The following is a 62,493-nucleotide window of genomic DNA, read 5'->3' on the forward strand; positions in this document are numbered from 1 at the left end:
CTTTTATTATAGACTTCTCTCTCTGATTGGGGTCAGGTGAGTGTCCATTCCATGCAGGTTTTTGGTTTAGCCCAGCACTACAACACCTGATTCAACTAATTAACTCATCATGGTCTTCAATCAAGACCTTGATGAGTAGAATCAGGTGTCTTTACGCCTGGGCAAGAACAAAAAACCTGCAACCACTCCGGCCCTCTGTTCAACCTGCTAACAGCCGCAACCAGAGTGTCTCACTGGATAGACCAGAGCTTCTCACTGGATAATAAACTAGAGTGTCTCACTGGATAAACCAGAGCGTCTCACTGGATAATAAACTAGAGCGTATCACTGGATAGACCAGAGCGTCTCACTGGATAATAAACTAGAGTGTCTCACTGGATAGACCAGAGCGTCTCACTGGATAATAAACTAGAGTGTCTCACTGGATAGACCAGAGCTTCTCACTGGATAATAAACTAGAGCGTATCACTGGATAGACCAGAGTGTCTCACTGGATAATAAACTAGAGCGTATCACTGGATTGACCAGAGTGTCTCACTGGTTAGTAGACCAGAGCGTCTCACTGGATAGACCAGAGTGTCTCATTGGGGAGAGCTGAGATTGTCGTGCTATGATTTATGTTGGAAACAAAAACACAGAGTAGTTAGATTCTAACCGTAGTAGATGTGTTACATTTACATCAGCGTGTACAATATTAGTTTCCCCCAGTGGCCCAAGGGGGTAGCCCCTCCCCCCCTCTAAGGAGCGGCCTAAACACCGCCGGCCAAAAAATCCCGAATAAGCCCCAGGGTTTCCAAAAAAGTCCCAAAAGGGGACCCCAAAAGCGCTTTCCCCGGTTGGGCCCTAGCCCTCCAGTCAATTGAGAAACTGAACCCCCCTGCCCACTCGTCTCTCAGCCAAATGGGGACGCCCTGCAAAACACCCGGTCCCCTCAATGACCAGGGGGGGGCGGGCGGGTGGCCGCCCGGGGCCAAAAGCGCTCACGAGAAACCCGGGTTCAGACGGGGGGACATGAAAACGGGGGCGGGGGTCCTTCCCCCCCCCCCCCCCCCTTTAGCGAGGAAGTGCAGGCACCATGAACAGGGTCTAACCCTTTCGGATGGGGTCTCAAAGGGGCCCCAAAAACAGCGAGGGCGAGCTCACGAGACTTTTACCCGGGAGGGGGGGATCCCAAAATGGAGCCACGCCCGTTGGGCAAAAAACCCGATTTGGGAAAGGGACGGGGCCCGGGGGCGCCCGTTTGCCCAAATTTTTTTTCTGCTAGCAAGGACGAAAGGGCGACCGGGGACTTTTTTTTTTCCAAATCGCCCCCACACCGCCGACAAGGGAAACCCGGGGGCCCGGGAACCCCGATGTCCCTCCCCGTTCCGGGAACAGAGGGGGGCTGATAACCCCCAAACTGAGGACCCGTGGATGTGTTTTCCCCGCCTCCGCCCCGCATGCTTGGGTAACTCCCGCCCCCGCTCCAGCTCAGGGTAAGGGGGGTTAAAAGATAGGGAAAGGATTGATGGATGTTTGTAAAGGCAAAGCCCTCGATCTTTGCACAACTTTGTGTTTGTAACCGGAATCATTTTTGTAAACTGGTAGTTTTTTGTTTATTTTTTAAAACGTAAAAATGCAAAAAAAAAACATAATTTTGACATTTGAATTTCAATAAAACAAGGGGGGGGCCAAAAAAAATGAGGGAAATTCCCCCGTTTTTTTGAAAAGGGACTATGGGTCCAGTCCAGGCCCCCAAAAAGGGAGGCCCCTGTATATTTTTTTCAAAGCTTGTATCCGATTAAATCCCAAAAAGTGGGATACCCTTTAGGAAAAGGGGGCAGATCTGCCCTTCTACTTTTTTTATTTAATGGAAGATTTCATTAGCGAAAATATTCCGGGAACCCCCCCCTGTCTGAAAGGCTTTTTTAAAACTAATGGTCCATTAGCAAAGCCCCGAGGCCCGATCCCTAATCTCTCCCCTTTAAGTTATTTTAAAATTTTCATTCAGTCAAAACTACGTTACCAATATTTTGTGGGGCAAAAAAGAAATTTAAATGGGATAAAAAAAAATAAAATGCATTTTCCGACTAATTAAAAAGATTTTCTGCGGCCTTTTCCCTACTTCATTTTCAAGTAAAAGGGCTGTTTGGTCTCTGGGGTTTCCCGGAAACTTTGGAGCCTCTTTATAAACCCCAAAGAACCCCCTTTTGGGGGGGGGGCATGCACACTAACTCACCCGTGTTGGGGCTTTGTATAATTGTTTTTTTTCTGGTATTTTTTGCAAATAAAAAAAAAAGAAACTCTGACAGGGTTTTTTCTACTGGTTTAAAATTTTTACAATTTTAAATAATAATCAAAACCCCGTATTTGTTTTTTTGGATAAAAGGGGTTTCCAATCCCGAAAGCAGGCCCCTGCTCTCAAAACCTTGTTTGGGAATCCCTCCTCCCCTGTGCGGTAAAAATTTGGTTTTTTTTGGTTTTTTTTTTACCAAAATGTAGTTCTGATGTTTTCCCGTCGTCATATACAGCATTTACAGCATGGGTTTTTCCCATTTATTAAATCCCCCTTTATTTAAATCAACAAAGAAAAAAAGGAATACATTGAAATTGCATTAAGAATGTAATAATTCATATAACAAAAAATGTTTACAAATACCCCCATTTAAAAGTTTGTGGGAAAGTTTCTCACGAAAAGGGGAAAAAAACCCAAACCTTTTTTAAAATGAAAGTTTTTCTTACACCCCAAACTTTAAAACTGGGGACAGAGGCATGATATAAAATCTTGGCTTTTTCTAAAAAACAGAGCTGGTTTATTTTTATGTTGCATTCTTAGAATGACACAGGACCTTTTCTCTTTAAATTGCTTTTTTTGCTACGGGTTCCCAGCCCAAAAAGGTAGTACAAGCAAAACTTCCTGTCCTTCGAATCTCACTTGGGTTGGCGGGTTAAAGGCCCCTCCTTTCTTTAATCAGTTTTGTATTTAAAAAAAATTCAAATTTAAAATTTAGTTCCATAGGTTTTTTGGGGAAATTAGGGACTTTTTTTAAAGTTTTTTTAATTGTATCCCTAGCGCAAAATTTTCCAACACATCTTGTTTTTAAAAAGGGCTTTTTTGGGGCAGGGTTTTTGGTATGTGCCGTGTTTTTTGGGGCATGTGGGTGTGTTGTGGGTTTTTTATGTATATTTTTATAAATTTTTTGTTGGGTGGTAGGGGTTTTCGCATGGGGTTTGTGGGGCCCGTTCGTGCGTGTTGGTGTATTGCGTGTTTTGTTGGGGGCCCGCATGTGTGTGTGTGTGTGTGTGGGGTTGGGGGTTTTTCAGGGGGTTTAGCCAGTGGGGGTGGGGATTTGGCTTACCCCACGGGGAAAAACCCGTGGGCCCTTAAAAAGGGTTTTTTCATAGCTGACGGGAAATTACCATATCCCCCCCTCTCACACCGTTTCAGAGAAAAATTTTTTGACTGTGTAAAACCCCCCTAAAGGGCAGTTAACATAAAGGGAAATTTTTTTCGGGTTAAAGCTAGGTTCGTTTGGGAAACGTTATTAATGATGAGATTTTACACAATTAACAACCGGAGCCAGAAAGTAAATGCCCCCAAAAGGGGTTTAAAATTTTAAAAAAAGTGTAAAGGCCCCCAAAGTAAAGCCAGCATTTTCTTTTCACCCTTCAACCAAAATTTTATTTGCTTTTTAAACAATGGGCCTGAGGGTTTTAACTGCATTCACTTTCCCTTAATTTTAAATGTCTTCTTTTCAGGGGGTTTTTTTAAATTCCCAAAAATTTGGGGGTTTTAAAATCCCGTTTTGTTTTGGGGTTTGGGGGCAACCCCTTTTTTAAAAAAAAAATATCAAAAAAAAATGTAATTTCCCCAAACACAATTTCCCACCCAAAACCGGAGTGGAGTTTTTGGGGGAAAAAAAGGGGGTAATCAAAGGGGGGTTTTTCCTCAATGGGTGAAAATGAAACAATTTGGTCAAGTTGGTCGGCTCGCCATCTCCCTCGTCAGGGAGAGAATCCTAGGTTCACAGGTTTCTTCTAGGGTATCCAAAAATCCAGCCTGTATGATAACAGGCTATTATAACAACTGCATACTTTTCTCAATCTTAGTTCTTTTCTTTAAGGCATCATTGTAACCTCAAAAGTGTAAAAGTGTTACCAGTAAACCAAATAGTACTCTTTATAAATGCTCAACTGTACAGTTTCCTTTTATCAAATATTCTATCACTCTTTAACCATTTATCATGAATTATGATCAAGGTATTTTCCCATGTAACTATAGCAAATCATGTTTAAACCATGAACTCAATATAAATACATGGCAATAAACCTTTAACAATCAAGTAAATCATTAGTTGATTGTAAAATCATTTAAATGCATGTGAACTAACCCTATTGCATTGTCATGCACAATGGAAGATATGGCTACATCATATACACCACTGTAGTGCACTTGCTAAGTGCTAGTGCATGGTTTCTAACAGTACTGCATTAGCTAACTCCAACAAGATTACATGGCACATTCATACACGTATGATAGAACTACTATAACAGTGCCATTCACGCTTTCAAATAGCAACATTCAACTTTATGTGAGAGAAACTCAATAGCTATACATACCACGTGTGGCTAATGCTATTTTCAAGGAAACGCGGAGTTAATAACACACGTGTGGCTGCTACAATGGCGATACTTTAGATAAATTTAAAATATAAACTCACCGAGATCCCAAAGGAAGAAACTGAAGTGTGCAAACTGAAAAATGCCCAGTGTGGCTAACGCTATTTTCAAGGAACACGGAGTTAATAGCACACGTGTTGCTGCTACAGTTAAGATACTTTAGCAAAACTTTAACATGTAAACGCAAGGAAAAAGATCCCAAGGAAAGAAATTGAAGTGTGCGATCTGGAAAATATTTGGTCCCTGGGTCATTTAAGGAGCTGCTCTTTAGGTTTACCGCTTAAATTAATAATTATGATTTTCTACTTCTGATCGTCTTTTTCTCTCTCCCGTTCTCCCCTCTTGCTGTGCACTCTCTCCTGTGCGACAAACAGTCTCAACCAAGTCCCTGGGAGTGGGCGGGGCTAACTATTTTCCAGAATAATCTTAAGACATTACTACCTGTTACAGCCAATAAAACTAATGAGGGATGCAGAACAAGTCCTCCTAACCCGTTAGGTAGGGAGCCTCTCTTCCTTAAAGCTACAGGACCCTTTTAAAGCGTTGCTATTTTTTCTAACGGGTTACAACTGGAACAGTAAACAGGAGGGTGAAGACCTGTCCAAGGACCCAGAGTACTCTGACCGTGTGGAGTACCTGGGGAATAAGAACAGTGACTGCACTTTTAGAATAAACCAGCTGAGAGAAAGTGATTCAGCAATATATCGCTTCAAGTTCCTGCCCGACCGTTATGGTGGAAAATATACTGGTCATTCTGGAGTCTCGTTGACAGTTACAGGTAATTCTAAACTTGCTTTTTATACTATTAACTGGCAATACTCCTAATTATTTTCTAATAGAAAACAGAATGGTCTTTTTATCATGTTGATTCTTGTGTGCAGGTCTTCGGGTGAAAGTGACAGAGAATGAGGCACAGAGTGTAACACTGACCTGTAGCAGCACCTGCACTTTGAGTGGCAGCCCAACCTTTACCTGGTACAAGAATGGAAAAGTTGTGCCCTATGAGTATAAATACTCTCTCAATTTAGCCAGCACTGATGATACAGATCTCTACTCCTGTGCTACAGGAGGAGTGACTTCCCCTGCAGTCAATGTGAAATGTGAGTGTCTGCCCACATTCTGTTTTATTGGGAAATAATGCATGCAGGGCCGGCCCGAGGCATAAGCGAACTAAGCGGCTGCTTAGGGCCCCCGTGGCCACCAGGGGGCCCCCATGCGGTATTCATCCCCTATCGCAAAACCAGCATTAGTAATTTAAAATGGAATGACAACCGAATATTTCATAACAACGTAACTCATTTTGAAAAAGCGATGATGCAGCTGAACATTAATGTAGCTTTAAAAGACATGAGAACAGGGCAGAAGAGCAACCTGCAGATAGTGATTAGGAAATTGAAATTATTGTGTTTACAAACAATGTCGGATCAAGGTAATCCTAAAATGCCCTCATTGGAAAGATTGCATTTGAATAATAGCTGTCAAACAAAATGTCATTATAATACACATTTGTAATTGTCCATTCTATCCTTACAGATATATGATAATGTTTAATGTGTGAATTTTTATTCAAATATTATTTATTTTATTTAATTCACAATGAACTTGCATTTACTTTGAACTGCCACAGTAAAACTGCCAGGACCTTTTCTCTTTCAGATGCTCCTAAAAACACCTCAGTATCAGTGATCCCCTCTGGTGAAATAGTGGAGGGCAGTTCAGTGACTCTGACCTGCAGCAGTAATGCCAACCCACCAGTGCAGCGATACACCTGGTATAAGAATAATAGAACTGTATCCTCAGTGACAGGTGTTCCAGAGCACAGTTACCACCATTAAAACCATCACACTTTAGGATATAAATCTCAAAGTGCTGTGTGAGTAATTCTGTACTGTCATTTAGAATGGCTTGGATGGGCAGCATCTTCAGTGAAAATAGCCAATGCATATAATTCTAAATGTTGCAGCCTGTCTGTAAAAACTGAAAAGGGGAAGAACATGCAGTCAGATTATAATGCCTTATCCAAAAACCTCTGATATCTGTTTGGCTAGGCTCTATACCTACATTTCCATTGTAGTAATAGAGTGTAGCATTCGGCCCGCCCAAGAAGCGGATTGGCCTGTCCAACCATGCTGTCCAAGCACGACATCGTACATCTCTGTATAGTGCAAAGGCGTAAGGTGCTACATTGCCAGATGATAAAAGACGCAGGCATGTCTGAATTTTCTTGTGCCTTCTTTAAGAAAACATTGCGCAGCATTGCTTTGGAATACCGCTTCTTTAATTTCAGTGAGGCAAGATATCCTATATAGTTTGTAGTACAGTAACTTGGCATCATTTTGATATCAATACTTTTAATGGCAGGCCTAGATTTAGCCAGTTTGAATTAATGACTTATAGACAGTGCTTTGTATGTGTGAGTAACTTGGCATTTTTGTACACTGAAAATGTGTTTTTTATGAGATAATACAATGCCCTGTAGTTGGCGGTATCACCCATTATCAGCCACCAAATAATTTTTAAAAGAGTGGGGAATGACTGCATGTTTTCACCACGTTATGCCAGCCAATCCAGAGAACAAGCATTCCATTATCAGACAGATTGAGATTTTGGGGTCTCAGTTGACTTCAATCTTTAATTGAAATGAAATGCTGGACCATTTACAGTAATATGCATTCATACATTTATTGTGGGTGCTGTACAATGTGGAATTTTGTTGAATAACTCAGTATATTGTGTTATTGTATTTCTTCTTCTCACTCAGGTGTAAAGGTTGAAATGAAGTCTGACATAAGGAGAGAGGGAGAGTGGGTGACACAAACTTGTAAAATCACCTGCACTGGCCTGACTGGCAGCCAAACATTCATCTGGTACAAGAATGGACAATCTCCGTTTTACACCGCCCAGAAATATGAAAATCATAACTACCTTCAGTTCAAAGCCAGCAGTGGAGATGCAGGCAGCTACTCCTGTGCAGTAAGAGAATCTCCCATCCCCAGCAGTGACTCTTTGTGAGTATTTGAGGACAAACTCATGCATTTAACTTTACTGAGTGTCCTTTGTTACTAATTTTGAAAAGCGGTGATGCAGATTGATTTTCTGAGTGTTGCATTGACCTTCCTACCTTTATGCATGCACTTATTTTACACAACTCTGGATTAAAGTCTCTGCTATATGTTGCACACTCATTAAGATGACTCTTAAAGCACGCATGTTGTTGAGGGTTCTTTATCAAAACTCTGCAATATCCAATACAATGCACAAAAGAATGATCACTTCGTAGTAGCATGTTTCACTTTCACTGCTTTGGCAAACACTCAACTCTGTGCACCAAAATAATAACACAGTTATTATATTATCATCACATTAACATTACTAACTTATTTACACCTCTTGTTCCACCCTCCAGTCCAGTTGGTGGCGGTAATGCACCTATACGCTGGAATACCACCGCCAATAAACACCAAAGAAGAAGAACTTCAATAAACCATCTGCAAGCTGTTTATGTTCTACAGCACCAGTTAACTTCACAAGCAACTGTTAGCTAGCTTGCTTGCAGGAGTAATGAAAAGCTGACAGTTTGGTCATTTTGAATACACGATGGTCATGCAGAAAGTTGGTTAACTGGCTGTTAGAAACCAGTGATAATAGCACTAATGTGATTTAAACTTGACCAACTAGTTATAACGTAACTACTTGGATACCTCGCTTGATAATTTGCCCCCTTCATCGCAAACAGAAGAAACAATTAAAACGTTGGCAGCTGCTATTGTCGTAGCCCTGCAACACATAACCTACTAGCTAACGTTAGTACCATTTACTGTATACGTTATAAGGACGAGTACTCGGTCGGGAGCTAACGCCACGGATTGTCTGCGATTCAGGTTAACGTTTGTGGTCGGAGTTTTGACGCTTCCTGTTAACTAAAATAATAATAATTATCTCAATAACCCATTTACACTGGTCATATCCCATACATCCATCACTGACATCAGGTAGGCGAACGATATTCCCGCGAAGTAGCTAGCTACATCTCTGCTATGGCTAATCATATTGCTAGGCCCCACTCCACATGCGCCACGTTAGCTAACTTAGTCAAAACACTCTAGTTCCTCAAAACACATTATACACATTTCCCTCCTAATACAGTGGCGCTGCATCACTTATAAACCATTATCTCACCTGCAATATCCAATACAATGCACAAAAGAATGATCACTTCGTAGTAACATGTTTCACTTTCACTGCTTTGGCAAACACTGAACTGTGCACGGAGACATCCCATTTCCTTCCCAAGCAGCTCCGCTACTGCCCTCTGCTGTGCATTGTGAGTACTGCATACTCAGATAGCCATAGATACCTGACCCAGATGACCAATATACAGGAATACTAACAGTAAAATAAAAGAATACATCCCACAGCCGCTATACCTAAATCTAAACAATGTAAACTAAAACAAGAAAATAGGGAATTCAATGTAAATTGAAATGCTATATCTGTTTATTTATAGCAGGAGATAAGACAGTGCTCGTATGGACAGTTGTTGGAATCTCTGTGGCTTTTGCACTCTTTACTGTCATGGTGTGCACAAGGTAAATGTTTGCAATGCAAACGCATCTGGGTACCAATCATCACTGAGAAGACATTATTATAGATATTCACCATTAGATGTCAGAGAGATATGCAGTATTTTTACTAATTTGCCGTTGAATTCAGAGGAGCAGGTGGGAATGTTATGACAGAATGTCGTCTGGGGTGGCTGATCCACAGCTCCTGAAGGTCTGTTACTCACCCCCCCCCCACCTCCCCCTTTTCAGCAGGAAGAAGAGCACCAACAGAGAGAGAGGGAGGAGCAGACGCTCTCGTACTGTAAGTAACAAGTTCCCACCTGGATATTCTCACCATTATAACCGTACCAGCCGTTCAGAAAAGCAAAGGACAGTTCTGTGTACATGCTGTATTTTTATGAAACTACAAAGTCAGTGGGTCTGTGCTGGGCAGAAGACACAAAGCACAGATACACACCAGGAAAGTTACAGTTCATCCAGTTCATCACTGTGTGATGCAGTCATTTTCAGTCTTCCTCCTTATTTTTATTGGTTTAACCTATTGAGGAATATTCCCCACTTAACTCTCAATATGTTGAACATGTATCTGTGGAAATTATTTAGTGTGATTTTTTGAAATGTGAAAAATATACTTCTGTAGTGTAAATGCTTCAAGTGATTCTGAGATATATAATCCACTAAGTCAACAGAGGAATCCGTTCTCGGGACTAACAGAGTGGATAGGGAATGCAAGGGACTGTGTGGCCACTCTGGTTCCCTTTTAACAGTGCAACTGGAGGCGCACTTATGTGTGACTGAGTCTCTTCCTGTGTCTCACCTCAGAGCAGAGCCTTCAGAGAGTGACAAACGCAGCCAGCGACACAAACTCTGCGCTTCAGAGAGCTGACGAGGCCTCAGTGTGGGATTAAAACACACAGAGGAGAGAATCTGCAGAGAATGAGAAATGGTGGAGATCAGGGTGAAAGAGTCGCTTTTTGTCTTTAACTTTACAGAACTGCTGTCTGTTTCTGCTAGAATCTCCATCTTATGAAGAGCTGTTGGTGGAGGATTTTTCCCAAGTACTGTAACCCTGCTGCAACATGCATGTTCATGTAATCCTGCTGCAACATGCATTGTCATGTAACCCTGCTGCAGACATGCTCCTGTGACACCGTTACACGTTTATATAACTCTGTTACACACATGCTTATAACTCATGTACATGCGCATATATTCTCTCACATTGAATGGGAAGATTATAATGCAGATTAATGTAGATTATATTCTCAAGTCACTTTTAAAGGCAAGTCACTTTAAAGGCAAAAAAAACAGTGTTTTTGTTTCACGTTTTACATTGCCTTGTTGTATTGAGCCCATATTTACTGTTTCTGTCTGTTTAGCTATTTGAAATAATGCATATTTTTAGTTGTTTTCTTTACATACATTGTTTTATTTTGTGTATTACTGTATTACGGTTTATTTGAGCATTTTAAAGCACTCAAACCTATGTTCTGAAAAATACTATCATTATTTTCTACATATGGCCATTATGTTTTGCCTGCATATCCCCCCCCCCAAAAAAAATAATTAATAAATAAATAAATAATAAATAATAATAAGTTCCATTTTTTTCACATGTGAGGATCTAGTTCATCTCTTTGAAATGGTGAAAGATACAATAACTAACACAATACCGTACAAGAGGTTGTATGTAGTAAAAGTCATCCTTATGAAATATCAGCATTGAAATTTCAACTAATTATGGACCGTATAACTGGCAAAGCAAAACCAAAGTTCTAAAAGGTCGCATGAACATCAACGACAGAAACAGTGCTGCACCAGCAGAACTGAACAGAGATGTGAAATAAAATAAAGAATAGTACAGGCTGTAGGAAGTGAGCAGCGCTTTAACTGTCTGTGGTCAGGGTGGCACTCGTCTGAAATTAGGCAGCTTCACCCACAGCCGTGCCCGCTACTCCTCTGCACAAAAGAGCCAAGCAGGGGCACCTCACAGTACCCGCTTTGAGGCCCCAGAGCAGTGCTCCAGGTGGAGATGGAAACTGCAACCTCAGAGCTCCCAGAGCCACACTCTGGACCCCCAAACCACCATACTGCACTGCTGCGATACACAAAGATACGAAAACTACGCCTGTCCACTCCTTTCATCTTCTGTGAAAGTACAGTGCGTGCAATCTTTATGTTAATAAGCGGGTTATAGGCTAAGCTACAGCAGTGTTTTGTTGATGTTTCGGCTTCATGTCAAAAATTTGATGCATGAAACATAAACACGACTGAGCTACATATGGTAGCAATGATAAATCATGCTGTTTGTGGCAGTAAAATTTACCTAGGAGGGATAGATGGATTCAATACATTCAATATATCTGTAGATGAGGCAATTATTAAAATAGATGAGTCCTGTATGTACATTTCAGATCAATTTCTTGTAAGATCTTTTACTAAATGGAATTAATCTGGTTTAGGTAATGGATTTTGTATAGGGCTCCTGGCTGTATGAATGTTTAATTGTGCCTGATGCCTATCACACCTTTTACAGTCACTTTTATATTATCCTCTACTGTACATGTATTGGAATAGGGGTGGCACGGTGGTGCAGTGGGTAGCACTGTCCCTCACAGCAAGAAGGCACTGGGTTCGAATCTCGCCTTGGGGCCTTTTGTCGGAGTTTGCATGTACCCCGGGTACTCCGGTTGCTCCCACGGTCCAAAAACATGCAAATTGGCCAATTGGAGACTCTAAATTACCCATAGGTTTGAATGTGTGAGTGAATGGTGTGTGTTCCCTGCGATTGATTGGCAGCCTGTCCAGAGTGTATTCCTGCCTCTCGCCCAGTGCATGCTTGGATAGGCTCCAGCACCAGCTCCAGCTCAGGATAAGCGGGTATAGATAATGGATGGATTGATGGATGTATTGGAATAGGCAAAGCCTCAGATCTTAGCAACAGTTTGTGTTTTGTAAACATAGTAGTTATGTTTATTGTATAAGAGTAATATGCAATAATGAACATAATTATTGACATCTGAATTTCAATAATACAGTGGGGGCAAAGAAATGAAAATTACCTAGTCTTTTTGACAAGGCACTACTGGTCCAGTCCAGACACAAAGCAAACGACTCTGTATATTTTATTCAAAAGTTTGTATCTGATACAATCTAAAACGAGTATCACCTTCAGGAAGTGAGTCAGATCTATAACACATTCTACTTTTATATTTAGTGTGAAGCATTGTATTTGCGATCACATTCAGCCACACAGCTCTGTCTGCATGGCTGTTTAATACTAATGGCTCATTAGCAAAGCACTGACGCCAGAACAGGACTCTCTCCTGGTAAGTGCATTATCATATTTCATTTAGTCAAAACTACGTCACACTATTTTGAGGTGCAAGAAGATTAAACTGGAATCAAATATAAAATAAAATGCATTTTCGGACTATAAATGATTGCTGCCCCTTCGATACAAATATCATTCATCAAGTAAAAGGCTGTTTGAGTCTCTGCTTTCTGGAATCTTTGTGAGATCTTCATAAAACACAAAGCATTTATGTCACGGTACGGGTAGGGGGGACCCAAACGCAGAGGAAAAAAAAAAAACACAAACTCAAAAGGGAAAATTAACAAAGACTTTACTAACACGACAGGCAAACAAGTAGGGAACAGACAAGGCCACAATGGGCAAAAACACAAACTCAAAAAATAATCTAATGAAACAGAAAACAACAGGAACTCAAAAACACAGGCAGGGCAGAACACGGGAAGGCAGAGCACAAGGGAAGGTCAAACAAAACACAAGTCAGGAACAAAATGCAGGCAGGTACATACGGTTTACAACAAACAGAATTCGGGAACAAACACAAGGAACCAGCACCCGAGTCAAGGGGACAAAGAACTTAAATAGACAAGGGGTAACAAGACACAGGTGAACTCAAAAAACAATCAAACCAGAAGGAGGGGATAACAAGACACAGGTGGGAACAATGATGGGATAACGAGACAATTGAAAACATCATACAATTAACAGGGGGGGAGCAGGACACAAAACAGAAGTGCCGCCATCTGGCGGCCCAACAAGGGAAACACAGACAGGAAAACAGGACCATGACAATTTATGGACATTAGCAGCACATTAACTCACTGTGTGTGCTTGTGTAGTAATTGTTTTTCTGGTATTTCTGCTAATTAATAGAATACTCTGACAGTTTGTTCTGCTGTCATTTCACAGCGTAATAATAATCAGACTGTATATGTGTATTGTATAAATTTTAAATCTGATGCAGCCATGCTCTTCAATACCTTGTTGGTAATCATCCTCTCTGTGTCAGGTAAATGATTTGTGTGTTTTTTTTCCAAATGTAGTTCAGATGTTTCAGTCTGCATATACAGCATTTATCAGCATGTGTTCCTGTTTATTAGTCTCCCTTCTCTAACTCAATCAGAAGCAACAAAAGTGAATACATTGAAATTGCATTAAGGAATGTATATAATTAATATAAAATAATGTTCTACAGTACATTAGTTTAGAGTAGTGCAACATCGCTCATCTGAAAAGAGAGGGGAAAAAGAGAGAACCTTTAAGATGAAGTTCCTCTTCACACTCAGCGATGAAACTGAGACAGAGGCATGATATAAATATCTGTGGCTGTTCTAATTGATTGTGCATGTTGCATTCTTAGAATGACACAGACACTTGCTCTTAACTTGCTTGGTTTGCTACTGCATTCTAGCAAAGTTAGCTACTAAGCAAGACTTCTTGTATTCCGGTGCGTGTGTGCGTGCGTGCATTTGTGTGTGTGTGTGTGTGTGTGTGTGTGTGTGTGTGTTTGCATTTGCATACGTGTGCGCATGTGTGTGTATGTATGTTTATGTATACATGTGTTTGTGTGTATGTGTGCTCGTGTGTGTGTGCGTGTGTGTGTGTGTGTGTGTGTGTGTGTGTGAATGTGCTTTTATGTGTGTTTGCATGTGTGTGTGTGTGTATTTTTCAGGTGTGCTGAGCCAGAGGGGATGGGGAGTGACTTACACCCCTGAGAGAATCTGTGCCTTAAAGGGGTCTTCAGTAGACATGAGCTGCACTTACTCATATCCCCCATCTCACACAGTGCAGAAAACATTCTGGTTTATTCACTGGAACAAGCCACAGGAGCCTGAGGGTAATTATTCTATGCTATAAACTCAGAGGATTTTCTTCCCACAAGTATGACTGGAAGCTTTTTTACAGGTTTAATTTGCTATTTGCAGATCTACAGGTGATGGTGAATTCTGGCACAGTGACAGACCTGACCTGTAGCACCACCTGCACTCTGACTGGCAGCCCAGCCTTCATCTGGTACAGGGACGGATCTCCTCTGTCCTTCACCAGTCAGGCACACCAGTTCACAGCCAGCAGGGAAGATGCAGGCAGATACTCCTGTGCTGTGAAAGGCTATGAGCTTCATTCCCCTGCAGTGGCTCTTAATGTGAGATGTGAGTACCAGAGGCCAAACTTCTTCAAATCTCACAGTTTTGAAAGTTTTCAACTCTAATTTTCAGCTAAATTGTATGCTGCATGTAAATGTTCTGACATTAAAGCATTGGATTAAACTTCAATACCTGAAAACATGCCATGATGCTTTGATTTGAAAATACAATGTATGCCTGAGTCTGGTTTAAATTTCACATGAAATTACAAATCATTGTTCCCTCTCTCAGATCGTCCTAAGAGCACCTCAGTATCAGTGAACCCCTCTGGTGAAATAGTGGAGGGCAGTTCAGTGACCTGACCTGCAGTGATGCCAACCCCCCAGTGCAGAGATACAGCTGGGTTCGGAAGAATAGAAGATATTATCTCTTATGGAATGAATATGAATCGAGTTACACCATTGAAAATATCAAATCCGGGGATGCTGGAGAATACTACTGTGAGGCAGAGAATGCGATTGGGACAGACAGATCTCCTCATATTAATCTCAAAGTGCTGTGTGAGTAATTCTGTACTGTAATTTAGAATGGCTTGGATGGGCAGCATCTTTAGTGAAAATAGCCAATGCATATATTTCTGAATGCTGCAGCCTGTCTGTTAAGCTAAAACGGAGTAGAACATACAGTTTGATTAACTGCTGGGTGATATCATTAAAAAACATAATGTTAAACAGTGTGATATATGTTATGTACAGTACATATGCATATATGATAGAGTAATGTACTCGTGTAGTCCATATCCTGTATGTAATTTATATATTGTATATGTATATCTAGTGAAGTTCCATATATGTGGCTCTTCATTTCTGTGCATTAAGCCTGAAACGCTGGAAGAACTGAGGGTGTGAACCCATACTCGGGTTCATTTAACTGAGCTGAGTAAGTGTGACATCTATATAAAACTGCAGGACGTGTTATTTTCTCTTTCAGATCCTCCTAAGAGCATCTCAGTATCAGTGAGTCAATCTGATGAAATAGTGGAGGGCAGTTCAGTGACTCTGACCTGCATGAATAATGCCAACCCACCAGTGCAGAGATACGCCTGGTTTAAGAAGACTGGATCTGCATTCTCATGGAGAGGATCAGAATGGAGTTACACCATTAAAAACATCACACTGCAGGATGCAGGAGAATACACCTGTCAGGCAGAGAATGTGATTGGGACAAACAGATCTCCTCCTAAATGCCTCGATGTGCAGTGTGCGTATTTCAGTGCATCTCAACTTCAGACACACAGAGCAGAGTCAGTATCTCCTGAGTGTCTTTGGGAACCTTTGCAATAGTAACACACTGAGTAAAGCAGTCACTGGCCAGTGAAGGGAAAATCTTATGAAGACATAATTAATTTAACATGATGAGTAAGGCAGGTGATACGGACATGTCATAAGTAAAACGCGTAGTAATTCTGAGTGTGCACAGGGTAAACAAACATATCTTGTGGACTTTAGATGTTTTATACCAAAATATAGTTACTCTTAATCAACCAAGATATTTGGTTTCTGTGTTTCTTTTTCTATTTTTAACCTTTCTGTTACACATGCTGATGACCATAGACACCTGAAAGATGATAAAAAATGGCCCTGTTACATTGTATGTCCCCATGCTAAATCAAGACCATTTACCAACCCCCATAAAACGATGCAGTTTTCTACTCATTTCCAAATAAAGAAAGAAAATCGCAGTGTGAGATTTCAGCTTCATTATAAACTTTCCTTTGAAACAAATGGTTCTGAATGTATATGAGACAAATCACAGTGATTGAGAAATTATATAGAATTTAACACATCTCACCCCTGGAGTCATAGTATCTGAGTCATAGTATCACTCACTACACTGTATGGCCTGGACCACAGGAGCCATCATCCAGATTAGAAAGCATGACTCACTTGCCCAGAACCTCCAAGCACAACTCTATGGTCCATCAAGCGTCTCAGAGAATAGGTCTGATCTAGGATCAGTTTTGCCTTTAGGTCATTATGGATAAAGCTTGGATATGAAGAGAGGAAACATGATCTGAGATCAGCTCTCTTACTCTGTGATACTCTAGGAATAGGGATGAAGTTCAGTTTTGGTTGGTGCCCAGTCCGAGGAAGGCTATAGTCACCTGCCTCACTTTGCACTCTTTGCTGTCATGGTGTGCACAAGGTAAATGTTTGCAATGCAAAAGCATCTGGAAATCAATCATCACTGAGAAAACATATACTTACAAATGCACCATTAAATATCAGAGAGATATGCAGTAATCTTACAGTTTTGCTGTTTAATTCAGAGGAGCGGTTAGGAATGTTATGACCAAATGTCATCTGGGATGGCTGATCCACAGCTCCTGAAGGTCTGTTACTCATCCCCCCCCCACTTTTCAGCAGGAAGAAGAGCACCCAAAGAGAGAGAGGGAGGAGCAGACGCTCTCTTACTCTGAGTAACAAGTTTCCACCTGAATATTCTCACTATTATAACCGTACCAGCCGTTCAGAAAAGCAAAGGACAGTTCTGTGTACATGTAGCTGAGTCAATATGTTTGTTTTATTTTTATTTTTTGGTGAACATTCTCAAAACCAGTGTGTTATATTTTCTTTCATTGGGTCAAAGTTTTGGTATATCGCCAATTTAATATTGAGGGAATGAATGTGAAAATAGCTCCAGTTTACCTATTGTTGCAGGGGCGGCTTTAATTATTGACGCACAATTAGCTGCAGAAGGGACGTAGTTGTAAAAAACGCGCCAGAACTTGGACAGCTTTTGTGCTGGTAAGATGTGTTGTGGTACTCTCTCTCCTTTGAATAATCTAGCGTGTTTAAAAGTAATATAACCTGGTTTAAAGTGCATGGAAATGTAAAGATGCATCATTGCTAATGTTTCCTTGAGTCTGTCATTGAGTTTCGTCAGAAAAACGGACATTATTGCTGTTAAATCTGTCGGAGATTTTCTCCTCAATTGCATATTTCCTAACTCGCTGCAGGTGAAGGAGAGAGAGTCGGTTAACACTGTGTGTACTGATCGTGCCCCGTGCTGCTCTTTATAGGTATGTTACCGTGTTAAAATAGTTATCTGTGATATATTTCGTGTACTTTTATGGAAGAACTGCACTGAATGAGTAGCTTGAATTTGGAGGAAAAGATCGGTTTTATTTATTGCGCACGTGTTATTTTGCAAAGATGTTTAATTCTATATGTAAAGTGAAGGATAAGACCTCTAGTAAAACAAGTTGCATTTTGTTTTAATGGGTATTAATGTTACTCACTGGATATTTGCAAGTTCTTTTGTTTTTAATTTAACTGTTCATTTCAAATATAGGCTATATGCAAAGGCATGCATTCACTGTGCACTTATCTTATTTGTATTATTTTGTGTATTGCAACAAAAAAAAGCAGAACTTGGACAGCTTTTGTGCAGGTGAAGGAGAGAGAGTCGGTTAACACTGTGTACTGATCGTGCCCCGTGCTGCTCTTTATAGACCATTAAAGTGCAGATCCTTCCTGAAGCCTGGTGTGACTGGTCTCCTTGAGCAACCATTCTGCAGCCGCTACATACAGGCATGGTAAATGGTAAATGGACTGCATTTATATAGCGCTTTTATCCAAAGCGCTTTACAATTGATGCCTCTCATTCCCCAGTTAGGGATTAGGTGTCTTGCTCAAGGACACTTCGACACGCCCAGGGCGGGGTTTGAACCGGCAACCCTCCGACTGCCAGACACTCGGTCTTACCTCCTGAGCTATGTCGCCCCTAAGCACAGGCTGTATTTTTATGAAACTACAAAGTCAGCAGGTCTGTGCTGAGAAGAAGACACAAAGCACAGATACACACCAGGCAAGGTACAGTTCATCCAGTTCATCACTGTGTGATGCAGTCAATTTCAGTCTTCCTCCTTATTTTTATTGGTTAAAACTATTGAGGAATATTACCCACTTAACTCTCAATATGTTGCAATTGTATCTGTGGATATTATTTAGTATGATTTTTTGACATGTGAAAAATATACTTCTGTAATGTAAATTCTTCAAGTGATTCTGTGATATATAATCCACTAAGTCAACAGAGGAATCCGTTCTGGATCGGGAGTGGATAGGGAATGCAAGGGACTGTGTGGCCACTCTGGTTCCCTTTTAACAGTGTAACTGGAGGCGCACTTTTGTGTGACTGAGTCTCTTCCTGTGTCTCACCGCAGAGCAGAGCCTTCAGAGAGTGACAAACGCAGCCAGCAACACAAACTCTGTGCTTCAGAGAGCTGACGAGGCCTCAGTGTGGGATTAAAACACACAGAGCAGAGAATCTGCAGAGAATGAGAAATGGTGGAGATCAGGGTCTCTTTTTGTCTTTAACTTTACAGAACTGCTGTCTGTTTCCGCTAGTTTATCCATTTTATAAAGAGCTGTTGGTGGAGGATTTTTCCCAAAGTACTGTAACCCTGCTGCAACATGCATGTTCATGTAACCCTGCTGCATACATGCTCCTGTGACACCGTTACACGTTTATATAACTTTGTTACACACACGCTCACAACTCATGTATATGCGCATGTACTCTCTCACATTGAATAGGAAGATTATAATGCAGATTAATGTAGATTATATTCTCCGAACTCAAGTCACTTTTCAAAGCAAGGTCCAAAATCCTTTAAAACAGTGTTTTAGTTTGACATTTTACATTGCCTTGTATTGACCCCATTTTTACTTTCTGTCTGTTTAGCTATTTGAAACAATGCATCTTTTTATTTGTTTTATTTACATACATTGTTTTATTATGTGTATAAATATATTATGATTTATTTGAGCATTGTAAAGCACTGTGAAACTTGAACCTCTGTTTTGATCAAGATTATCATTATTTTCTTTATATGGCCATCATGTTTTGCCTGCAAACCCCCCCCCCCCCAAAAAAAATAAATAAAATAAATAAATGAAATAACATTCATATGAATTCCATTTTATTCACGAGTGGGCATCTATTTCATTTCTGTGAAATGTGAAAGATACAATAATCCAATCGGCTGTATGTAGTAAAAATCATCTTCATGAAGTATAAGCATTGAAATGCAACTAATTAGTTGTATGAAGGACCGACAGGCAAAGCAAAAGCAAAGTTCTAAAAGGTCACATGAACATCAACCACAGAAACAGCGCTGCTCCACCCCAACTGAGATGTGAAATAAAATAAAGAATAGAGCAGGCTGAAGGAAGTGAGCAGCGCTTTAACTGTCTGTGGTCAGGGTAGCACTCGCCTGAAATTAGGCAGCTTCACCCATAACCGTGCCCGCTCTGCACAAAAGAGCCAAGCAGGGGCACCTCACAGTACCCGCTTTGGGGCACCAGAGCCTTGATACTTTCACAAAGATAACTACTCCTGTCCACTCCTTTTATCTTCTGCGAAAGTAAGTACAATCTTAATGTTGATCTGGGGGTTATAGGCTGGGCTACAGCAGCAAAATATTGTCATTCGCATTTGAACATGGTTCCCTCTTTTGTCTGGCTTTTAAACTACTGTTAACGTATTTTACACAGCTGTGATGCTCATGTAGCTCTTTAATGTTTTTATATTCATTATTGTGTACCAATATGTCAAGTTACACAGTGAAGTTGCATTCTTGTAAAATAATCTTTGTTGTCGATAATTTGATTTTATATTGTCATTCTGCAACCATGTTAAACTGCATGAGCTGCTGCCTGTCTTGGCCAGGACACTCTTGAAAAAGAGATTTTGAATCTCAACGAGACTCTCCTGGTTAAAGTAAAATGTAATAATATTTACAAATAGAAACAATTATTCTTAAAGCTTTGCATTCATCACAGTCAGTCTGCCGTGTTCAGAAATATGAGCCTGTCAGCAGGGTCGTTTCAGACAGTTTGAAAACCGTTAAGATCACACCTCCTCTACCAGCGTAAGTGCACGATTTAGCCCTGTTTTATTCTTAAAGGAGTAACATGGTGGTTGAACGTGACACTTCCCAGTTGTCTTTAGGCAACAACAAAACAAATGTGCATATATTTTTTTTATTATTGAGTCATGTCAATGTACTTTAAAACGTATTTTTCTAAGCCTAAATTTCCTACTATAAAAGTTCACCCGAACCGTGGTAATGAGAACTGTCAGTTAGCTATGATTGACAGACTGTGCCCCGTTACCATAGCTACCCCCATGATAAGCGCTCTTTTTGGGAGACTTTTCACAAGCTAGCTAGCTTAGTAGTATATCAAGTATCGATCGATAGCTAAGGTAAGGACGTTGACTTATATCCAATTATATTTTTGCTATCTAGCTAGCCAATTTAAGATAAAAGCACAACTATAACGTCCTCATAAAGCAAACTAGCTAGCTAACGTTATCGATAACATTGCCTTATGAAAGCAAACTACCTAGCTAGCTAACGTTAGCTAGCTAAATGAATATGACCAGAAATAATCTAATAGTCCTTAAAAGGCACTCTAATTTAAGTGAACCTAACGATAGTTAAATATTTGCATTGTCTTGCCCGTAAACCAGCGGCGCAAACTATGGGTCTCGAGTTATCCATGGGTTTACGGGGCGTGGAAAGGGGAGTGGTTACTGTGTTCGTGACGCATCAAGCTGACAATTTTCTCAACCGGTTGAAAATAGGACGATAAATTTAAAACGCATATTTCTCCAAAAATACAGAACGGACATATTTAATACTTCACTCATTGTGTTTCTTCAATGCCTCTTGTGCAAATTGCACATAAAACCGAGAAAGTGTGAAAATCACCATGGTACTCCTTTTAATGGCTGTTAACACATTTTTTCATTGAGTTGTAAAATAATGTATATGATTCAATAGAGTGCCTTGATAGAAGTTGAGAGAAGACATCTTTAATTTTTGCACGCTTACATTTATTTTATTTATTTTTTTAAACAGTGGAGAAATTTAAGTACAGTGTTGTTGTTCACTGATCTACGGATTACAGCAAGTGCTTTATTCTGTGCTAATCTAGTGATCCTAATGGAGATCAGTCTCTCTCACTGCTGAAAGGTGGCTATGTGACCAGTGGGTAAAACATGCACAGCATTCGTTAAAACAGTAAATTAGCTTTCTTAAAATGAAAATAATGTAAAAAAAAAAAAAAAAAAAAACTAAAAAATGACCATTGTTTACGGAAAGTAACTATTTTATTACTTTTCATGCTATCTTTTGAATGCTGAATATCAGTGATTTTCCTTGTGGAATTTTGGATATGGCTTAAATAACAAAAGGCAATAATATAAGTTATGTTTTTAATATATTTGTTCAGGCCGATGCAGCCATGCCCCAAACAACCTCAACAGCTCTTCTCTCTGCCTCAGGTAAAAAAAAAAAATAGTTACTTCAATTCTGCTTATTAATGCCAGTTTACAGAGGTTACAATATCTATCAGAAGCTAAAATCTATTTAGGATTACTATGATTTGATATAACCTGTTTCACTCATTAGACTGGGTAAGCAAAAAGACATATGTTACAGGAAATGGGAATCTAAATCATATACACATGATCACATAGGTTGTTTAGATGCCCTATAGGTGGACATCTTAAACTGTTTTAAGCTACACTTGTATGTTGTCTAATTTGTGTTTGTCGTTTGTCCGGTTATGTATTGTGTATGCACTGACACTTTTACACAAATGAAGTTCCTAATGGATACATAAAGTTATTTTGAATTTGAATTTGAATTTGGTTTAGAGATTCTAGGCTGAGCAGAATCTTTTTACATTCGTTTTTACCACACATCTGCTGTGAAATGCATAGGACAGGATTGTGAAATATAGAGCATAGGATTAATCTGAAGTTCCTGTTCATGCTCAGATCTGCAACAGAGATGAGTAGAGTTCTTTGGCTATATGACATGCACAGATCTGTAAATCAACTGCATTTACTGGTGTGCTCTACTCCGGAAGAATAGATTTTAGCATCATTTCAACTTTTGTGAAACTAAATTTTATTCTTGAAATAATGTGTGTGTGTGTGTGTTTGTGTGTGTGTGTGTGTGTGCATCTCCTTTGTATAGTCCTCCAGACCCCTGTCTGAAGATATTACAGTCTCATATTGTATTATAGTCTGTGCAGATTATAATCTCCAAACTCAAGTCACTTTTAAAGGTAAGGTCCTAGATGTTTTTAAAACAGTATTTTAGTACTTAATTTTACATTGCCTTGTTGTATTGAGCCCGTATTTAAGTTTCTGTCTGGTCTTATGTATTTGAAAGAATGCATATTTTATTTGTTATCTTTACATACTTTGTTTTATTTTGTGTATCAATGTATCATGGTTTATTTGAGCATTGTAAAGCACTGTGAACCTCGAACCTCTGTTCTGAAAAATATTATCATTATTTTCTTTAAATGGCCATCATGTTTTGCCTGCATTCCATTTATTTCACGTGGGGATCAAGTTCATCTCTGTGAAAGATTTTATAATAATACTATACAATAGATTTTATTTAGTAAAAGTCATCTTTATGAAATATCAACATTGAAATGCAACTAATTATGTGCTTGAAGGACCGTATAACAGGGAAAGCAAAAACAAAGTTCTAAAAGGTCGCATGAACATCAACCACAGAAACAGCGCTGCAACACCGGACACTGAACTGAGATGTGAAATGAAATAAAGAATAGAACAGGCTGCAGGAAGTGAGTGGCATTTTAACTTCCTCAACTGTCTGTGGTCGGGGTGGCACTCCTCTGAAATTAGGCAGCTTCACCCACAGCCGCGCCCGCTACTCCTCTGCACAAAAGAGCCAAGCAGGGGCACCTCACAGTACCCGCTTTGGGGCCCCAGAGCAGTGCTCCAGGTGGGGATGGAAACTGCAACCTCAGAGCTCCCAGAGCCACACTCTGGACCCCCAAACCACCATACTGCTTGCCATACACAAAGATACGAAAACTACGCCTGTCCACTTCTTTCATCTTCTGTGAAAGTACAGTGTGTGCAATCTTTATGTTAATAAGCGGGTTATAGGCTAAGCTACAGCAGCGTTTTGTTGATGTTTCGGCTTCATGTCAAAAGTCCGATGCATGAAACATGAACACGACTGAGCAACGTATGGTAGCAATGGCAAAGCAAGCTGATTGTGGCAGTAAAAATTACCACGGAGGGATAGATGGATGCAATACATTCAATCTACCTGTAGATGTGGCAGTTACTAAAATAAGGAAGTCCTGTATGTACATTTCAGATCAATTTCTTGGAAGATCTTTTACAAAATGAAATTAAATAATCTGGTTTAGGAAAATGGATTTTGTATAGGGCTCCTGAATGTATGTGTGTTTATCTGTGCCTGATGCCTGTCACACCTTTTACAGTCACTTTTATATTATCCTCTACTGTACATGTATTGGAATAGGGGTGACACGGTGGTGCAGTGGGTAGCACTGTCGCCACACAGCAAGAAGGCACTGGGTTCGAATCTCGGTTTGGGGCCTTTGTGTCTGGAGTTTGCATGTACCTCCGGGTACTCCGGTTGCCTCCCACGGTCCAAAAACATGCAAATAGGCCAATTGGAGACTATAAATTGCCCATAGGTATGAATGTGTGAGTGAATAGTGTGTGTTCCCTGCGATAGATTGGCAGCCTGTCCAGAGTGTATTCCTGCCTCTCACCCAATGCATGCTTGGATAGGCTCCAGCACCATCTACCATCTACATGCATATGGAGTGGGTATTCATATGGATTGATGGATGTATGGAAATAGGCAAAGCCTCAGATCTTAGCAACAGTTTGTGTTGTAATCCGGAATCATTTTTATAAAAACATAGTAGTTATGTTTATTTTATAAGCATAATATGCAAAAATGAACATAATTATTGACATCTGAATTTCAATAATACAGTGGGGGCAAAGAAATGAGAGTCTTTTTGAAAAGGCACTACTGGTCCAGTCGAGACACAAAGCAAACGTTTCTGTATATTTTATTCAAACTCTTGTATCCAATAAAATTTTAAATGTGTATGATGTTCAGGAAGTGAATCAGAACTGTAATACATTCCACTTTTATATTTAGTGTGAAGCATTTCATTTTCGATCATATTCTGCCACACTGCTCTGTCTGCAAGGCTGTTTAATACTAATGGCTCATTAGCAAGCCACTGAGGCCAGATCAGAATTCTCTCCTGGTAAGTGCATCATCATAGTATTTCATTTAGTCAAAACTACGTCACAATATTTTGTGGTGCAAGAAGATGAAACTGTAATCAAATATTAAATAAAATGCATTTTCGGACTATAAATGATTGCAGCCCCTTCGATACAAATATCATTCATCAAGTAAAAGGCTGTTTGAGTCTCTGCTTTCTGGAATCTTTGTGAGCTCTTCATAAAACCTAAAGCATTTTTAGGCATTAGCAGCACATTAACTCACTGTGTGTACTTATGTAGTAATTGTTATTATGCTATTTCTGCAAATTAATAGAATACTCTGACAGTCTTTCTTTGTGCTGTTCATTTTCACAGAGTAAATAATAATGAAGACCTGTATGTGTGTATTTGGATAAATATTTTCAATCTGATGCAGCCATGCTCTTCAATACCTTGTTGGTAATCATTCTCTCCGTGTCAGGTAAATTGTTTTTTTCTTTTTTTTTTTCCAAATGTAGTTCTGATATTTCAGTCTACATATAAAGTATTTATCAGCATGTGTTCATATTTATTAGTCTCTCTTCATTATCTCAATAAGAAGCCAAAGTAAATACATTTAAATTGCTTTAAGGAATGTATATAATTTATATAAAATAATGTTCTACAGTACATTAGTTTAGAGTAGTGCAACATCGCTCACCTGAAAAGAGAGGGGAAAAAGATAGAACTGATAAGATGAAGTTCCTCTTCACACTCAGCTTTAAAACTGAGACAGAGGCATGATATAAATATCTGTGACTGTACTAGATGATCGGAGCTGTTGATTGTGCATGTTGCATTCTTAGAATGACGACACAAGTATTCCGGTGCCACGTTTTAATGAAAGCAGTTTGTTTTCACTGCAAGCAGAACATAACAGTTTTCAGCCGAAGGTATATGCAGACACTCACTCATTACTTGCTTGGTTTGCTACTAAGTTAGTTACTAAGCAAGACTTCCTGTACCTGCGAATCTCACATTGATCGGCGGCTACTGCCATCTACTGACATCAGTTAGTATTGAAATACAAGTACAATTATTGATGTTCCATTGTTTTGGAGAGGTTAGGTGCACTTGCTTTAAAGTTTTGTTAATTGAATCTCTTAGCAGTCATGTTGCGAACAAATCTGTGTTTTAAAGGATTTCTGAGCAGTGTGTTTGTGTGTGCGTGCGTGAATTTGTGTGTGTGTGTGCATGTGTGTGTGTGTGTGCATTTGCATATGTGTGCGCATGTGTGTGGGTATGTATGTGTATGTATACATGTGTTCGTGTGTATGTGTGCGCGTGTGTGTGTGTGTGTGTGTGTGTGTGTGTGTGTATGTGCATGTATATGTGTCTGCATGTGTGTGTGTGTGTGTGTGTGTGTGTGTGTGTGTGTGCGGGTGTGTTTGTATTTTTCAGGTGTTCTGAGCCGGACGGGATGGGGAGTGACTTACACCCCTGAGGGAATCTGTGCCTTAAAGGGGTCTTCAGTAGACATGAGCTGCACTTACTCATATCCCACATCTCACACAGTGCAGAAAACATTCTGGGTTAGTCCCCAGAACAGTCTACAGGACCTGTCCCAGGCCCCAGAGTACTCTCAGCGTGTGGAGTACCTGGGGAAACAGAACAGTGACTGCGCTTTCAGAATAAACCAACTGAGAATAACTGATTCAGGAACATACGGATTCAGGTTCCTGACCGCCAGTAATAATTTTACTGGAAAACCTGGTGTCACATTGGAAGTCACTGGTAATTATTTTATGCTATAAACTCAGAGGATTCTCCTCCCATAAGTACGACTGGAAGCTTTTTTACAGGTTAATTTGCTGTTTGCAGATCTACAGGTGATGGTGAATCCTGACACAGTGACAGAGGGACAGATTGTGACACTGACCTGTAGCACCACCTGCACTCTGACTGGCAGCCCAGCCTTCATCTGGTACAGGGACGGATCTCCTCTGCCCTTCACTAATCAGAGTCACCAGTTCACAGCCAGCAGTGAAGACCGAGGCAACTACACCTGTGCTGTGAAAGGCTATGAGCTTCAGTTCCCTGCAGTGGCTCTTATTGTGAGATGTGAGTGCTAGGCAAACTTGTGTGGTTGTCAATATTTGTGATTTTCAAAGTTCTTCAAATCTCACAAATTTCAGCCATAATTTTCTACTAAATTGTACAGATTATTTTATGCTGCATGTAAATGTACTGACACTAAAGCACTGGATGAAATTTCAATACCTGAAAACATGCTATGATGGAATGATTTGAAAACACTATGTATGCCTGAGTCAGGTTTAAATTTTACATGAAACTACAAATTATTGTTCCCTCTTTCAGATCCTCCTAAGAGCACCTCAGTATCAGTGAGCCCCACTGGTGAAATAGTGGAGGGCAGTTCAGTGACTCTGACCTGCAGCAGTGATGCCAACCCACCAGTGCAGAAATACACCTGGTATAAGAATAATATAGCTGTATCCTCATTGAGAGCATCAGAACGGAGATACACCATTAATAAAATCAACTCCTGGGATGAATACTATTGTGAGACAGAGAATGTGATGGGGACAGACAGATCTCCCCCTGAACGTCTTGATGTGCAGTGTGAGTATATCAGTGCATCTCAGCTTCAGTCACACAGAGCAGAGAGTCAGTATCTCCTGAGTGTCTTTGGGTAACTTCACAGCAGTAAGACACTGAGTAAAGCAGTCACACTGGCCAGTGGAGGAGAAATCAGATATAATTACATTATCATACAGTGATGAGCCTGATCATACTGACATGTCTTAAGTAAAACATGAAGTCAGTTTGAGTTTGCAAAGGTCAAATAAGGTACCACATGCAGCTGTTCAACTTTAAAAAATGAAGTTACCATTATTAATGAAGATGCTAAAAAGACATATCTAAATACTTCTGCCACTTTTGAAAACTTGATTCTGTTGTGTCATTTACCAACTACCATAAAAAGCTACAGTATATCCAGTTCACTTTGTAACAAAGCATTACATACTGGGATATTTACTGTAACAGATTCTGCAGTCCTTTTCCCCACAAACCACAAAATCCGTTGTTGTTAGAGGCACCAAGGCTTTATTGTGCGCTCGATACCAAAAACACGGAAACAAAAACAAAACACACACGATAAGGACGGGGATTAGATGGCATGCCGCTCCCGCGTGCGTCTCTCATTCCAGCACCCCGGTCTCACTGCAGGCAGAGCATATAAACTATTACCAATCAATTGTAACTGCAAACAGGCATGGTTGTTAGCCAGCTGTACTGCTCCCACTCTGCCTGCAGATGGCGGCCTAACCACACCACCCCTCCACATCACGTTGTGAGATTTCAGCTCCATTATAAACATTATTTTGAAATAAATGTCTCTGCTAGTGTTTTGAGATGCAACACAGAGAGTTAGAAATTATATGGAATTGACCACGTTGTTCTAATGATTATAGATGCTCCCAAGAATACCTCTGTGTGACTTTTATTTAAAACTGCAATACCTGTTATTTTCTCTTTCAGATCGTCCGAAGAGAGTCTCAGTATTAGTGAGCCCCTCTGGTGAAATAGCGGAGGGCAGTGCAGTGACTCTGACCTGCAGCAGTTATGCCAACCCTCCAGTGCTGAGGTACACCTGGTATAGGAATAATTTTGCTGTGTCCCAATGGGGAGGATCCAGTTACACCTTTAAAAGCATCACACTGCAGGATGCAGGAGAATACACCTGTGTGGCACAGAATGTGATTGGGATAGAAAGATCTCCTCCTAAACGTCTTGATGTGCGGTGTGAGTATATCAGTGCATCTCAGCTTCAGACAAACAGAGCAGAGAGTCAGTATCTCCTGAGTGTTCTTGGGTAACTTCACAGCAGTAAGACACTGAGTAAAGCAGTCACACTGACCAGTGGAGGAGAAATCAGATATAATTACATTATTCTACAGTGATGAGCCTGATCATACTGACATGTCTTAGGTAAAACCTGTAGTCATTTTGAGTTTGCAAAGGGCAAAAAAGGTACCACATGCAGCTGTTCAACTTTAAAAAATGAAGTTATCATTATTAATGAAGATGCTAAAAAGACATATCTAAATACTTCTGTCACTTTTGAAAACTTGATTCTGCTGTGTCATTTTCCAACTACCATAAAAAGCTACAGTATATCCAGTTCATTTTGTAACAAAGCTTGATATACTGGGTATTTACTGTAACAGGTTCTGCAGTCCTTTTCCCCACAAACCACACAATCCGTCATTGTTAGAGGCACCAAGGCATTATTGTGCACTCTATACCAAAAACACGGAAACAAAAACAAAACAAAACAAAACACAGACGATAAGGACGGGGATTAGATGGCATGCCGCTCCCGCGTGCGTCTCTCATTCCAGCACCCCGGTCTCACTGCAGGCAGAGCATATAAACTATTACCAATCAATTGTAACTGCAAATAGACGTGGTTGTTAGCCAGCTATACTGCTCCCACTCTGCCTGCAGATGGGGCCCTAACCACACCACTCCTCCACATCACATTGTGAGATTTCAGCTTCATTATAAACATTACTTTGAAATGAATGTCTCTGCTAGTGTTTTGAGATGCAACACAATGATTGAGAAATTATATGGAATTGAGAACATCTTTCTAATGATTTTAGCTGCTCCCAAGAATACCTCAGTGTGACTTTTATTTAAAACTGCAGGACCTGTTATTTTCTCTTTCAGATCCTCCGAAGCACGTCTCAGTATCAGTGAGCTCCTCTGGTGAAATAGTGGAGGGCAGTTCAGTGACTCTGACCTGCAGCAGCAGTGATGCCAACCCACAAGTGCAGAAATACACCTGGTATAAAAATAATATAGCTGATTCTTCATGGAGAGGTTCACAACAGAGTTTTACCATTAATAACATCAAATCCGGGGATGCAGGAGAATACTATTGTGAGGCACAGAATTGGATTTGGGCAACAAAATCTCCTCCTAAACGTCTTAATGTGCAGTGTGAGTATATCAGTGCATCTCAGCTTCAGATACACAGAGCAGAGAGTCAGTATCTCTTGAGTGTCTTTGGGTAGTCATTTTGATTTTGCAAAGGGCAAAAAAGGTACCACATGCAGCTGTTCAACTTTAAAAAATGAAGTTACCATTATTAATGAAGATGCTAAAAAGACATATCTAAATACTTCTGCCACTTTTGAAAACTTGATTCTGTTGTGTCATTTACCAACTACCATAAAAAGCTACAGTATATCCAGTTCACTTTGTAACAAAGCATTACATACTGGGATATTTACTGTAACAGATTCTGCAGTCCTTTTCCCCACAAACCACAAAATCCGTTGTTGTTAGAGGCACCAAGGCTTTATTGTGCGCTCAATACCAAAAACACGGAAACAAAAACAAAACACAGACGATAAGGACGGGGATTAGATGGCATGCCGCTCCCGCGTGCGTCTCTCATTCCAGCACCCCGGTCTCACTGCAGGCAGAGCATATAAACTATTACCAATCAATTGTAACTGCAAATAGACGTGGTTGTTAGCCAGCTATACTGCTCCCACTCTGCCTGCAGATGGGGCCCTAACCACACCACTCCTCCACATCACATTGTGAGATTTCAGCTTCATTATAAACATTACTTTGAAATGAATGTCTCTGCTAGTGTTTTGAGATGCAACACAGAGAGTTAGAAATTATATGGAATTGACCACGTTGTTCTAATGATTATAGATGCTCCCAAGAATACCTCTGTGTGACTTTTATTTAAAACTGCAATACCTGTTATTTTCTCTTTCAGATCGTCCGAAGAGAGTCTCAGTATTAGTGAGCCCCTCTGGTGAAATAGCGGAGGGCAGTGCAGTGACTCTGACCTGCAGCAGTTATGCCAACCCTCCAGTGCTGAGGTACACCTGGTATAGGAATAATTTTGCTGTGTCCCAATGGGGAGGATCCAGTTACACCTTTAAAAGCATCACACTGCAGGATGCAGGAGAATACACCTGTGTGGCACAGAATGTGATTGGGATAGAAAGATCTCCTCCTAAACGTCTTGATGTGCGGTGTGAGTATATCAGTGCATCTCAGCTTCAGACAAACAGAGCAGAGAGTCAGTATCTCCTGAGTGTTCTTGGGTAACTTCACAGCAGTAAGACACTGAGTAAAGCAGTCACACTGACCAGTGGAGGAGAAATCAGGTTTAATTACATTATCATACAGTGACGAGCCTGATCATACTGACATGTCTTAGGTAAAACGTGTAGTCATTTTGAGTTTGCAAAGGGCAAAAAGGTACCACATACAGCTGTTCAACTTTAAAAAATTAAGTTATCATTATTAATGAAGATGCTAAAAAGACATATCTAAATACTTCTGTCACTTTTGAAAACTTGATTCTGCTGTGTCATTTTCCAACTACCATAAAAAGCTACAGTATATCCAGTTCATTTTGTAACAAAGCTTGATATACTGGGGTATTTACTGTAACAGGTTCTGCAGTCCTTTTCCCCACAAACCACACAATCCGTCATTGTTAGAGGCACCAAGGCATTATTGTGCACTCTATACCAAAAACACGGAAACAAAAACAAAACAAAACAAAACACAGACGATAAGGACGGGGATTAGATGGCATGCCGCTCCCGCGTGCGTCTCTCATTCCAGCACCCCGGTCTCACTGCAGGCAGAGCATATAAACTATTACCAATCAATTGTAACTGCAAATAGACGTGGTTGTTAGCCAGCTATACTGCTCCCACTCTGCCTGCAGATGGGGCCCTAACCACACCACTCCTCCACATCACATTGTGAGATTTCAGCTTCATTATAAACATTACTTTGAAATGAATGTCTCTGCTAGTGTTTTGAGATGCAACACAATGATTGAGAAATTATATGGAATTGAGAACATCTTTCTAATGATTTTAGCTGCTCCCAAGAATACCTCAGTGTGACTTTTATTTAAAACTGCAGGACCTGTTATTTTCTCTTTCAGATCCTCCGAAGCACGTCTCAGTATCAGTGAGCTCCTCTGGTGAAATAGTGGAGGGCAGTTCAGTGACTCTGACCTGCAGCAGCAGTGATGCCAACCCACAAGTGCAGAAATACACCTGGTATAAAAATAATATAGCTGATTCTTCATGGAGAGGTTCACAACAGAGTTTTACCATTAATAACATCAAATCCGGGGATGCAGGAGAATACTATTGTGAGGCACAGAATTGGATTTGGGCAACAAAATCTCCTCCTAAACGTCTTAATGTGCAGTGTGAGTATATCAGTGCATCTCAGCTTCAGACACACAGAGCAGAGAGTCAGTATCTCTTGAGTGTCTTTGGGTAGTCATTTTGATTTTGCAAAGGGCAAAAAAGGTACCACATGCAGCTGTTCAACTTTTTAAAAATGAAGTTATCATTATGAATGAAGATGCTAAAAAGACATCTAAATACTGCTGTCACTTTTGATAACTTGATTCTGTTGTGTCATTTTCCAACTACCATAAAAAGCTACAGTATATCCAGCTCATTTTGTAACAAAGCATGATATACTGGGATATTTACTGTAACAGGTTCTGCAGTCCTTTTCCCCACAAACCACACAATCCGTCGTTGTTAGAGGCACCAAGGCTTTATTGTGCGCTCGATACCAAAAACACGGAAACAAAAACAAAACAAAACACACACGATAAGGACGGGGATTAGATGGCATGCCGCTCCCGCGTGCGTCTCTCATTCCAGCACCCCGGTCTCACTGCAGGCAGAGCTTATAAACTATTACCAATCAATTGTAAATGCAAACAGGCGTGGTTGTTAGCCAGCTATACTGCTCCCACTCCACCTGCAGATGGTGACCTAACCACATCACTCCTCCACTTCACATTGTGAGATTTCAGCTCCATTATAAACATTACTTTGAAATAAATATCTCTGCTAGTGTTTTGAGACGCAACACAGTGAGTAAGAAATTATATGGAATTGAACACATTTTTCTAATGATTTTAGATGCTTCCAAGATCACCTCTGTGTGACTTTTATTTAAAACTGCAAGACTATTATTTTCTCTTTCAGTTCCTCCGAAGAGCATCTCAGTATCAGCGAGCCCCTCTGGTGAAATAGTGGAGGGCAGTTCAGTGACTCTGACCTGCAGCAGCAGTGATGCCAACCCACAAGTGCAGAAATACACCTGGTATAAAAATAATATAGCTGATTCTTCATGGAGAGGTTCACAACAGAGTTTTACCATTAATAACATCAATTCCGGGGATGCAGGAGAATACTATTGTGAGGCACAGAATTGGATTTGGGCAACAAAATCTCCTCCTAAACGTCTTAATGTGCAGTGTGAGTATATCAGTGCATCTCAGCTTCAGACACACAGAGCAGAGAGTCAGTATCTCTTGAGTGTCTTTGGGTAGTCATTTTGAGTTTGCAAAGGGCAAAAAAGGTACCACATGCAGCTGTTCAACTTTTTAAAAATGAAGTTATCATTATTAATGAAGATGCTAAAAAGACATCTAAATACTGCTGTCACTTTTGATAACTTGATTCTGTTGTGTTATTTTCCAACTACCATAAAAAGCTACAGTATATCCAGTTCATTTTGTAACAAAGCTTGATATACTGGGGTATTTACTGTAACAGGTTCTGCAGTCCTTTTCCCCACAAACCACACAATCCGTCATTGTTAGAGGCACCAAGGCATTATTGTGCGCTCAATACCAAAAACACGGAAACAAAAACAAAACAAAACAAAACACAGACGATAAGGACGGGGATTAGATGGCATGCCGCTCCCGCGTGCGCTCTCATTCCAGCACCCCGGTCTCACTGCAGGCAGAGCATATAAACCATTACCAATCAATGCATTGCAAACAGGCGTGGTTGTTAGCCAGCTATACTGCTCCCACTCCACCTGCAGATGGCGCCCTAACCACACCACTCCTCCACATCACGTTTGAGATTTCAACTCCATTATAAACATTACTTTGAAATTAATGTCTCTGCTAGTGTTTTGAGACGTAACACAGTGAGTCAGAAATTATATGGAATTGAGAACATTTGTCTAATGATTTTAGCTGCTCCCAAGAATACCTCAGTGTGACTTTTCATTAAAACTGCAGGACCTGTTATTTTCTCTTTCAGATCCTCCGAAGAACGTCTCAGTATCAGTGAGCCCCTCTGGTGTAATAGTGGAAGGCAGTTCAGTGACTCTGACCTGCAGCAGCAGTGATGCCAACCCACAAGTGCAGAAATACACCTGGTATAAAAATAATATAGCTGATTCTTCATGGAGAGGTTCACAACAGAGTTATACCATTAATAACATCAAATCCGGGGATGCAGGAGAATATTATTGTGAGGCACAGAATTGGATTTGGGCAACAAAATCTCCTCCTAAACGTCTTAATGTGCAGTGTGAGTATATCAGTGCATCTCAGCTTCAGACACACAGAGCAGAGAGTCAGTATCTCTTGAGTGTCTTTGGGTAGTCATTTTGAGTTTGCAAAGGGTAAAAAAGGTACCACATGCAGCTGTTCAACTTTTTAAAAATGAAGTTATCATTATTAATGAAGATGCTAAAAAGACATCTAAATACTGCTGTCACTTTTGATAACTTGATTCTGTTGTGTCATTTTCCAACTACCATAAAAAGCTACAGTATATCCAGCTCATTTTGTAACAAAGCATGATATACTGGGATATTTACTGTAACAGGTTCTGCAGTCCTTTTCCCCACAAACCACACAATCCATCGTTGTTAGAGGCACCAAGGCTTTATTCTGCGCTCGATACCAAAAACACGGAAACCAAAACACAACAAAACAAAACACACACGATAAGGACGGGGATTAGATGGCATGCCGCTCCCGCGTGCGTCTCTTATTCCAGCACCCCGGTCTCACTGCAGGCAGAGCATATAAACCATTACCAATCAATTGTAACTGCAAACAGGCCTGGTTGTTAGCCAGCTATACTGCTCCCACTCTGCCTGCAGGTGGCGCCCTAACCACAGCACCTCTCCACATCACATTGTGAGATTTCAGCTCCATTATGAACATTACTTTGAAATAAATGTCTCTGCTAGTGTATTGAGCACAACACAGTGAGTGAGAAATTATATGGAATTGAGAACATCTTTCTAATGATTTAAGCTGCTCCCAAGAATACCTCACTGTGACTTTTATTTAAAACTGCAGTACCTGTTATTTTCTCTTTCAGATCCTCCGAAGAGCGTCTCAGTATCAGTGAGCTCCTCTGGTGAAATAGTGGAGCGCAGTTCAGTGACTCTGACCTGCAGCAGCAGCGATGCCAACCCACCAGTGCAGACATACACCTGGTATAAAAATAATAGAGCTGATTCTTCATGGAGAGGATCCAGTTACACCATTAAAAGCATCACACTGCAGGATGCAGGAGAATACACCTGTCAAGCAGGGAATGGGATTGGGACAAAAACATCTCCTCCTAAACGTCTTGATGTGAAGTGTGAGTATATCAGTGCATCTCAGCTTCATAGACACAGAGCAGAGAGTCAGTATCTCCTGAGTATCTTTCGGAAACATTGCAATAGTTAGATACTGAGTAAAGCAGACACACTGACCAGTGAAGGAGAAATCAGATATAATTACATTATCACACAGTGATGAGTCTGATCATACTGACATGTCTTAGGTAAAACGTGTAGTCATTTTGACTTTGCAAAGGGCAAAAAAGGTACCACATGCAGCTGTTCAACTTTAAAAAATGAAGTTATCATTATTAACGAAGATGCTAAAAAGACATATCTAAATACATCTGTCACTTTTAAAAACCTGATTCTGCTGTGTCATTTTCCAACTACCATAAGAAGCTATAGTATATCCAGTTCATTTTGTAACAAAGCATGATATACTGGGATATTTACTGTAACAGGTTCTGCAGTCCTTTTCCCCACAAACCACACAATCCGTCGTTGTTAGAGGCACCAAGGCTTTATTGTGCGCTCGATACCAAAAACACGGAAACAAAAACAAAACAAAACACAGACGATAAGGACGGGGATTAGATGGCATGCCGCTCCCGCGTGCGTCTCTCATTCCAGAACCCCGGTCTCACTGCAGGCAGAGCATATAAACTATTACCAATCAATTGTAAATGCAAACAGGCGTGGTTGTTAGCCAGCTATACTGCTCCCACTCCACCTGCAGATGGTGACCTAACCACATCACTCCTCCACTTCACATTGTGAGATTTCAGCTCCATTATAAACATTACTTTGAAATAAATGTTTCTGCTAGTGTTTCGAGAAGCAACGCAGTGAGTGAGAAATTATATTGAATTCAACACATTTTTCTAATGATTTTAGATGCTCCCAAGAACACCTCTGTGTGACTTTTAATTAAAACTGCAAGACCTTTTATTTTCTCTTTCAGATCCTCCGAAGAGCGTCTCAGTATCAGTGAGCCCCTCTGGTGAAATAGTGGAGGGCAGTTCAGTGACTCTGACCTGCAGCAGCGATGCCAACCCACCAGTGCAGAAATACACCTGGTATAAGAAGAATGACCCTGCGGGAGTCTGGCAGGCAGGATCTGGACAGAGTTTAAACTTTTCTGAGTTTAGATCCTTGAACAGTGGAGAATACTACTGTGAGGCACAGAACAGACTTGGAGCTCAGAATGCTTCTGCTCTACTGGTCACAGTGCAAGGTAGGGCCAGAACATATTTGATAAAATGTTTTATCTGACGCTGATTGTGATCCAGTGGCTACAAAGCAATGCTGATCATGTTATTGGTGCTACAATCCGAACCGGATCATGGTAGATAATGATGATGAGCAGTGTAACTAAAAGTATCATGATGCCAGCATTGAATTCAGTAAAATTCAAATGTCCAGAAATTTCTAGTGAAGGTAGGCATATAAGGGGTGTATTTAAAAATTTATAAACTTTCGCCTTAAGGACCATGGTGAGGCATGTTGTGAAATGAGCACTGCTATATCATAACTGACAGGGCTACATCTCTCTGACTTTGCTTAGGAGGTCAGTCACTGATCGCGGGTGCAGCTGTGGGAGTGGCTGCCATTTTGGCTCTTGTGTTTCTGGGTGTTGTGTGCCTGAGGTACGTGGTTGTAAATGAGTCGGTTTGTAGTCACTCCAGTGTGAATTACTGTATGTCTCATTCAGACTCATAGTTTAAAACGAGTGTACATTTTTGTGGAATGTTTTTGTCAAGCATTAGCTACGTTACATCATGCTGATGTCATACTCCCCCCTCTAATGTCTGATTAGTGCTTAGACCACTGCATTATTAGACATTTTGTTTTATTGATGTCAATTTTATAAACTCTGACTGATGCGTTTTAGTGTCCCAATTAGTTTATCAAACCTGTATGATGGGGTAACAGAATCCCCTTAAAGCTTGGTCTTAATATGAATCATGTGGACAGTTACAGACCATAGCAACGTCTTGTCAAGCGTATCAATTTGCCCATGAGCTCCAGTGTTGGTTTGAATAAAGCAGAACTACATTTACTGGGCAGGAAGAAACCTCTTATAACTCAGGCTCATTTCCTGTAACCAAATGACATCTGAATAATAAAAAATATACACATACATGGGCACTATTGACTCTGCAATACACATCATTCAAATAAAAGCAAAAATGGAGCATCGCGTAGTTCTGGCAGGTCACGAGAGTCAAGCGCTCCGGCCGAATCAGCTGATGGCTCAGCTGAGTGATGTTCGCCTATCACAGTACATTCACTAACAGGGCGGTCTACTTAAACAGCCTCCCTCTACTCATTCGGCTGCTCCTCCTGCATGCAAGCGCTGTACGTTGCTTCGTAAATCCCCTCCACCACCCCAGCTCCATCCCCATGCGTCAAGAATTTGCATTCTCCATTCCTATGTGTTAAGAAGTTGTATTGCTCCATCCTTATGTGTAAAGAAATTGCATTTGTTCCATTCATATGTGTTAAAAACTGCTTTGCTGCTGGATCTGTTCTGTGTGTACCCCTCTAGGGGGGGTTTGGCTGCTGGCCTCCCGGCCTTATCCACGCGGGCTGCGTGGTTGGCGGGAGAGCTCCAGAACAGAGCCATACCGCCAAACATAACTGTATTGCCTTTATTGTCAATAAAGTTCTACTTGATGACAGTGGTCCTGACAGAATGCTGTTTATACAAGAGGGGGCTGTTTAAAGGTTTGTCTGAAGGTAGATTTACTTTTTATTTTTCTTTCTTTTCTGAATAATCAGGAGGAGAAAATCAACAATCGAGACAGAAGGGGACAGGCAGGTAAGTTAATGAAATCAGTCTGAATATGTGCATACATGTATTTATCTATGGATGTAATATAATTTTGATAATGTATAATGCATTCTTGAAGCAAAAACAGAAATTTGGAAACACTGTCTATGATACCTGTCTATAATGCATTATAGACTTATAATGCATTATAATCTGCTCATAATACAGTACAATTAGAGTTATGAAGATTGATTAATACTCATAATGCTTTATAACAGTAATCATGTGATATGATTTATTTATACATATAGCACCTGTGTATTGCAAATGGGGGTCCTAAATAAATAAATAAACCTTTCTTACAAATAAGTAGAAAGCATAGCAGTGTGTGCCATGTGACCTTGAAGGTTTATTAGATTATGTACAGATTTACAGTATGAGGTTATGATCTTCTATGTGTGTTGACATGCTTAATGGAAATATTTCAGGAGTTAATTATGTGTATTCCCCTGTTAAGGACAGTTTCATTTTCTCAAAAGGGGTTGCAGTATGTGACAGTAACGTTACACAGTACAATACTGCTTATGTGCATGTAATAATCTGTGCATTACATAGAGAGCCAGGGAGAGTGACTTGTACTGTATGTGTTGTATTCACCAGTTTCCAATGAATAAATACACACAGATTATTGTTGTGATAGTGGTTTAATGCTATTGGTTATTGCAAATATATGCTTTGGAATGAAAAAAGTACTTCAATATGCAATCTTTCCAAGATTTTATGAAAACCCATTGTAAAACAGGTCATGTTAGAGACAAGAAATCGTATTAAGTGTATTACGTCTGTATGTCTGGTTCAGTCGATATTGAACTGCTGATGGCATGTATTTGAAAATGAAACATTGATTCATTAGCTGATTTTTTTATATCAGGTTAAATGCATGTTTTGTCATTAATGGGGGTGAGTAGCTCACTCCAGCTCTGAGGAGCTCACTGAAATGAACAGGAACTTTCTGTAGAACTTTCCCATCCTTCTCCTGCCTCTTTTCTTTACCCTGCAGGGGAATAAAAGCCCCATTTATGGCAACGTCTCAGGGATGGCAATGAGTCACACTGGAACACAGGGTACGGACAGAGACGACGGTGAAGTTCCCCTCTACGCCTCTGTTCAGCCCGCTAACACCCGCAACCAGGAAAGACTTCTACACTCCGCCGATCAAAAGTCACTCCCCCAGTGTGAGGAGGGTGTTCAGTACGCCAGCATCCAGTTCCGCCCCTCCAGTGCTGCCCCCAGGTGAGAATATCCCACCTTTATACTACCTGTGCTGACTGTCGCTGTGTCAGGTCTGTTATCTCTCTCCAGCAGCTTTTATCACAGGCTGCTCTCTCTGACTGGAGCCAGACGAGGCCTCTATGGAGTCAGCAGGAGAACGACCCTCACTGGACAGACCAGAGCGTCTCACTGGATAGACCAGAGTGTCTCACTGGACAGACCAGAGCGTCTCACTGGATAGACCAGAGTGTCTCACTGGTTTATAGACCATACTGTCTCACTGGATAGACCAGAGTGTCTCACTGGATAGACCAGAGTGTCTCCCTGGATTGACCAGAGCGTCTCACTGGATAGGCCAGAGCGTCTCACTGGATAGGCCAGAGTGTCTCACTGGGGAGAGCTGAGATGGGTGTGCTGTGATTTATATTTGGAAAAAAACATAAAGAAGTATTTTAGCCAAAAAACATACATCCATAACACTTGGACATGTAAGCATGTACAAAACAAACCCTGGAAACAAAATACAAATGAGCATTTCAGAGGAAAATGCAATTGAGCATTTCTGAGATTCCAGTACTTCTCAGTACATCTGTAACAGTTCATATATTGATGTGTTTGTAGGACCGGGTGTTGGCTTGATGCACACTATTTCTATATTTTGGTTGCTTGTTTGTTGCAGTCCCAAAGCCCTGTTCAAGTTTTTTTAAATGTTGCAATCTCTCACTGCTGCTTTGCTAAGAACTTCTCTGCCTGGTCAAAAGAAGAACGTGGTAATACGAGGACTGGATGTTCCACTGATCTAGATTCATCATTTGGTTTGTTCAGCTTGTCAACTTTCTTCTCTTTTCATCTCCCTGCTGTGTGACCTCAGCCTATGACATCACAGTGATGTAATGTTTTCCAAAATTCCAGATAACTGTTCTGTGGCTAAAGCTTCTGCTTGTGCTTCATGTAGTGTGTCTAAATGTGATAAAGGCTCAGGCAGGATTGACTGAAATGAGAATGAGAATGTCTGTGACTTTAATAGAGTCTAAATGCGCTGTTTTCTCCATGCAGGTCACCAGCTCCATCCGTAAAGGAAGACTGTGTTCTCTACAGCACACTTCGACACTTGGACAAGTGAAAATAAACCAGGAAGATATCTTGCTTCATAAACTGTGGACCAATGCTGGTTATTCAGTGTAAATTTGGACATTTCTTTTAATGTGTGAGCATTTCCTATGTTTTTGCTTGAACTTTAAACAGCAAATTGTCTGCAAAGTAATCCTCAAGCGGTATGAACCAAACATTTCCTTCACTGGATGATACATTTAAGAGTATTTATTAAAACCAGTGAACATAAACTCTCCTCATTACCTCAGGTCACATGACTGTGCCTTTGTCACATGACCAGGATGACTATGGCTATTGGGTCTGCAAAGATGTACCCCGAATGCATCATTCCTTTGGCATTCTATCAAAATGTACATGCATAACAGCTCATGTCTTCATATTGTACACAAAGTATTATCAAGATGTTGGTGACTGAAAGCCATTATCATTGCTGAATGTATTCGTTGGCCAAATATACTGGAGAATTGAGCTTTATATATAATTCAATTTTTTTAATTTTTTAATTAATACTTGTATAACATTTACATGATTATGACATTCCTGTGCACATTTTGTGATTATATTATGCTTATTACTGAACTGATCCCATCTAGAGTATAAATTCACATGAGGTGAATTTGTTTTTCACATTCTTAGTGTTTATTTTTTGTATTGCTAAACGTTAGAATTCAGAGCATACCTTGAATTTTTTTAACAATCATTTAATGAAACAAACAAAATAAACCTATGCTTGAAGAATTTTGTAAGTAAACCGTGTACTGTAGGTGTTACCCCCTGGGTTCTGCTGATGGAATAGAACATGTGCAGGAAAAGCACTAAACAGGTACTTTAAAAAAAACATCCCACAGGGCCTGCTGGATTTCCAAATTATAAAAGGCTGATATATATATATATATATATATATATATATATATATATATATATATATAGCAGACACAGGATGGGTAAGGAACCCAGTGGAAAAATTTAGCGAATGATGTCACCAGTACTGTCATTTATGTTTTAGTACGGGGTGAGACCTGCACCACATTGAGTTAAATGAAATAAATAGAAAATATATCTTTTATAAACTGTTAAAAAAAGAAAAAAGAAAAAGAAAATAAAAAAACTATAACACCCAGATTCAAGTAGGCTAAACATTCTGTTTGTGGCAGTGAAATTAACCTCAGGAGGAGAGATGAATGCAGTGCACCTTTTCTGCCTGTAGATGGCACTATTACTGCAGTACATGAGTCCTGTCTGAGCGTTTCAGATCGATTTTCTCCAAGATCGTTTGCGAAACTGAATTAAGTAATCTGGTTCAGGTAATGGTTTTTTGTATGGGGCTCCTGAACCTAAAAGTGTTTACCTGTGCCTGATGCCTATCACACCTTTTACAGACTCATTGATATTAAGCTCTTCTGCTTTTACAGACTGTTTATACTGTACATGTATTGGAATAGGACAAGCCTCAGACCTTAGCAACAATGTATGCATTAGCAGATAGCTTCCTGCTAGTAGCTTTAGTTCACATTGCCAATGCAGTCACAGATGTTTTAATTCAGTCATGCACATGCAGCTGGATGCATATTTTTATTTGTTATTGTTTTACAAGATGTGAAATAAAGACAAAATTCATCTGGGAACAGACAGAGATGCTGAAATTTAAAAAACATTTTTAAAAAAAACAGAAACAATGTCTGTATTAATTGCACATCAGTGAATAGAATAAAGGTCTCAAGTGAATTCATACATGTGCTTATGTGAGATGTGTGATTGAACTGCTGTACCCATTTAAATGGTTTGTGGACTGGGAAGGCCTCTGTAAGTGTAGAGAGAGGGAGTGGTGCAAATTGGGGGGGGGGGGGGGGCACAGAAAAAGGCACAGAGACAGGGGAGTGTTGTTCAGGTATTTTTGTTGGAGGGAAGGTAGCCAGCTTTCCATAGAGTTTTAAGAGTGATCGGTAAGCAGTGCTGTATTGCAAGTTATAGTAGTGATAGCCCGTCCGCACATTTCCAAGGAATAAACAAGGCAAAGGTGGAATCCCTGTTCTGGCTGGCTGTTTCCGAATATTTGCTCATGCTACAGAAACACGGCAACGACGAAGCACTCACCCACGGCCTTACGCCATGTTGTTTGCATGCGTGTGCATGCGTGTGCATGCGTGTGCATGCGTGTGCATGCGTGTGCATTGAAGTGTGCACGTCAGCATGTCTCTCTTATAGAGCGTGTGGATTCAGGAATATTTACAAATGCAAAGTTTGACTTCATTATTGCATATGTCAAAATGGATCAGGAATTATGCTTGTAAGCAGAATTGTTATGTTTATTTTATAATATCCAAAATAAACATAATTGCAATTGATTGGGATTAAGAGCAGCTGTTGTCATTGATATTCATATTGGTATCTGAATCTCAATAAGAGAATGGAGTTACCCAGCCTTTTAAAAATGTACTGTTAGTCCTGACCAGACGCAAAGCTAATGACTGCGTTTGTTCTGCCATTTTTATCAGTTAACTTTTCAAATGTGCATGACTTAAAAAAGAGGGAAGTAAGTCAGATCTGCATCAGCACATTCTAATTTATATTTAGTGTGAAGCATTTTATTTCCGATCATATTCAGCCACACTGCTCTGTCTGTAAGGCTGTTTAATACTAATGGCTCATTGGCAAAGCACTGAGGCCAGATCAGAATTCTCTCCTGGTAAGTGCATTATCATATCATTTAATTTAATCAAAACTATGTCACAATATTTTGTGGTGCAAGAAGATTGAACTGGGATAAATCAAAAAATAAAATGTATTTTCAGACTAGAAATGATTGCTGTTTCTTCCATACAAATATCAATTGTCAAGTAACATCCTGTTTGAGTCTTTGCTGTCTGGACTGTGTGAGCTCTTCATAAAAAAACGTATTTAGGGACATTAGCAGCACTAACTCACTGTGTGCGCTTGTGTAGTATTTGTTAGTCTGGTATTTTTTGCTAATAAATAGAATACTCTGAGTCTTTGTTTCTGCCATTCATTTTCAGTGTAAATAATAATCAAGTATATATGTGTATTTTGATGAGTATTTTCAATCTGATGCAGCCATGCTCTTCAAACCCCTGTTGGTAATCGTCCTCTCTGTGTCAGGTAAATTGTTTGTGTTTTTTTTCCAAATGTAGTTCTGATGTTTCAGTCTGCATATACAATATTTATCAGCATGTGTTTCTATTTATTAGTCTCCCTTCATTGTCTCAATCAGAAGCAAAAGTGAATACATTTAAATCGCTTTAAGGAATGTATATAATTTTTATAAAATAATGTTCTACAGTACATTAGCTTAGAGTAGTGCAACGTTTCTCATATGAAGAGAGAGGCGAACAAAGAGAGAACTTATAAGATGAAGTTCCTCTTCACACTCAGCTTTAAAACTGAGACAGAGGCTTGATATAAATATCTGGCTTTACTAAATGATCGGAGCTGTTGATTGTGCATGTTGCGTTTGAATGGTGAAAAAGTATTTTGGTTCACATGTTTTAATAAAAGCAGTTCATTTTCACTGTTAGCAGAACATAACAGTTTTCGGCCAAGAGTGTACCCAGACACTCACTCTTAACTTGCTTGGCATAATGCTACTTTCTAGCAAAGCTTGCTAATAAGCAAGACTTCCTGTGCCTGTCAATCTCACATTTATTGGCGGCTACTGACGTCTACAGATGTCAGTTAGTATTGAAATAGCTAACAGAGGGACAAAAGATTATGTTAATTTGTTTGAATCTGCAAATTCTTATATCACCGAAAAAAACAAAAAATATTAGTTAGGTGCAGTAGTTTTAAAGTTTTGTTAACTGAATCCCTTATCTGTCATGTTGCCAACACATCTGTGTTTTAAATTTGTGTGTGTGTGTGTGTGTGTGTGTGTGTGTGTGTGTTTTTCAGGTGTTCTGAGCCAGCGGGGATGGAGAGTGACTTACACCACTGAGGGAATCTGTGCCTTAAAGGGGTCTTCAGTAGACATGAGCTGCACTTACTCATATCCCACATATCACAGAGTGCAGAAAACATTCTGGTTTATTCACTGGAATGAGACACAGGAGCCTGAGGACCTGTCCCAGAATGCAGAGTACTCTCACCGTGTGGAGTATCTGGGGGATAAGAACAGTGACTGCACTTTCAGAATAAAGCAACTGAAAGAAAGCGATTCTGCAATATATCGCTTCAGGTTCCAGACTGATAGCCAACATGGAAAATATACTGGTCTGCCTGGAGTCTCATTGACAGTTACAGGTAATTCTAAACTTGCTTTATATACTATGAACTGGCAGTACTCCTAATCATTTTCTAATAGAAACAGAATGGTCTATTTATCATGTTTATTCTTGTGTGCAGGTCTTCAGGTGAAAGTAACAGAGAATGAGGCACAGAGTGTAAAACTGACCTGTAGCAGCACCTGCACTTTGAGTGGCAGCCCAACCTTGACCTGGTACAAGAATGGAACAGTTGTGCCCTATGAAAATAAATACTCCCTTAATTTAGCCAGCACTGATGATACAGATCTCTACTCCTGTGCTACAGGAGGAGTCACTTCCCCTGCAGTCAATGTGAAATGTGAGTGCCTGCCCATCTTCTGTTTTACTGGGAAATAATGCATGCAGGGCCGGCCCGAGGCATAAGCGAACTAAGCGGCTGCTTAGGGCCCCCGTGGCCACCAGGGGGCCCCCATGCGGTATTCATCCCCTATCGCAAAACCAGCGTTAGTAATTTAAAATGGAATGACAACCGAATATTTCATAACGTAATGTAAGACGGATTTTACAAAGCAGCCAGGCCCTCCCACCAGCCCGGGTCGACAGGACTGCTCTGAGGGCCCCCGAAACCCTCGGGCCGGTACTGAATGCATGTCTGGGTTTATGGTCAATCCTACTCCTGCAGAATAAAATATTCTCTGTTTAAGAACAGGAAACAGGAAAGGATTTGTTTTAATTCACAACAGAGAAACAGCACACCATGGTGAGGCACAATATATGGTTGATCTTGAGCGATGATGAGCGGGGAGATCATAGGTCAAAGAATATTATTTTAAAATTGTAAATTTATTGTGAAAATCATGATCACATTGCTAATGCTTTGTCACTGTTGTTATGATGATGTCTTTATGAATGTATAATATCAATGTATCACCTCTATTGAATGTATATTATACCAATAAGTACAGTTTACCTGGTTTTGAGGGAGGAGCATAAGAGGGTGAGAAGTTGATTGAATAACTGAATGTTTTTCTTTCTGCATTTTGTTCCTTCACCCAGGTGTGAAGGTGGAAATAAATTCAGACACAGTGTCAGGGGGAGATTCAGTGGAACTGACCTGTACAGCAACCTGCACTCACCTGACTGAGAGCAACAGCTTCATCTGGTACAAGAATGAGCAGCTTCTGACTGGCGACTACAGGTTCTCCCAGTCCGACAGAAACCTAACATTCACAGCCAGAAGTGAAGATACGGGCAGATACTCCTGTGCTGTAGAAGGCTATCAGCATCTTGTTTCCCCTGCCGTGACTCTCAGTGTGAGATGTGAGTGTTTGAGGTCTCATTTGTGTATTTTACATTCATTTATGCACAAGAACTAAGAGATTCTTCTGAGAGAACAAGCATTCCATTATCAGACAGATTGAGATTTTGGGGTCTCAGTTGACTTCAATCTTTGATTGAAATGAAAAGCTGGACCCTTTATCTGCCACCAAATAATTTTTAAAAGAGGGGGAAATGACTGCATGTTTTCACCACGTTAGGCCAGCCAATCCAGAGAAAATTCGGCTGACGACCAACCACAAGAAATGTAACAAGTAACGGCAGTTGTCAATAGAAATGTCTTTGAGTAAAAAGTACATAAATTCTTTATCGATGTAGTGGAGTAGAAAGTGAAAGTTGCCAATATTGTTCATAGTCAGAAAAAGTACAAAGTTTCCAATATCCTACATAAGTACAGTAACAAAGTACATGTACTTAGTTACTTACCACCACTGTGCAAAAATAACAAACCAAGCATATTGGCACAAGCAATGCATGGCCCTAATCCTCTTAGTGACCATCAACTTACTGCTCATGTTCCTTGTGTTATTGATATTATTAGTGCACATTATGTCTGTTAAAAAAAACATTTATATCACCATGCTGGATATTCTAATGTAGAATATAAGTGTGTTGAGTTACATTCTGTTTGCTTTTTTAATCCACTCAGTGTGAAGGTGGATATAAATTCTGACACAGTGTCAGGGGGAGAGACAGTGGACTGACCTGTACAGCAACCTGCACTCACCTGACTGAGAGCAACAGCTTCATTTGGTACAAGAATGAGCAGCTTCTGACTGACTACTACAGGTTCTCCCAGTCCTATGGAAACCTTAAATTCACAGCCAGAAGTGAAGATACGGGCAGATACTCCTGTGCTGTAAGAGGCAATCAGCATCTTGTTTCCCGCGCCGTGACTCTCAGTGTGAGATGTGAGTGTTTGAGGTCACATTTGTGTGTTTTACATTCATTTATGCACAAGAACTAAGAGATTCTTCTGAGAGAACAAGCATTCCATTATCAGACAGATTGAGATTTTGGGGTCTCAGTTGACTTCAATCTTTAATTGAAATGAAAAACTGGACCATTTACAGTAATATGCATTCATACATTTATTGTGGGTTCTGTACAATGTGGAATTTTGTTAAATAACTCAATATATTGTGTTATTGTATTTCTTCTTCTCACTCAGGTCTAAAGGTTGAAATGAAATCTAGCACAGTGAGTGAGAGAGTGAGGGTGACACTAACCTGCAATATCACCTGCACTGACCTGACTGCCAACCAAACATTCATCTGGTACAAGAATGGGCAATTTCTACAAAACACCACCCAGAAATATGAAAATCATAACTACATTCAGTTCAAAGCCAGCAGTGGAGATGCAGGCAGCTACTCCTGTGCAGTAAGAGGTCATGAGAATCTCCCGTCCCCAGCAGTGACTCTCAGTGTGAGATGTGAGTATTTGAAGACAAACTCATACATTTAACTTTACTGAGTCTCATTTGTTACTCATTTTGAAAAAGCGGTGATGCAGTTGTACTTTAATGTACCTTTAAAAGACTTGAGAACTGGGCAGAAGAGTAACCCGCAGATAATGATTAGGAAATGGAAGTTATTATGTTTAGAAACGATAGCGGGTTTCATTCTAAAAATTGAAAGAAAGATGACATCGCAATAATAGCAGTCAAACAAAATGACATATTGGAAACATTGAGGAAAAGGAAACATGTGGTAAGTGTGAGATCTATATAAAACTGCAGGACCTGTTATTTTCTCTTTCAGATCCTCCTAAGAACACCTCAGTATCAGTGAGCCCCTCTGGTGAAATAGTGGAGGGCAGTTCAGTGACTCTGACCTGCAGCAGTGATGCCAACCCACCAGTGCAGAACTACACCTGGGTTAAGAAGAATGACACTGGAGTCTGGCAGGCAGGATCTGGACAGAGTTTGAACTTTTCTAACTTTAGATCCTGGAACAGAGGACAGTACTACTGTGAGGCACAGAACAGACTTGGAGTTCAGAATGCTTCTGCTATACTGGTCACAGTGCAAGGTAGGACCAGAACATATTTGATACGATATTTTACGTGATACTGATTATGATCCTGAGGCTACAAAGCAGAGCTGATCATGATACAGAGGCTACGATCTGAAATGGATCACAATAGATGATTGCGCAGTGTCACAAAAAGTGTCACCATGCACATGTTGCTTAAAATTCATATGTACAATACGTTCTAGTAAAGATAAGCACAGATGGGTGTATTAATGCATTTATAAACTTTCAGGAGGTCAGTCACTGATCATGGCTGCAGCTGTGGGAGTGGCTGAAATGTTGGCTCTTGTGTTTCTGTGTGTGTGCCTGAGGTACGTGGTTGTAAATTAGTCGGTTTTGTAGTCACTCCAGTGTGAATTGCTGTATGTCTGATTTAGACTCATAGTTTAAAACGAGTGTACATTTTTGTGGAATGTTCTTGTCAAGCATTAGCTACATTACATCATGCTGATGCCATACTCCCCCCTCTAATGTCTGATTAGTGCTTAGACCACTGCATTATTAGACATTTTGTTTTATTGTGATGTCAATTTTATAAACTCTGACTGATGCGTTTTAGTGTCCCAATTAGGTTATCAAACCTGTATGATGGGGTAACAGAATCCCCTTAAAGCTTGTTCTTAATATGAATCATGTGGACAGATACAGACCATAACAAAGTCTTGTCAAGCGCATCAATTTGCCCATGAGCTCCAGTGTTGGTTTGAATAAAGCAGAACTACATTTATTGGGCAGGAAGAAACCTCTCATAACTCAGGCTCATTTCCTGTAACCAAATGACATCTGAATAATAAAAAATATACACATACATGGGCACTAATAAACCTTCAAGGTCACATGGTACACACACTGCTATGCTTTCTACTTATTTGTAAGAAAGGTTTATTTATTTATTTAGGATCCCCATTAGCAATACCCATTTGCTATATAAATAAATAAATAATGTCTCACGATTACTGTTATAAAGCATTGTGAGTATTAATCAATCTTCATAACTCTAATTATACTGTATTATGAACAAATTTTAATGTATTATAAGTATATAATGCATTATAGACAGGCATTATAGACAGTGTTAACCACATTTCCGTTTTTGCTTAAAGAATGCATTATGCATTATCAAAATTATGTTACATCCGTAGATAAATACATGTATGCATATATGTAGACTGAATTCATTAACTCACCTGCCTGTCCCCTTCTGTCTCATTTGTTGATTTTCTCCTCCTGATTATTCAGAGAAGAAAGAAAAATAAAAAGTAAATCTACCTTCAGACAAATCTTTAAACAGCCCCCTCTTGTATAAACAGCATTTTGCTTTTGTTTGAATGATGTGTATTGCTGAGGTAATAGTGCCCATGTATGTGTATATTTTTTATTATTCAGATGTCATTTGGTTACAGGAAATGAGCCTGAGTTATAAGAGGTTTCTTCCTGCCCAGTAAATGTAGTTCTGCTTTATTCAAACCAACACTGGAGCTCATGGGCAAATTGATGCGCTTGACAAGACTTTGTTATGGTCTGTAACTGTCCACATGATTCATATTAAGAACAAGCTTTAAGGGATTCTGTTACCCCATCATACAGGTTTGATAACTAATTGGGACACTAAAACGCATCAGTCAGAGTTTATAAAATTGACATCTCAATAAAACAAGATGTCCAATAATGCAGTGGTCTAAGCACTAATCAGACATTAGAGGGGGGATATGGCATCAGCATGATGTAACGTAGCTAATGCTTGACAAAAACATTCCACAAAAATGTACACTTGTTTTAAACTATGAGTCTAAATCAGACATGCAGCAATTCACACTGGAGTGACTACAAACCGACTAATTTACAACCACGTACCTCAGGCACACACACAGAAACACAAGAGCCAAAATTTCAGCCACTCCCACAGCTGCAGCCATGATCAATGACTGACCTCCTGAAAGTTTATAAATGCATTAATACACCCATCTGTGCTTATCTTTACTAGAACTTACTGTACATATGAATTTTAAGCAACATGGGCATGGTGACACTTTTTGTGACATTTCACTATCATCTATTGTGATCCATTTCAGATCGTAGCCTCTGTATCATGATCAGCATTGCTTTGTAGCCTCAGGATCATAATCAGTATCACATAAAATATTGTATCAAATATGTTCTGGTCCTACCTTGCACTGTGACCTGTAGAGCAGTAGCATTCTGAGCTCCAAGTCTGTTCTGTGCCTCACAGTAGTATTCTCCTCTGTTCCAGGATCTAAAGTTAGAAAAGTTAAAACTCTGTCCAGATCCTGCCTGCCAGACTCCAGTGTCATTCTTCTTATACCAGGTGTAGTTCTGCACTGGTGGGTTGGCATCACTGCTGCAGGTCAGTGTCACTGAACTGCCCTCCACTATTTCACCAGAGGGCTCACTGATACTGAGGTGTTCTTAGGAGGATCTGAAAGAGAAATAACAGGTCCTGCAGTTTTTATATAGATCTTGTAATTACCACATTATCTTTCCTAATGTTTCCAATATGTCATTTTGTTTGATCTGCTATTTAATGCATGTTGTCATCTTTCTTCAATTTTATGAATGAAACAACCGCATCGTTTCTAAACAAATAACTTCCATTTCCTAATCATTATCTGCAGGTTACTCTTCTGCCCAGTTCTCAAGTCTTTTAAAGGTACATTAAAGTACAACTGCATCACGCTTTTTCAAAATGAGGAACAAATGAGACTCAGTAAAGTTAAATAATGAGTTTGTCTTCAAATACACATTCACACTGAGAGTCACTGCTGGGGACGGGAGATTCTCATGACCTCTTACTGCACAGGAGTAGCTGCCTGCATCTCCACTGCTGGCTTTGAACTGAATGTAGTATGATTTTCATATTTCTGGTGGTGTTTTGTAGAAATTGCCCATTCTTGTACCAGATGAATGTTTGGTGCAGTCAGGTCAGTGCAGGTGATATTCAGGTTAGTGTCACCCTCACTCTCTCACTCACTGTGCTAGATTTATTTCAACCTTTAGACCTGAGTGAGAAGAAGAAATACAATAACCACAATATATGAGTTATTCAACAAAATTCCACATTGTATAGAACCCACAATAAATGTATGAATGCATAATACTGTAAATGGTCCAGTATTTCATATCAATTAAAGATTGAAGTCAACTGAGAACCCAAAATCTCAATCTGTCTGATAATGGAATGCTTGTTCTCTCAGAAGAATTAGTTCTTGTGCATAAATGAATATAAAATCCACAAATGTGACCTCAAAAACTCACATCTCACACTGAGAGTCACGGCGGGGGAAACAAGATGTTGATTGCCTCTTACAGTTCAGGAGTATCTGCCCGTATCTTCACTTCTGGCTATGAATGTAAGGTTCCTATAGGACTGGTAGATCCTGTAGTCGTCAGTCAGAAGCTGCTCATTCTTGTACCAGAAGAAGCTGTTGCTCTCAGTCAGGTGAGTGCAGGTTGCTCTACAGGTCAGTTCCACTGTCTCTCCCCCTGACACTGTGTCAGAATTTATATCCACCTTCACACCTGAGTGGATTAAAAAAGCAAACAGAATGTAACTCAACACACTTATATTCTACATTAGAATATCCAGCATGGTGATATAAATGTTTTTTTTAACAGACATAATGTGCACTAATAATATCAATAACACAAGGAAACATGAGCAGTAAGTTGATGGTCACTAAGAGGATTAGGGCCATGCATTGCTTGTGCCAATATGCTTGGTTTGTTATTTTTGCACAGTGGTGGTAAGTAACTAAGTACATGTACTTTGTTACTGTACTTATGTAGGATATTGGAAACTTTGTACTTTTTCTGACTATGAACAATATTGGCAACTTTCACTTTCTACTCCACTACATCGATAAAGAATTTATGTACTTTTTACTCAAAGACATTTCTATTGACAACTGCCGTTACTTGTTACATTTCTTGTGGTTGGTCGTCAGCCGAATTTTCTCTGGATTGGCTGGCCTAACGTGGTGAAAACATGCAGTCATTTCCCCCCTCTTTTAAAAATTATTTGGTGGCAGATAAAGGGTCCAGCTTTTCATTTCAATCAAAGATTGAAGTCAACTGAGACCCCAAAATCTCAATCTGTCTGATAATGGAATGCTTGTTCTCTCAGAAGAATCTCTTAGTTCTTGTGCATAAATGAATGTAAAATACACAAATGAGACCTCAAACACTCACATCTCACACTGAGAGTCACGGCAGGGGAAACAAGATGCTGATAGCCTTCTACAGCACAGGAGTATCTGCCCGTATCTTCACTTCTGGCTGTGAATGTTAGGTTTCTGTCGGACTGGGAGAACCTGTAGTCGCCAGTCAGAAGCTGCTCATTCTTGTACCAGATGAAGCTGTTGCTCTCAGTCAGGTGAGTGCAGGTTGCTGTACAGGTCAGTTCCACTGAATCTCCCCCTGACACTGTGTCTGAATTTATTTCCACCTTCACACCTGGGTGAAGGAACAAAATGCAGAAAGAAAAACATTCAGTTATTCAATCAACTTCTCACCCTCTTATGCTCCTCCCTCAAAACCAGGTAAACTGTACTTATTGGTATAATATACATTCAATAGAGGTGATACATTGATATTATACATTCATAAAGACATCATCATAACAACAGTGCAAAGCATTAGCAATGTGATCATGATTTTCACAATAAATTTACAATTTTAAAATAATATTCTTTGACCTATGATCTCCCCGCTCATCATCGCTCAAGATCAACCATATATTGTGCCTCACCATGGTGTGCTGTTTCTCTGTTGTGAATTAAAACAAATCCTTTCCTGTTTCCTGTTCTTAAACAGAGAATATTTTATTCTGCAGGAGTAGGATTGACCATAAACCCAGACATGCATTCAGTACCGGCCCGAGGGTTTCGGGGGCCCTCAGAGCAGTCCTGTCGACCCGGGCTGGTGGGAGGGCCTGGCTGCTTTGTAAAATCCGTCTTACATTACGTTATGAAATATTCGGTTGTCATTCCATTTTAAATTACTAACGCTGGTTTTGCGATAGGGGATGAATACCGCATGGGGGCCCCCTGGTGGCCACGGGGCCCTAAGCAGCCGCTTAGTTCGCTTATGCCTTGGGCCGGCCCTGCATGCATTATTTCCCAGTAAAACAGAAGGTGGGCAGGCACTCACATTTCACATTGACTGCAGGGGAAGTGACTCCTCCTGTAGCACAGGAGTAGAGATCTGTATCATCAGTGCTGGCTAAATTAAGGAGATTTATTTTCATAGGGGACAACTTTTCCATTCTTGTACCAGGTAAAGGTTGGGTTGCCACTCAAAGTGCAGGTGCTGCTACAGGTCAGTGTTACACTCTGTGCCTCATTCTCTGTCACTTTCACCTGTAGACCTGCACACAAGAATCAACATAATAAAAAGACCATTCTGTGCCTATTAAAAAATGATTAGGAGTATTGCCAGTTAATAGTTAAAAAGCAAGTTTAGAATTACCTGTAACTGTCAATGAGACTCCAGGCTGACCAGTATATTTTCCATGTTGGCCGTCAGTCAGGAACCTGAAGCGATATATTGCTGAATCGCTTTCTTTCAGTTGCTTTATTCTGAAGGTGCAGCCATTGCTCATATCCCTCAGATACTCCACACGGTGAGAGTACTCTGAGTCCTTGGACAGGTCCTCAGGCTCCTGTGCCTCATTCCAGTGAATGAACCAGAATGTTTTCTGCACTGTGTGAGATGTGGGATATGAGTAAGTGCAGCTCATGTCTACTGAAGACCCCTTTAAGGCACAGATTCTCTCAGGGGTGTAAGTCACTCCCCATTCCCACTGGCTCAGAACACCTGAAAAATACACACGCACACACGCACACACACACACACACACACACACACACACACACAAATTTAAAACACAGATGTGTTGGCAACATGACAGATAAGGAATTCAATTAACAAAAATTTAAAACTACTGCACCTAACTTACATAGTACATCAATAATTGTGGCCTGGACATGTTCTGGAGGCAGGCTGATGCCTGTGGTTGGTTTTGTTGATGTTATTTCGGACCTTCCCATTATTATATATATATTTTTTGTTTTTTGTTTTTTTCAGTGATATAAGACTTTGCAGATTCAAACAAATTAACTGCATAAACTTTTGTCCCTCTGTTAGCTATTTCAATACTAACTGACATCAGTAGACGGCAGTAGCCGCCAATAAATGTGAGATTCACAGGCACAGGAAGTCTTGCTTAGTAGCTAGCTTTGCTAGAAAGTAGCATTATGCCAAGCAAGTTAAGAGCGAGTGTTTGCGTACACTCTCGGCTGAAAACTGTTATGTTTTTCTAAAAGTGAAAATGAACTGTTTTTATTAAAACATGTGGCACCAAAATACTTTTTCACCATTCTAAGAATGCAACATGTACAATCAACAGCTCCGATCATTTTGTAAAGCCACAGATATTTATATCGTGCCTCTGTCTCAGTTTTAAAGCTGAGTGTGAAGAGGAACTTCTTATAAGTTCTCTCTTTGTTCCCCTCTCTCATCAGATGATAAATGTTGCACTACTCTAAGCTAATGTACTGTAGAACATTATTTTATAGAAATTATATACATTCCTTAATGGAATTTAAATGTATTCACTTTTGCTTCTGATTGAGATAATGAAGGGAAACTAATAAATAGGAACACATGCTGATAAATACTGTATATGCAGACTGAAACATCAGAACTACATTTGTGAAAAAAAAATACAAACAATTTACCTGACACAGAGAGGACGATTACCAACAGGGGTTTGAAGAGCATGGCTGCATCAGATTGAAAATACTCATCAGAATACACATATACAGGTCTTGATTATTATTTACACTGTGAAAATGAATGGCAGAAACAAAGACTCTCAGAGGATTCTATTTATTAGCAAAAAATACCAGACTAACAAATGCTACACAAGCGCACACAGTGAGTTTGTGCTGCTAATGTCCCTAAATGCTCAGGCTTTAATGAAGAGCTCACACAGTCCAGACAGCAGATACTCAAACAGGCTGTGACTTGATGATTGATATTTGTATGGAAGAAACAACAATCATTTCTAGTCTGAAAATACATTTTATTTTTTGATTTATCCCAGTTCAATCTTCTTGCACCACAAAATATTGTGACATAGTTGATTAAATTAAATAATATGATAATACACTTACCAGGAGAGAGTTCTGATTTGACCTCAGTGGTTTGCTAATGAGGCATTGGTATTAAACAGCCTTGCAGACAGAGCAGTGTGGCTGAATATGATCGCACATACAATGCTTCATGCTAAATATAAAAGTAGAATGTGCTGATGCAGATCTGACTTACTTCCCCTTTTTCAAGTCTTGCACATTTTAAAAGTTAACTGATAAAAATGGCAGAACAACCGCAGTCATTAGCTTTGCGTCTGGTCAGGACTAACTGTACATTTTTAAAAGGCTGGGTAACTCCACCCTCTTATTGAGATTCAGATACCAATATGAATATCAATGACAACAGCTGTTCTTAATCCCAATCAATTGCATTTATGTTTATTTTGGATATTATAAAATAAACATAACAATTCTGCTTACAGGCATAATTCCTGATCCATTTTGACATATGCAATAATGAAGTCAAACTTTGCATTTGTAAATATTCCTGAATCCACACGCTCTATAAGACAGACATGCTGACGTGCACACGCATGCAAACGCATGCAAACAACATGGCGTAAGGACGTGGGTGAGTGCTTCGTCGTTGCCGTGTTTCTGTAGCATGAGCAAATACTCGGGAACAGCCAGCCAGCACAGGGATTCCTCCTTTGCCTTGTTTATTCCTTGGAAATGTGTGGACGGGCTATCACTACTATAACTTACAATACAGCACTGCTTATCGATCACTCTTAAAACTCTCTGGAAAGCTGGCTACCTTCCCTCCAACAAAAATACCTGAACAACACTCCCCTGGCTCTGTGCCTTTTTCTGTGCCCCCCCCCCACATTGCACCACCCTCTCTCTACACTAACAGAGGCCTTCCCAGTCCACAAACCATTTAAATGGGTACAGCAGTTCAATCTCACATCTCACATAAGCACATGTATGAATTCACTTGAGACCTTTATTCCATTCACTGATGTGCAATTAATACAGGCATTGTTTCTGTTTTTTTTAATTTTATTTTTTAATTTCAGCATCTCTGTCTGTTCCCAAATGAATTTAGTCTTTATTTGAGATCTTGTAAAACAATAACAAATAAAAATATGCATTCAGCTGCATGTGCATGACTGAATTAAAACATCTGTGACTGCATTGGCAATGTGAACTAAAGCTACAAGCAGGAAGCTATCTGCTAATGCATACATTGTTGTTAAGGTCTGAGGCTTGTCCTATTCCAATACATGTACAGTATAAACAGTCTGTAAAACAGAAGATCTTAATATTAATTAGTCTGCAAAAGGTGTGATAGGCATCAGGCACAGGTAAACACTCTTAGGTTCAGGAGCCCCATACAAAAAACCATTACCTGAACCAGATTACTTAATTCAGCTTCGCAAAAGATCTTGGGGGAAATCGATCTGAAACTCTCAGACAGGACTCATGTACAGCAGTAATAGTGTCATCTACAGGCAGACAAGATGCACTACATTCATCTCTCCTCCTGAGGTTAATTTCACTGCCACAAACAGCATGTTCAACCAATATGAATCTGGGTGTTTTTGATTTTTTTTTTTTTTTTTTTTTTACAGTTTATTAAAGATATATTTTTCGTTTATTTCATTTAACTCAATGTGGTGCAGGTCTCACCCCATAGTAAACATAAATGACAGTACTGATGACATCATTTGCTAAATTTTTCGACTGGGTTCCTTACCCATACTGTGTCTACTACTATATATATATATATATATATATATAGACTTTTTTTTTTCATTTGGAAATCCAGCAGGCCCTGTGGGATATTTTTTTAAAGTACCTGTTTAGTGCTGTACCTGCACATGTTCTATTCCATCAGCAGAACCCAGGGGGTAACACCTACAGTACATGGTTTACTTACTTAATTCTTCAAGCATATGTTTTTTTTGTTTGTTTCATTGAATGATTGTTAAAATTCAAGGTATGCTCTGAATTCTAACGTTTAGCAATACAAAAAATAAACACTAAGAATGTGAAAAACAAATTCACCTCATGTGAATTTATACTCTAGATGGGATCAGTTCAGTAATAAGCATAATATAATCACAAAATGTGCACAAGAATGTCATAATAATGTAAATGCTATACAAGCATTAATAAAAAAAAATTAAAAAATTTAATTATATATAAAGCTCTATTCTCGAGTATACTTGGCCAACGAATACATTCAGCAATGACAATGGCTTTCAGGCACCAACATCATGATAATACTTTGTGTACAATATGAAGCCATGAGCTGTTATGCATGTAAATTTTGATAGAATGCCAAAGGAATGATCCATTCTAAGTAGATCTTTGCAGACTCCAATAACCACAGTCATCCTGGTCATGTGACAAAGGCACAGTCATGTGACCTGAGTTCATGAGGAGAGTTTATGTTCACTGGTTTTAATAAATACTCTTAAATGTATTATCCAGTGAAGGAAATGTTTGGTTCATACCGCTTGAGGATTACTTTGCAGACAATTTGCTGTTTAAAGTTCAAGATAAAACACAGGAAATGCTCACACATTAAAAGAAATGTCCAAATTTACACTGAATAACCAGCATTGGTCCACAGTTTATGAAGCAAGATATCTTCCTGGATTATTTTCACATGTCCAGTTTTCGAAGTGTGCTGTAGAGAACACAGTCTTCCTTTATGGATGCTGCTGGTGACCTGCATGGAGAAAACAGCGCATTTAGACTCTATTAAAGTCACAGACATTCTCATTCTCATTTCAGTCAATCCTGCCTGAGCCTTTATCACATTTAGACACACCTTGCAACATGACGCACAAGCAGAAGCTTTAGCTACAGAACTGGAATTTTGGAAAACATTACATCACTGTGATGTCACACAGCAAGGAGATGAAAAGAGAAGAAAGTTGACAAGCTGAACAAACCAAATGATGAATCTAGATCAGCAGAACATCCAGTCCTCATATTACCATGTTCTTCTTTTGACCAGGCAGAGAAGTTCTTAGCAAAGCAGCAGCGAGAGATTACAACATTTTAAAATACTTGAACTGGGCTTTGGGACTGCAACACACAAGCAACCAAAAATATAGAAATAGTGTGCATCTAGGCAACACCTGCTCCAAAGAACACATACATATATAAACTGTTACAGATGTACTGAGAAGTACTGGAATCTCAGAAATGCTCATTTGCATTTTTGTCTGAAATGCTCATTTGTATTTTGTTTCCAGGGTTTGTTTTGTACATGCTTACATGTCCAAGTGTTATGGATGCACGTTTTTTGGCTATCATTAATTTCTAATACTGAACACGCTGATGTAAATGTAGCACATCTACTACGGTTAGAATCTAAATAATTCTTTGTTTTTTTCCGATATAAATCACAGCACAACCATCTCAGCTCTCCCCAGTGAGACACTCTGGTCTATCCAGTGAGACACTCTGGTCTATCCAGTGAGACACTCTGGTCTGTCCAGTGAGACACTCTGGTCTATCCAGTGAGACACTCTGGTCTGTCCAGTGAGACACTCTGGTCTGTCCAGTGAGGGTCGTTCTCCTGCTGACTCCATAGAGGCCTCGTCTGGCTCCAGTCAGAGAGAGCAGCCTGTGATAAAAGCTGCTGGAGAGAGATAATAGACCTGACACAGCGACAGTCAGCACAGGTAGTATAAAGGTGGGATATTCTCACCTGGGGGCAGCACTGGAGGGGCGGAACTGGATGCTGGCGTACTGAACACCCTCCTCACACTGGGGGAGTGGCTTTTGAACAGTGGAGTACAGAACCTGCTCCTGGTTGCGGGTGTTAGCGGGCTGAACAGAGGTCGTCACCGTCGTCTGTGTCCGTATCCTGTGTTCCAGTGTGACTCATTGCCATCCCTGAGACGTTGCCAAAAATGGGGCTTTTATTCCCCTGCAGGGTAAAGAATAGAGGCAGGAGAAGGTTGGGAAAGTTCCACAGAAAGTACCTGTTCATTTCAGTGAGCTCCTCAGAGCTGGAGTGAGCTACTCGCCCCCATTAACGACAAAACATGCATTTAACCTGATATAAAAAATCAGCTAATGAATCAATGTTTTATTTTCAAATACATGCCATCAGCAGTTCAATATCGACTGAACCAGACATACAAATGTAATACACTTAATACGATTTATTTTCTCTCTATAATGACCAATTTTACAGTGGGTTTTCTTAACATCTTGGAAAGATTTCGCACTGAAATACTCTATTCATTTCAAAGCATATATTTTCAATAACCAATAGCAGTAAACCTTCATCACTACAATAATCTCTGTGTATTTATTCACTGAAATCAGGTGAATACAACACATAAAGTGCAAGTCACTCTCCCTGACTCTGTATGTAATGAACAGATAATTACATGCACATAAGCAGTATTGTACTGATTAGCATGTTACTGTCACATACTACAAACCCATTTGAGAAACTGAAACTGTCCTTTACAGGAGAATACACATAATTAACTCCTGAAATATTTCCATTAAGAATGTCAACACACTGAAAAATGACACAGAGAAGATCGTAACCTCTGTACATAATCTAATAAACCTTCAAGGCCATATGGCACATACTGCTATGCTTTCTAATTATTTGTAAGAAAGGTGCTATATAAATAAATAAATCATGTCTTATGATTACTGTTATAAAGCATTATGAGTGTTAAACAGACTTAATAACTCTAATTATACTCTATTATGAGCAGACTATAAGGCATTATAAGTAGTATATAATGGATTATAGACAGGCATCATAGAAAGTGTTATTGAATTTCAGTTTTTGCTTAAACAATGTATATAAATAAAATTATATTACATCCATAGATAAATACATGTATGCACATATGCAGACTGATTTCATTAACTCACCTGCCTGCCCCCTTCTGTCTCATTTCTTGATTTTCTCCTCCTGATTATTCAGAAAAAAATAATAAAAATAAAAAGTAAATCTACCTTCAGACAAATATTTAAAGAACCCCCTCTTGTGCAAACAACAATTTGCATTTGTTTGAATGATGTGTATTGCTGAGGCAGTAGTGCCCATGTACGAGTATATTTTTTATTATTCAGATGTCATTTGGTCACAGGAAGTGAGCCTGAGTTATGAGAGGCTTCTTCCTGCCCAGTAAATGTAGTTCAGCTTTATTCAAACCCACACTGACTGCAGGTCAAGGGCAAATTGATGTGTTTGTCAAGACTTCATCATAGCCTGCAGCTGTCCACATGATTCATATTAGGAACAAGCTTTAATGGGATTTTGTTACCCCATAATATAGGTCTGATATTAAAATTATTTATTATAAAAACCTATCAGTCAAAGTGTATGAAAATCGATATCGCAATAAAATAAAATGACTAATAATGCAGTGGTCTAAGCTCTAATCAGACATTAGAGGGGGGGATATGGCATCAGCATGATGTAATGTCGTTAGTGCATGACAACAAGATTCTACAGAAATGTACGCTTGTTCTAAACTGTGAGTCTAAATCAGACACAATTCACACTTCACAAACCGACCCATTTTCAACCACGTACCTCACACACACAACACCCAGAAACACAAGAGCCAAAATGGCAGGCACTCCCACAGCTGCAGCCGCGATCAGTGACTGACCTCCTAAGCAAAGTCAGAGAGATGTACCCATGTCAGATATGATATAGCAGTGTTCATTTGACAGCCGCACCAATGGCTGTAAGGTGAAAGTTTATGAATGAAAAAATATACCCATCTGTGCTTATCTTTACTAGAACTTATTGTACATCTGAATTTTAAGCAACATAGGCATGGTGAAATTTTTTGTGACACTGCACTATCATCTATTGTGATCCATTTCAGATCGTACCCTCTGTATCATGATCAGCATTGCTTTGTAGCCTAAGGATCATAATCAGTATCACGTAAAATATTGTATCAAATATGTTCTGGTCCTACCTTGCACTGTGACCTGTAGAGCAGACTGCACATCAAGACGTTTAGGAGGAGATCTGTTTGTCCCAATCCCATTCCCTGCCTCACAGTAGTATTCTCCTGCATCCTGCAGTGTGATGGTTTTAATGGTGTAACTGTCCTCTGGTCCTCCTGTCTCTGAGGATACAGCTCTATTATTCTTATACCAGGTGTATCTCTGCACTGGTGGGTTGGCATCGCTGCTGCAGGTCAGAGTCACTGAACTGCCCTCCACTATTTCACCAGAGGGGCTCACTGATACTGAGACGCTCTTTGGAGGATCTGAAAGAGAAAATAACAGGTCCTGCAGATTTAAATAAAAGTCACACAGAGGTGTTCTTGGGAGCATCTAAAATCATTAGAAAAATGTGCTCAATTCCATATAATTTCTCACTCACTGTGTTGCGTCTCAAAACACTAGCAGAGACATTTATTTCAAAGTAATGTTTATAATGGAGCTGAAATCTCACAATGTGATGTGGAGGGGTGGTGTGGTTAGGGCGCCATCTGCAGGCGGAGTGGGAGCAGTATAGCTGGCTAACAACCACGCCTGTTTGCAGTTACAATTGATTGGTAATGGTTTATATGCTCTGCCTGCAGTGAGACCGGGGTGCTGGAATGAGAGACGCACGCGGGAGCGGCATGCCATCTAATCCCCGTCCTTATCGTGTGTGTTTTGTTTTGTTTTTGTTTCCGTGTTTTTGGTATCGAGCGCACAATAAAGCCTTGGTGCCTCTAACAACGACGGATTGTGTGGTTTGTGGGGAAAAGGACTGCAGAACCTGTTACAGTAAATATCCCAGTATATCATGCTTTGTTACAAAATGAACTGGATATACTGTAGCTTTTTATGGTAGTTGGAAAATGACACAGCAGAATCAAGTTTTCAAAAGTGACAGAAGTATTTAGATATGTCTTTTTAGCATCTTCATTAATAATGATAACTTCATTTTTTAAAGTTGAACAGCTGCATGTGGTACCTTTTTTGCCCTTTGCAAACTCAAAATGACTACACGTTTTACCTAAGACATGTCAGTATGATCAGACTCATCACTGTATGATAATGTAATTATATCTGATTTCTCCTCCACTGGCCAGTGTGACTGCTTTACTCAGTGTCTTACTGCTGTGAAGTTACCCAAAGACACTCAGGAGATACTGACTCTCTGCTCTGTGTGTCTGAAGCTGAGATGCACTGAAATACTCACACTGCACATCAAGACGTTTAGAAAGAGATCTTTTGTCCCAATCCATTCTGTGCCTGACAGTAGTATTCTCCTGCATCCTGCAGTTTTGATGCTTTTTAAAGGTTAAAAGGATACTCTCCATGAGGATACTGCTCCCATTATTCCCTTTTACCCCGGGGTTTTTTCTGCACTGGTGGGTTGGCATTAAAGGCTGCAGGTCAGAGTCACGAATTGTTCTC

The 62,493-nt window shown here is 39.9% G+C and overlaps 4 protein-coding genes and 1 long non-coding RNA gene across 5 annotated transcripts in view; 4 read left to right on the forward strand and 1 right to left on the reverse strand.

Moving 5' to 3' along the window:
* The window catches only part of LOC135237959 (B-cell receptor CD22-like), a 174,649-nt gene extending 163,877 nt beyond the window's left edge, over positions 1-10,772 (forward strand). The window contains exons 12-13 of the mRNA XM_064305555.1: positions 9,474-9,525; positions 10,047-10,772. Of these exons, the coding sequence (XP_064161625.1) occupies positions 9,474-9,525; positions 10,047-10,067 (73 nt within the window). The 3' untranslated portion in view covers positions 10,068-10,772. The remainder of the gene's footprint in view (positions 1-9,473; positions 9,526-10,046) is intronic.
* A 14,987-nt stretch (positions 10,773-25,759) lies between these two features.
* Positions 25,760-27,372, forward strand: LOC135239204 (sialoadhesin-like). Its single transcript, XM_064307726.1, has 4 exons — positions 25,760-26,519; positions 26,607-26,846; positions 27,105-27,308; positions 27,368-27,372. The coding sequence occupies exons 1-4, from the start codon at positions 25,898-25,900 to the stop codon at positions 27,370-27,372; spliced, it is 1,071 nt and encodes a 356-aa protein (XP_064163796.1). The 5' UTR covers positions 25,760-25,897.
* A 1,749-nt stretch (positions 27,373-29,121) lies between these two features.
* On the forward strand, positions 29,122-42,092 carry LOC135239214 (B-cell receptor CD22-like). Its single transcript, XM_064307735.1, has 11 exons — positions 29,122-29,134; positions 29,484-29,636; positions 30,553-30,816; positions 31,747-31,899; positions 33,893-34,165; positions 34,970-35,236; positions 36,163-36,435; positions 36,766-36,847; positions 37,983-38,022; positions 39,035-39,267; positions 40,303-42,092. The coding sequence occupies exons 1-11, from the start codon at positions 29,122-29,124 to the stop codon at positions 40,367-40,369; spliced, it is 1,818 nt and encodes a 605-aa protein (XP_064163805.1). The 3' UTR covers positions 40,370-42,092.
* Positions 42,093-42,488: 396 nt separating this feature from the next.
* On the forward strand, positions 42,489-45,967 carry LOC135238107 (protein turtle homolog B-like). Its single transcript, XM_064305794.1, has 5 exons — positions 42,489-43,045; positions 43,432-43,476; positions 44,266-44,613; positions 44,716-44,934; positions 45,633-45,967. The coding sequence occupies exons 1-5, from the start codon at positions 43,000-43,002 to the stop codon at positions 45,950-45,952; spliced, it is 978 nt and encodes a 325-aa protein (XP_064161864.1). The 5' UTR covers positions 42,489-42,999; the 3' UTR covers positions 45,953-45,967.
* A 3,161-nt stretch (positions 45,968-49,128) lies between these two features.
* On the reverse strand, positions 49,129-50,381 carry LOC135238223 (uncharacterized). Its single transcript, XR_010325050.1, has 3 exons — positions 50,119-50,381; positions 49,805-49,883; positions 49,129-49,177 (listed from the first exon to the last, which is right to left on the reverse strand). It is a non-coding gene; the product is annotated as an uncharacterized LOC135238223 (long non-coding RNA).
* Positions 50,382-62,493: the final 12,112 nt, after the last annotated feature.

This window comes from Anguilla rostrata, chromosome 1, assembly GCF_018555375.3.
Source record: "Anguilla rostrata isolate EN2019 chromosome 1, ASM1855537v3, whole genome shotgun sequence".
Lineage (NCBI taxonomy): Eukaryota > Metazoa > Chordata > Actinopteri > Anguilliformes > Anguillidae > Anguilla > Anguilla rostrata.

What these genes read in the sequence shown, in the direction of transcription:
- LOC135239204 (XM_064307726.1), top strand. Translation starts at nt 25,898, where the DNA reads ATGTTGCGAACAAATCTGTGTTTTAAAGGATTTCTGAGCAGTGTGTTT. An exon ending in TGTCACATTGGAAGTCACTG is followed by an intron (nt 26,520 to 26,606) that starts GTAATTATTTTA and finishes TGCTGTTTGCAG; the next exon opens with ATCTACAGGTGATGGTGAAT. An exon ending in AGTGGCTCTTATTGTGAGAT is followed by an intron (nt 26,847 to 27,104) that starts GTGAGTGCTAGG and finishes TCCCTCTTTCAG; the next exon opens with ATCCTCCTAAGAGCACCTCA.
- LOC135239214 (XM_064307735.1), top strand. An exon ending in TAAACGTCTTGATGTGCGGT is followed by an intron (nt 30,817 to 31,746) that starts GTGAGTATATCA and finishes TTTCTCTTTCAG; the next exon opens with ATCCTCCGAAGCACGTCTCA. An exon ending in CCCTCCAGTGCTGCCCCCAG is followed by an intron (nt 39,268 to 40,302) that starts GTGAGAATATCC and finishes TTCTCCATGCAG; the next exon opens with GTCACCAGCTCCATCCGTAA.
- LOC135238107 (XM_064305794.1), top strand. Translation starts at nt 43,000, where the DNA reads ATGGCTCATTGGCAAAGCACTGAGGCCAGATCAGAATTCTCTCCTG. An exon ending in CAGATCAGAATTCTCTCCTG is followed by an intron (nt 43,046 to 43,431) that starts GTAAGTGCATTA and finishes AATCTGATGCAG; the next exon opens with CCATGCTCTTCAAACCCCTG. An exon ending in CCCTGCAGTCAATGTGAAAT is followed by an intron (nt 44,935 to 45,632) that starts GTGAGTGCCTGC and finishes TCCTTCACCCAG; the next exon opens with GTGTGAAGGTGGAAATAAAT.